Source organism: Tasmannia lanceolata, unplaced genomic scaffold (genome assembly GCF_043159265.1).
Source record: "Tasmannia lanceolata isolate RefF3 unplaced genomic scaffold, GAP_Taslan_0.1 ptg000004l, whole genome shotgun sequence".
Lineage (NCBI taxonomy): Eukaryota > Viridiplantae > Streptophyta > Magnoliopsida > Canellales > Winteraceae > Tasmannia > Tasmannia lanceolata.
In genome coordinates, this window is record NW_027518681.1 from 12485750 (window position 1) to 12549026 (window position 63277).

The 63277-nt window shown below is 37.9% G+C and overlaps 1 protein-coding gene, 1 long non-coding RNA gene, 1 other non-coding gene and 1 pseudogene across 3 annotated transcripts; 2 read left to right on the forward strand and 2 right to left on the reverse strand.

The window, feature by feature from the left end:
* Positions 1–17720: 17720 nt before the first annotated feature.
* On the forward strand, positions 17721–19640 carry LOC143875878 (uncharacterized). The gene is made up of 3 exons (XR_013250221.1): positions 17721–18204; positions 19067–19232; positions 19305–19640. It is a non-coding gene; the product is annotated as an uncharacterized LOC143875878 (long non-coding RNA).
* A 21908-nt stretch (positions 19641–41548) lies between these two features.
* TRNAS-GCU (transfer RNA serine (anticodon GCU)) lies at positions 41549–41630 on the reverse strand. Its single transcript has one exon. It is a non-coding gene; the product is annotated as a tRNA-Ser (tRNA).
* A 1995-nt stretch (positions 41631–43625) lies between these two features.
* On the forward strand, positions 43626–46146 carry LOC143875532 (serine/threonine receptor-like kinase NFP). Its single transcript, XM_077377105.1, has one exon. It carries the CDS (start codon positions 43832–43834, stop codon positions 45665–45667), a length of 1836 nt encoding a protein of 611 aa, XP_077233220.1. The 5' UTR covers positions 43626–43831; the 3' UTR covers positions 45668–46146.
* A 466-nt stretch (positions 46147–46612) lies between these two features.
* Positions 46613–49198, reverse strand: LOC143875531 (lysM domain receptor-like kinase 4 pseudogene; annotated as a pseudogene).
* Between the last annotated feature and the right edge of the window lie 14079 nt (positions 49199–63277).

Below are 63277 nucleotides of genomic sequence, written 5' to 3' on the forward strand. Positions count from 1 at the left end.
TAAAGTCTTTAATAAGAATTAATCTACAGTAAAAGATATTTTTAAGGAATGAAACACAAAGGCCACAAGAAACCCTACTTTCCTGCTGCCCAACTTTCTCCTACTTTTTGTATAAGCCTAGACTTTCTTCTAAAAGGTTTATACATTTTATATAGCATCGAATTTGAATATATCATATCAAAAAAAATTAAAACCATCCCTTCCTAATCATTTCTCTCTCTCTCTCTCCCCAAAGATATTATATTTATCTCACCTAACCTTATAGGCTCCACGAATCAGTTTTTTCTGCAATTTGTCTAGAAAGTTGAAAACACATACTGTTAAGATATTCATAACCAGGTGCGTGTGTAAAAAATAGTGTGGATATTTTGAATTGTCAAGAGCCAATCATATCAAACTAATGACTAAGACATCTAGGCCAGTATCTTGCCATATATTTTTTTATGGGAAGAAACGTATACATGAGGAATTCTAGACTGAAGGGAGCCCTTGCAAAAAAGAGATGAAAGGGCTCTCCTATTGTCTACACATCACCATCATGCATTAATAACGGCTGAAAAATCAAACATGATGGTGATGTGCAGCCAATGGGGGAGCCCTTTCACCTTTTTTTGCAAGGGCTCCCTTCAGTTTAGACTTCCTCCGCATACTAATCTTGCATATAAAACAACAAAACAAGAATCTACATGGACCAGGCATGAGATATCATCCTCAATAATCTCAAAAGTCTTCTAGGAGTCAGTATAAAAAACTAATACAAGGATGTTCATTAGCCTAAATGAAAGGAAAGTCTTTGGAAAGGATAGCAAATCCATCAAGAAACTCCATTTGATTGATTGATTACATTTTGGGTGGACCCATTTCCCTTGTGCCACCATGCTCCCTTGGGCATGCCACCTTTAGCACCTCTTTTCAACTCCAACCCACCTTTCTATCAAATTAATGGACCCACCCAAAACCATCTACCTAAATGTCCAATTCAACAGGTCTTTTATGGGTCTCATCAGTACGTTCGCCAAACCCTAACCCCCTCCGTTTTTTTTTTTCTTGGAATTTGCTTTGAGGATAATTTACTAAACAAATCACATCTCAAGATACCATGAAGTGAGATACATCAAGTGTCACATTGAGTTGGTACTATTATAGTATAAGTTATTACAAGTTTTGTGTCTCTAGTTTAGTTACAAAGTTTGATTTGGTAAAAAATTCTTCACGGCAAAATCATTGGTGGTTAAGGGAAAAAATTGGCATTATTTCCAAGAGTTTGTGGAATTTTTTATAAACAAGAAAATAAGCATCATAAAAAGTTAAGAACTGCATCTAACATTATTTGTGAGGAACAATTTTACAATCTCATGTGAATTACTGAAAAAAAACATAGAAAATTTCTATTTCTTTCTTTACAAAATTGTAACAATGATCTACACACATACTTTTATTATAGTAATGTACCGTGGTTATTTTAAAGTTAGAGAGAAGTTTATGTCTTTCAATTTGATAATGATCATTTTGTAGGTAGACTATAATAGCGATTGATGCTTGCAAGCGTGTATTTCCTTTGGCTTTAAACACAGAAGCCGCAATCTCAACATTGCAACCCTTACTTACATCCTAACTGCTAGGGATGAGCCTTGTATCACTCATCTTTCGATCTCTGTATGAAGAAAAATAATCAAGATAGATATTGAAAATTACACCTTTACTTACATCCCAATCCTCAAATGTTGCTAACTTCATGTCCGTTTAAGATTATGACAACTGATTGTGAGTGCAAAACCATTATTGGACTCAAAAGTATACATAATATAAATAATTGGTTTTGGACTCACCATCGGTTGCCATAATCTTAAACGAACAGTGCCTAAGCAAATTGATATAGATTAAATTTTCTACTGTAAACCCTATAAATCCATATTTATGTATAAAAACACCAGTTGTCGGTTGCTGCCATCATCATTCTCCCTTATTTAATTCAAAATTAAAGACTAAGATAAGAAGGTTTCTTCAATCCTAATTAATTTATATCATAGTCTTTAATCTAAACAGAATATTTATTTGTTTTTTGTTAATGGCAATGAATTTAAAAATCATGAAGCGAAACCGGGAGTGTTAGAAATATGATGTGCAAATCTGTAGTTTATAGATTCGAGAATACCTTCTACGAAATTAATCTCGTAACTTCAAAAGCAGATTTCAACAGTAACTATTTTATGCAAGAATTAACTGAAAGAAATAAACAAAGTCGTTAGATCATTTATCGAGTTGAGGCACGAAGGATCTTCGCTGTCCTAAAAGCAAATCTCGCCCCCACTATGACGAATCAACGGTGCAGATGAGCGTCTCGGCGTATGCCTCAAGAATACAACAACTCTCGCTCCAGGGGTGTGCACTCACGTAGCCCGGATGCCTTAAAACTTGCTTATATGAGCCAAAATTGTCTTGATCAGAAAGGGTTAGGGAGAAATGAGTAGTTGCAGAAAACAGATGAAAGCAAGGAGAAGAACAATGGAAACAGAAAGTCGTTCCAAAATGTGTCTTTCTGTTTTTTCACAAATCCAAATAAATAGAAAATTGATAGACACGTTAGGTTGAAACGTCGCACTCTTTTAGTGCATGAGAGACGTTACCAAATGGTCATAAAACCACGATTAAGGAATCTCAAACGGTAAGTTAAAACAAAATAAATAAACTCTTGAACCGTTAAAAGAAAAAGAGAAAAATAAATAATAGATGCGGCCGGGCGGCGCGCGTGTGTGGTAAGACCAAAAGCCCGCCGAACTCAAGTGGGCGATCCGTGCGCGTAGGATCCCCATAACCTCTTGTTCATTCACGGTTAAGAGAGTGAAAGTATATATATGGCCACTCTCACCCTCTCACACTTCCCATCTAGGACTAAAGTTTTCTCATGACTTTAGTCCTTTTTGAGGGAAGCCCAAAAGCATAAAGCAAGTCCCAAATAAGGACAAACATAAAATGACTAAAAACACCCAATTGTAAGTTTGAATTACAAAAAAGATTTTTTCACATAAAAAGTCAACAGGGAGAACCCCAACGGTCGAGAGGATCGAAACATACACAGAAAACAGAAAAATCCAAACCAAGAGCCAAAAGTGATCGATCAATATATATTTGCTTATTCATTCATTTATTCCTATAACTTGAGTTCCTGAATATTAGATTACATATTTCTAAATTACCTTTTGTCCATTATAGAGGAAACTAAACCATTTTTACCATATATCCTTAAAATGTTTCCAGTTACTCTAGATTTCAAACTGTTTGCTAAAATATTGTCGTCATACATTGCTTAAATTTTTCCCACCTATTACACTGAAAAATTGCAACATTATTTACATAATTTATTTTTAAAATTTTCCCAATCATCTAGATTGCAAATTTGCAACTTTGTACACTTTTTTCCTAAAAAGCCACTTAAGTTGAAATCAATTTTTAACCCATGCCCTAACTTTTGCGTCCATTTTTCTAAAATTGTTTCCACCTTGCACCTGAAAACTTCACCATTCCACTCTCTTATGTTTGTGCTTCGTTTAAAATGACTGCATTTCCACCTGTTTATCTATTTTTCTTTATTTTCATGAAAAGGGAAACAAAATAGGATGGAAATGTTAGGGAAGGGGAAGGAAATATATATCATTTCAGACACACCACATGAATGAATGATGGTTGGGACTGTTTGGTCCCACCAAATAGCAAAAGAGGTGCTCTGAAATTCCAATCCTATTTAAACCATTTATTCCCAAAATGACCCCACATATTAGATTCCAAATATGCTACCCTCTCAGCTTTTAAAACAGCCTACCCTATTCATAGCAATTCATAAGTATCAACAATGAAAAGACTTCCCTTAATATCCCTATGAAGAAAGATATGTTTCTCAATATCAAGTATGTAAAAATTAAAATCCTTTCACACCTTTTAAAAGAAAGAAGAAACGAAGTCTCCATATCATCCATGAAAAGGTTTTCCCTCAGCAAACTGGTCATATGGGCCCTCTGATAAAATGTTTTGAGTGGTTGGTTGAAGAAACATCTGTCAAGTTTATTTCTTGCATGAAATTCCTTTACCTTTTAAAAATGATTTTCTGTACACATCCAATGTAGCATACTTTAAGAATGGTACTTTCTTCAACATCCTCTCCATTTATTGTGATATCTGAACATTTGTTTGCATCTTCCATTCCACAGAACACCTTATTCATTTTGGGAAGAACCTTGTGTTTAGAATTCTGGCATCTCCACAGATGGCAGACTTATTAAACATACTTTAAGAATGTTTAGAATTCATTCTAAACTTGCTTTAATTAAAACTGTTCACAATTCTGGCATCTCCCCCGACAAAGACATAACCTTGTGTTCTAAACTGGAGAGACCAGATATGAAATCAGTTGGTAGTCTAAAAAGAGAAGATTGCAAGATCATTGGGTGCCACCAACATTAGTCATTATTAGCAGATAAAATTATTTTAAGTTGACCTTATTGGGAAATAGGGCATTAAGCCCGCCTTTGGAAGACAGTGACTATATCATTTCTAAAAAATTTATTATCATAATTTACAACTAATCATATATAACTTCAAAACCAGTTGAATCCAAGATTATATGTAAATAATTTTAAGAGGAATGCAAAGATGCTGTAATTCGGAATAAATTTCCACACTAAAAGAGAATCTTCTACATTGATCACAAAAATTGGATCCCCCAAATTATAAATGATTTGAATGTGAAAGATAAGAATGCCAATTCCCTCGGAGCTCGTTGCACCAAAATCAGTCTTCACTTTTTGAGGAAGGCTGGGATTGACAACGAAAGAGAAATGTGGCTGACATCATCTGCCCAAAAAACCCTTTTGCTTTTGCACAACTAGACCAAGCCCTTTGATGGCCAATTGAGGCGAGCACTATTTTGGGATTCTTCAGAGGCGGAAGTCAAAGTGGCCTATTTTGGGATCAAGAAGTTGAGTAGGGAAGTCTTGGACCATATTATTGTTGAAGGGGATTCATTGAATGTCATTCGGTGGTTGAAGGGTGGAGTAGCTCCTCCTTGGAGATTTTTGGCATTATTTGTTGAAATTGAGGATTTTGTTGCGGGTTCGGCCAATTGTCTTTAAACACGTTTGAAGGTCGGCAAACGAAAAGACGGATGTGTTAGTCAAGCAGGGAGTTGGGGGGAGAGTATTCTCTGGTTCGATCATCTTCCCTCGTAGATTAATTTTGTAATTTTTGTTGTCTCTTTTTTTTTCTTTCCTGTTTCTACTTTCTTGCTTCTGTTCTCTGGGTTGCCTCTTCTTGGGTGCTCCCTTTTCATTTAATGCAAATCGCTATTTCAGAAATTTTTTTTTTTTTGAGGCGAGCACTTCGCCAAAACACTCTAGGTGAAGGGTAGGGGTGTCAATGGATCCAGACAGTCCGATGGATCGTCCGAATCCGAACGTTAATGAACGGGATCTAAACATATGAATAGGATTCATGGGCATATTTCGGATCATCAAATTTGGAATCTGAAAATTTTTGGATTGTGAATGGGCACGCCACAGATGCCCATTGGATAGTCACGATCCGAAATGGTTTACAAAAATAACCTCCAAATTTTGTTAATGCTAACCCTTCTATGAAGGGTATTTTGGTCAAAACCTCTCTTATAACTTAATGAATCGGATGGGAATGCGATTTCACTCATTTCAGTTGTTTCATTTCATACTTTCACGAAGGAAAAGAGAGAGAGGTTTTGTTCTTTATGCATCATATTCTTTGATAATAGTTATACATTATATTTGTGTATGTAATTTTGATTAGTTTTATTGTTTACAAGATTATTATACACATAGATTAAACATAGATAAAATTTTAATTTAGTTGAGGAAAATGCATAGAGACACACTAATAGTGGACTGCCATTCTATCTCTTTTTTAGAAAAAAATTAATTGTTTACTTTGCTTAGTGGAACATAATAGGACACTCCGATGGACGGTCCAAATTAAAATGGATTGGGATCATGTCATGGAAAGTAGGGTCCGAAGAACAATCCGACTCCAATCCGACCGATAAGGAATTTGAATGGATCGTGACTGTGACATAGGTGGATCTGACCCGAAGTGGATCCGTTGACACCCCTAGTGAAGGGGTGCCACCACAACACTTGTCGTCTCGTATATACTTTCTAAGGGCCTCTCTTGATACCCCTAAAAGTTATTTGCATATAATGTTACCAAAATAAATAAATAAATAAGGTGCCCGCGCACGCATACGCATGTGTGTGTTTGACACTTTGAGAGAGAGAGAGAGATAGCGTGGGGTCCCCCCCCCCCCCCCCATGACTTGCAAAATCCCTTTTATAGTACTGATATATGCAGAAATTATCACAGAAAGTTACTAAGAGTGCCCCCCCCCCCCCCCCCCCCCCCCCCCCAATGACCAATGCAGGCAAAGTGTAAATTAGTCCGGCCCCGAAGTGTAAATTCCTGGCTCTGCCCTTGGGGAGAGAGAGAGAGAGAGGCGTAAATCTTAACTAACGATATTTACATTCAAATTTTTGTTATGGTTATTAAGATTGGTCGGTCTACCATATATATGCCAAACATATAATCGATTCTAATTAAGTAGCCGTTTAAGGCCCTATTTGTTTTAGATTGTGGCAATCGATTGTGAGCTACAAACCAATTATTGGACTCAAAATTAAAAGCAATTTTGAGTCCGATAATCAGTTTGGGGCTCACAATCGGTTGTCACCATCTGAAACGAACAGGACCTGAAAAATGGGAGGGCTTCACTTTATATATAGTTTGAGGAATGCTAAACTGAAGGACACCCTCGCAAAAACCAGCAACAAGGGCGCCCCATTGGATTATCTCACCAAAGCACATATATAACGGCACATAAAGATATTAAATTAAAGAAATAATAGATGCATTTTTTGTGAGATGGTGTTAAGGGTAATGAGTGGGGCCCGCCTAGCTAGGTATGGGACTAAGTGGGACCCAAGCTTTTTGTATATAATAATATATGCAAACAATGCTTTAAATAGTATATATTTATCTTAGTTAACGGCTTACAAACTGGTCTTAGTGTTGCATCTACAAATTATATTAACTTAAAACAACGTTTCTACACACTAGTGTAGATAAGTTATCTACACACCAGCTTAAAATACAGTGGGGGGGGCCACATTGTTTGGGTGATCCAAGGCATTCATTTCATTCACCCTCACATAGATAGGGTGTACCCAAAAAATCAGGTTCATAGGAACATCCCAACCTACGATTTATGGAGGTAAAATGGACGTGTACGTATAAACCTTCATAAATATGTCCATTTTTTGCCTTCATGGTACGAATGGTTAGAATGATCCTATGGAGCTGATTTTTTGGGCACACCCTATCTATGTGAGGGCCCATCAAATGAATGCTTTGGATCACCCAAACAATGTGCCCCCCCCCCCCAACTAGAAACTCTTTTCTCTTGCAAATAATGGAAAATTTTGGTGGTATCCAAAGCGACACTAGAGAGTTTGGGAAATTCGTTAACAGAGTAAGGACATCTAAATTCACTAGATCAGGTCCTCTTTTGATGACACAAACACTAATTAGTTCTTACTTGGGATTAAGATTATTTTAATTTAGTCTTCTTTCCAAAAATAATAAATTAAAGCCTCTTTGGAGGGTCATTAACTATATAATTTCTAAGACTATTGTAACCCATTATTTGTGAATAATCATATATATTTTCAAGGGAAGTGATATATTCACCTTGTTTTTTACTTGGGACAGCCCCCCTTAGGTATTTATAAGTTATAACCTACTCTTTTACACCAGAGGGGGCTGTCCCAAGTAAAAAAAAGGGGTGATTATATCTTTATCCAACTTCAAAATCATCGCCTAACTGACTCATAAGAAAACATATATAGAGAAAAAGGGGGTGATTATATCTTTATCCAACTTCAAAATCATTTGCCTAACTGACTCATAAGAAAACATAGAGAAACTTTGTAGGGCTACCCTTTGAAGCAAGGGTAATTCTCAAGTGTTCTATGAGATTTATTGATTGGGCCCTACCCAAATGGTGATAGCTTCATTAGGACCATTCATCCTTCGGGCCCCACCATTGAATGCCATAGCCAACAAATTGAATCTAATAATAATGATCAGCACTAACCATTCAATAAATGGCTTGCAAGTAGATGATTAAAATAAATAGCAACAGGCCAATTATTCAATGGAGATTGCGTAGGTAGGTGGGTCGATGTGAGAGAAGAAAGATGGTCCATACTGCAAGAGATAAGATTTCTAACAGTCATACTTTTATGGACTGTTAGATAGAAACGCCCCTAAAGGTGTACATTATGATGTCACGCGGGAAGGACCCATTATCATTTCATGGGAACTATGAGATAATTCTAGTTAAAATTAACTACAATAATCAATCCCTATTCATCAAATCATAACGTAAGGGAGCTTGAGGGGTGCCAATATAAAAAAATGGGATTGTAACAAACTTACCAGAGCTATGTCCTATTGGATGAGTAGATGAGTATCTGAAATTTCTTGGGGGCCATCAGTATTTGAAAACCCTATAGATAAGAGTAAGCATTCACTCCCTCTGCAATGGGAGATTTACACCTTTTAATTCATTTCACTTTCTTCTCAATTTTCCCATACTATTTTCACTCAACATCCTTCTCAATCAAGGTCGCTTTCCAGCCCAGGTGTACCTTAAAAACGAGCCAACATTCTCCTGGTATGTTATGGTCCAGGCTAGTTTCAGTAACTTAGGTTTCATCCTCTCTTTTTCTTCCATTTATCTTCCTTCTTACTCATATGAGACACAGGTAAAGGGAACCTCACCCATGCCATTTAGTGGTAGTACATTTGGGTGTGGAAAGTGACACGAAATTATTAAAGCATACCACTTTAATTCAAATTTTTTTTTTATTGGTACCACTTCAAATTTTTTTTTAAAGCATACCACTTTAAAAAAAATTAGTTCTTACGTGGAGGACGCTGAGAGGGCAGGTGGTCCTGCATGAGGTGAGGTGTCGCTCCGACATGTGGTGATAGACGTCGGGGCCACGTGAGGTTGAGGTGGAAGATGTGGTCCCGATCATAGTTAGCAAAATTTTATTGGGCGAAAAAATTGGTACTGGAAAAATTTGAGTTTAATACGGTATTGGTTGAAAAATACGTAGTCGACCCAAAAAATGCTTTTAAAATTTTGTCATTTACAAAATATAGTAGGGTTAAAGCTGGAAAGTTGGCCTAAAATTATGTTTAATACGTTTAAAATGTGTTTAAAATATTTTCTAAAAACACTGATGTATAAGTTTTAAACAGAGTTTAAAATGGAGTTTTGCTAACTACGGTCCTGATGGGGCAGAAGGATGTTGTCCGAGCGGGCGTGGGTGCATGGACGATACAAGGCCACTTGTCGCAAAAAGAGTGGTGCCAGGCTGGTGGGGGAGTCTGGGAGATTTTAAGCAGGGGTGGGGACCATCACACCCAGATGGGGTTTAGGGTTTGCAGCCATGGTGCATGGGATTTATGAGTGAATGGATGAACGTCCCCACCACTTTCTTTGGGTGGGGGCCACGGATGTCAACTTGCTACTTGTGATGTCTTTATCTCATTTTTGGCTTGAAATTTTGCTTGGCTGGATCCATGTGAAACCCTATCTTAACTATACTTTGGATGGGATGCATTTATCAAAATTTAATTACCTTCTGTTTCTCTCTCTAGTTTAGTGACAAGAACACTTTTTTCTCATCTCTCTCTCTCTCTCTCCTTCCTTGAGCATTATCCTTTTCTTTTGGTGTGTGGAAGTTAGATTTTAGCTAAAACAAGGGAGTTCATTATAACGACCTTCAAAATATGGAGTATGGGAGGGTTAAGTGTCTTAATCGAACAGTATGAAGTTCTAATCAGGCATGGTATCGATTCTTCTACCAGTTCCACATGTAAACAACTAAGGAGTTTCTTTATGCCAAGATGCGTCAAGATCAAAGGTCCTTAGCTAACATTTTTCCTTACCACCCGATTAGGACTGACCGAAGAGCGACGTTCAGACGTTGATATGAGGTGCAAGTGACAGTGAGTGTCACTAATTAAGCAAAGACAGAAAAAACAGGTGGCTGTGGAACTACCAAAATGTTACGGGATTCTTCATTAACAGTGTTTCAAGGGCTAAGGTCTACACCAAACCTACGAATGGGCTTTAAAAATAGTTTTGATGGATTTATCAAGGCCCATCAACGCATATATATCAAGCCCATATTTATAAGTAAGAACCCATTAGAGATCGGGAGATAGGGAAATGGAGAGGGGAGAGGCTGCAAATGGGTATATTGTGTTAAATTAACATTGTTGAAAACAACGATCCCTTGGATCTTTAGCATTAAATCATTGTTTAAACTCGCGGATTTGACGAGGAACGCTGCCAAGAAAAATCCTTGTCGTCGAATCAGCGCGGACGTAGCCAAGAATGAGGCTGACACAGTTGACGCGGTCATGACTCGGGAGAGTCGAAGGAGTTTATTGACTTTGTAGGTAAAACACGGAATGGAGATGTGGTGCAACGCGGAATTCGGCCGAGGTAAAAAGGAGTCGACTCGGGCGAGTTCCTTGTCGAGTCAAGGAATTTTTAAACACTGCATTAAATCAAAGAAAATTATCTTCTTGGCTTAGGGGTCTAGATTTACCTTCCACAATTGCCGCTTTCCAAAGTCTTCAAATCCAAGGAAGAGTCTTTACTTTTCCAAGCATGAAACCGACCCAGAAATGCCATTTGCTCTCTCCTCAATATTTGGTTCAATGGGAAACCTTCCTTGCACGTGATTACACTCTTACAAGAGATGGAAAGCAATAGGAGAGGAAGAAAGACCACATGCCGTATTTATAAGAGGAGAAAGCTCCCATTAAGCTTTCCTAACTTGGCCGTTTTCATTTGGCATCTTGGGCCCAAGAATAACAAGTTGTTAGTGCAAAATTTGAGCCCAAGAACCTACCAAACTTAGGTGAATAGCTGCCAAAATCTTAATGGTAAGACCACATAGGATTAGCAAGTTTTAGGATTATAAACTTCTAACAGTCTCCCACTTGGCATGCATGGGCTTTAAATTCTTTATACCATATGATTGGCATTCACTAAACACAATCGTTTTGCGAACATTGTGTTCAATGAGCATACTAACAGCATATCATGTAATTATTTAACTATTATTCTATCCAATGACCTCCCCATGGACTGACGTATTGATCTTAATTTGCATTATACATGGGCTGGCAGTCACTTTATTTCACTTCCCAATCCCATTACAGCAGCATTTTTTATATGAAATTCAATAATAAAAAAAAACTTAAGGTATTATGATCAACATTAGGCCATGTCTGGCGGCTAGGAAATTTTTTTCATGATAAATTAGTGGTGAGAGTGGCGTAGGGCGAGTGGGAGAGGTGAGAGTGGGTTAGGGCACAAGTGTAAAAATCAGGAAAAAGTTGATCATATTTTAAGCAGAGTTTTTTGTTTCTTGATTTTTCGGGCTTTTCTTGCCTTATCCTAACTCAATCCCTCTAGTATCTATCCCTCTTACACTATCCCTCACCATTGGGTAAGCTAATATTCAAGGGAAAAAAATTCATGGTAATCAAACGTGCCCTAAAGGTATGCTCATGAATTTAATTAGCTTAGGCTGCTACAAAATGACCAAACTCTCATTTCATATTTATTTGATAGTTTTAAAATTTTATGGTCTTGTATTTTGTTGTGTTGTCAATAAAATAATAAAAAATACACGAAAAGGTTTCTGAGGTATCGCGCAGGCTGAGCAACCCTCTAATTACACCATCTCCCATAGTTGTTTGAGTCATCCAACCCATTCATTCTATAGGTTATAGTTAGGATTATGGTTATGGTTATAATTATAGGTTATGGTTAGGGTTATAATTTGTGGAGGGTTAAAATAGATGCCAAGAAATTAGGCTCCTATAGATCGAATGGTTAGCCTATTTTTTTTATTATGATGGCATGGGTGAGGTTTGAATAATGATAAGGGGTATATTACATGGGCCTGACTGAAACACATAAACACTATTTCTTTTATTATGATGCCCATTTAATGGGATACAAGAAAAAGAAAAATATCACATGCAAAAGGATCGTTTGATTAAATTATTGTGCATATATGTTTGCGACGAGGAAAATATGTGGCGAAAATATTGTTCAATTTGGAGAATTTTAGCCTTCTTGGATGAAGTTTAATTACCATCAAAATACAATACCTCAATCCACTTCTTTGGCCCCCATTTTCCCTATTGTAACTCTGATCCGTTCGATCAGATATTCATCTAGCCTATATTCATAATCCCATATTCCTAGTTTCATATGAGCCATCTCTCCTATCGGCACAAAAACTTTCTTTTTGTTTGAATTTTAGTGTGGGCCCCATCTTATCCAGCCCTGTAGCCTATAATAACCACGAGTTCAAGCCCAAGCCCGTCTCATAGCTAGGCCCACCCTATCTGGCCCTTTTACTCTTTGATCTAGGCCAAAGTCCAAAACCGATTATTGGACTCAAAATTAAACGTGATTCTAAGTCCAATAATCCATTTCGGACTAAAAAATGGTTATCAAAATATAAATATACAACAAACAAGGCCTAATTGTGAGTAAAAACTGATTATTGGACCCAAAACTAAACATAAATTTGAGTCCAACAATCAGTTTTTGATGTAGCCTAGCTACGCGAGGGAAAGTAGTCTTACCAAGGTTGAACGACAATCACACTCGCAAGTGCAAATTTGAGAAGAAGAAAAAAAAAAAAGGGAAAACCTTGGATGTTTCCCTTTTCTGCAGATCTTTAGAATTTTTATTGATTGGGTGGGAACCTCGAGAGTTACTTTCCAGCACGTAAGGAGGTCTGCTAATAGTGAAGATGATGGGCTAGTTAAAGAAGGAGTTTCTAAAGAGGGTTTGGAGATGTTTGATTTTATTTCACCTTGATACTTAGCTATCCATCTTGTCTTTGTTTGTTCCATGGGGATTGTTTTTTTTCTTTTTGGCTGTCGTTCTCCGCCATATTCTCTTTTTCTATCTTTGTATCGACCATCTGGGTCCTTTCTCTTTTTTCTTAATAAAATCAACAACCATTAAAAAAAAAAGTATTTTGGGGCCTGCACATGTGGCCCCCAAATACTCTTTATAGTCACAAACCTCAATGAGATACATTTTAAAATTTCGTGGCAAAGAGTATTTTGTTGAACGTAATAGATGAAGAGCATTTTGATGAACCTCATAGATGACATAATCAAATCAATGCCAAATTATTATAAAATTACAACATTAATGTGAAAAAAATTGTGCCAAAATATCTTTACTCTCACTATAATACCTTTTCTTAGTCAGTTTATTTCTTTAATTTAAAGAAAAATAAAATGGGTGGATGTAGAGAGACAAGAGTCCTAAATGCATAATGAAATAGTTCTTTGTGATTTTGTTGGGGTTGAGTGGGTCGGTGTCCACCCCTCAAACCCAAACATAGGAAATCTATCTTAATAAGCTCCCTAAAAGGTAGACGGGACTCCCCTTTACACATAGGTACTATGAATGATCAAACAAATGACATTATTTAGAAAGAAATGAAGCTATTCAACTTTGTTAAATTGTATCAAAGTAACGAGGAGAGTTTCCCTTTTTTTTTTTTTTTGGTTAAGTTTGCCTGAATTGAGTCAATAGGAAGGAATGCATTAAATTGCCTAACTTATAGCCTTTTAATGGTAGAAGGATTTTATTAAAAAGAGGAAGTAGAGGAGCCACGGCCGAGATGGTCAGGAAGAAGAAAAGAACAGAATGGAGCAATAATGAGGGGAAATATAAAGAGACCCTTAGAGAGGGATGAAATCAAATATATGGTGATCCTCTTCACGTGCTGAAATTGCACATGGAAGTTAGCCACATTGTATTACACTATTTACTTCTCAAGAGTGGATATATGAAACTTAAATTTGATGAATTGATTTTGGGTAACCGGAGCCCAGCCGGCATTGGAGATCTCCTTAGAGATGATCAAGGGTTGACCATATGGGCTTTCTTAGGCCCTATTGGGTTCGTTGATTCTAATGAGACAAAATTGAGATCAGTCTTCCAAGGTATTAAAATTATTAAGGACAGGGATTTAAGCATGTTGGATGGTAGAGGGAGATTCTCCTCTACTATCTAACTTATAGTAGGTAGAACGAAAGATACGTAAGAAAATATTAGGAACAAGAAGAAAGAAGAAAACTAGACTTGTGGAGATGATTTTAAAATGGAGCCAGGAACGAAGTTATAGAAGTAAACATTTATCTATCAAAACCCCTCTCTTGGGACGATTAGTGTGATATAAAAAAGGGTGTTATAAAATCAGTGTTACATATACTGTGTGGCACCCTCAATGTGATACAGTGTTGCGTGCCTGCTAAGATATAGAAGACCCCATCTTTGACTGATCCAATGGAGCTTGCCTTGGATCTCCATTGGACCAATAATCACTCTAGTCATACATCAATTAATGTGTATTTTTGTTGTTGATTGTGAACCACACTCACACATTATTAGAGAGAGAGAGAGAGAGAGAGAGAGAGTTGAAGTTTTTTTTTTTCTTCTACCAAATAAAACCCACAACCACCTGAAGAGTCACCTCTTCCTTCATGGTTTGTACTCTTCTACATCAACTTTAGCCACACAAGAAAGCAAACACCTAAAAATAACATCAAGAGCATAACAAGCAGCACTCACAGACCTATCTTTTGTTTTCTTCAACCCAAAAACAAGCTCCTTTGCTCTAGCCTTCCTCTCCTCCTTCTCCTTCAACCATTTCTTTGTTCTCTCCGCAACCGTTTCTTTTCTACTGAATGTATAACTCCTCAAGTACTTCTGCCTGCAAGCATAACTCTCATGGCAACTGGGACTTTTACAATCAACAGAGCCCTCCTTTTCACTCATTTGCTTCAGAAACTCTGCATCTGACTGTGGCCATTGGTAGAGTTTCATGAAGCTTATCCTCATTGGGGTTTCAACGTCTAAACACCCTGCAACACAGCTAGAGTTCATCATCTTCCCTCTCTTTTTCTTTCTTTTCCCTTCCCTGTCACATGTTTTGGACCAAACCCATGTGTTCTCTCTGTTTAAATCCTCAAGATTCTCAATCAGTTTTGGTTGCAATTTCAAATTGTTTTCTATATAGTTAGAAACGCGCATTAATGGAAAGTCCAAAAGTAGAGACCCATTTGTTTTCGTGATTTTCGAGATTTGGGATGGTATTGTCTATTTGTCACTTAGGCAACACCACCCATATCAGTTTTTAGTTTCTAATTTTCCTAGATTACTTTATATGCCTTTTTATAGGTAACTAATTTAAGGAATGCCTCTTATACGTATAGGCTCCTCAACTAATTTTAGGAATGCCTCTTAACTAATTTAAGTCAGTTTAAGGCTCCTTTTTAAGAGCCACTAATTGGGGCTCACTTGTGGCTTCATCTAGGTCGGCCAAATGGCATGGAGATCATCTTGATCAGATATTCTGTTGGCCCTCGATCATCGAGTCTCAATCAACCCTCATTTAGGATTTTGCCAAGAAAAGCTAAGTCATTGATCTTTTGAAGACTTTATATTTATATTACACATGGTATTTCTATCCTGGATGACCCCACACTACAAGAAATTCTAACGGGTCATGGACTAAATCCGTCCCCACAAGGGAAAATATCTGTCTTTGTTTTATGTCTTTAGCTATGGAAATCAATTCAACACAATAAATTATGGACATTAGGGTTATAGGGACATACTTTGTGACAATTAAATATCAATCGTGATTGGGTGTTTTTCTTCTAGTGTCTAGACTTGTCTCTAGAAGGTCAATTGTCTTGATCTCACATAGTGCCCATGTGCCCTTGTTGGACCTTGACATTGCCTTTTACCCTTATAGCAAAAGTGACTTTTTGGGTATTTATTCTTGTGAATATTGTAGGGAAATTTTAAAAATGTAATCTAAATGGCATTTTGTAGGGAATTTAACCGGGTAGAACTCACCCCTAAAAGCTAGCTGTTAGAGGGAGGGTGTCCATTCTCTTATAACCCTTCCCCATTCACTTCACTTTACCGATGTGGGACTATTTGCTTTTGCGTGGAACTCTAACAATTTATTGAGATTTTAGATTCATTTACCCAAATGACGACCATAGAGTCGTTCTGTCCTAGGCCTTTGACTCATCAATCCTCACTTAGGGTCCCACCAAGAAAAGATTACCCATTCAAAATATTAAATGACCATAATACCCTTGATATGGCTACATATTTACATTAAAATTGATAGAAAGAGAGAGATTCTCTGACCCCCTTCCTTCTGTCTTCTCTGCAGAAAATAGAAAAACAAAAACATGAAAGGGCAAGCACGCTTGTTGCAGACATCGATGAGAAAAAAACAAAAACAAAAAGTAGAAGAAAATTGGGATTAATGGGAAGTTTCAGTAATTCAAAGAGAAAAGTGTGTGATTGAGCAGAGAGCCCGGAAAGTAACGTGATTGGAATTTGGCGGATTAGTGAATAACGACAGACATTCTCGGACATAGAAAACAGATAGTGGCGTGTACTCCTAGACGCCCTTGAAAATGACTGAATGGGTTTTTCTTTTGTTTTTTTAATTTGGGTGTAGGGAATCTTGCACATTTTTCCATGCTATTCCGACCTTGTCTTATTCTCATTGAAGGATTTTTGGCAGCGGGCTTTGATTTTGTTTGTATTTGAGAGGTTTGATTTTTTTTTTCTTTCCACAGAATTATGAATTTTTTATAGCTGCAATCAGAGAAAACGAATACATACTAAGAAATGGACATCCTAATGTAAGTGGGGGCAATATATGAAGTTGTGTGGCGTCCTCCAGATGTTGGGCTCCAGTTTTGATCGATGGGAAATATCTCTATATCGGATGATCCTAGCCATTCGATCAAGAGTGTGAATTGTTAATAGGATTCTGAGATATAAATGTTTAAAATATACATATATACACACTAGTAAAAAACCTCGTGCGATACACGGGCCGACAAAGAACTGTACGGACCACATCATAGGTTCATCCAAACCGTCACAACATAAATATGTTGTTCCCGTAAAATCATTTCCATAGGCTGATCCTAGCCCTCCAATCTATAGAGGTTTCCATAATTGTTGTTCCTCTTAAGGTATCTGGAAGTCGTCAATGTTTTTAAAGGTGTCCGCAATTCGTAATATCATGTAATTACTACAAACTTTCCATAATTTTGCATATAGAAAGGCCGCCAATGTTGACTTTATGGGGAAAATAATAAAATGACTTGTTTACCCTCACATAGTTAGTTTGGACATACATATGGCAAGGGCATTAAACAGTAAAAAACCACCATGTTGATGTGTTAAATCAACAGAATTTTGAAATAAATCAAAACATTATTCTCTTTTCTCTTCTGTAAAAAACCACCATGTTGATGTGTTAAACCGACATAATTTTGAAATAAATCAAAACATTATTCTCTTTTCTCTTCTGTAAAAAACCACCATGTTGATGTGTTAAACCGACAGAATTTTGAAATAAATCAAAACATTATTCTCTTTTCTCTTCTGCTATATATATATATATATATATATATATATATATGAGGAAAAGAAGTGTGCGCTCAACCGTTTGGAAAAAAGGTGCGGTCGAAGAGAGAGAGTGTGTTCTGTTGAGTATACATATATGAGAAAAAAAACCCGTGGTCTGTTGAGTATACATATATGAGAAAAAAACAAGTCTGCTTCGATCGACGAGTACTAAAACAAAACCCAAAAACAAAAGAGAGCAAAACCCTCCTCAAAAAAACTCCTCAACAGCCCTCGTCTCCTTCCTTCGTCGATTGAAGAGGGCAAAACCCAAAATCAACAGACCCTCGTCTCCTTCCTTCGTCGATTGAAGAGGGCAAAACCCAAAATCAACAGACCCTCGTCGTGGATTGGAAAACCCCAACAGACCCTCGTCTCCTTCCTTCGTCGATTGAAGAGGGCAAAACCCAAAAATCAACAGACACGAGCAATACCCTCCTCAACAGACCCTCGTCTTCACTCTCGTCTTCACTCGTCGATTGAAGAGAGCAAAACCCTCCTCAACAGACCCTCGTCTACAGTTGCAAAACCCAAAAATCAACAGACCTAAGGTCAGGTTCTTATAACTTTTCCCTATTTTTCTCTTTTTTTTGGTGAAAATGAGAAGCAAATTTTGTATGCCGTTTGCGTTTCCCCTATTTTGCCCTCATTGTAAGAGGGTTTCATCTAGTTTTTAGTAGGGTTCTCTGTGCATTTTTTAGTAGGGTTTCATCTAGTTTCATTCCTCTGAAAAAAGAAAAGAAAAGAGAAGATGCAGGTAAATGGTGCTTGTTGTTATTATTTTTGTTATTTTTATGAGGAGGGTTTCATCTGAATTTTTTTTTCCCACTTCAAGAGGGTTTTGAGGAGGGTTTCATCATATTTTATACATGTTTGATCTATTTTGATGAGGGCACTCCTCACTTTATTGAAAGTACGGTAAGGCCCGCACCATAGAATGATCCAAATCGTCCATTAGATGGGCCACAGCCAAAATAGGCCGTGCCCAAAAAATCATTTCCATAGGTTGATCCTAACCCCCCGATCTGATTGTTAGAGTGTTGATCTAACACTTTATAGATCGGAGGGTTAGGATTAACCTATGGAAAAATTTTTTGGGCACGACCTATTTAGGTTGTGGCCCATCTAATGGACAGTTTGGATCATCTTATGGTGCCGGCCATACCGTACTTTCAATAAAGTAGGAGTGCCTGATAACATTTCCCAATATTTAATAGCTAAAAGGTGCTTCACATTTATAATGTTCCAAATGACTCTGAGAGCCACTCAATTTTAAAATAGAATTTGTTGGGCAATTCGGTTGAATGCCATTATGTGGCCCACTTTTGCATAATAGTACAGGCGTACATGCTCAATTTTTAGCAATCTGTTGTCCTATTCATTTCATGAATGGTTGTTTGTTTTGCATGTAAGAAAAACCCAAGAAATGGCATCATCTAGTAACTACAGCAGTACCTCACATGGTGTGTGGCCAACCGCCGAGTTTTGTCAGTGTTCTGAACCAGCTGTTAGGAAAATCACCCGCAGTAACAAGAATGGTAACCAAGGACGCCCTTACTACACTTGCGCTCGGAAGAATGTGAGTAATATTCATTATTGCAGTCCTTTTTTTTCAATCTTCTCGAAATTGTAACGTTTAAACATTATGCAGGGCAAGAAGTGCGAGCATTTCTATTGGGCTGACGATGACTTAGACAGGAACGAGCTAGGCAGTGAGGCAAGGTCGTACAATGGGCGTGAAGTTGGTGGCGGACGTGAAGTCTTTAGCGAATATAGGATGTTGGAGGAGCGCATGAGAGCAGTGGAGATTGATAATGCCATGCTTAAAGTTTTAGTTGTTATAGTTATTTTTCTTCTTATTTTAGCATACATCAGTAATTTTGCAAGCAGATGAGTCCATCAGCTTATTTAATGGTAGATGATGAACTATTTATGTAATGAAGAGTGTTTTAGGACTTATATCTATATTAAAACAACAAGTTTTATATTTGGGATGAAATACATGCGTTCCATATAACAATCAGTAGGAACCTGTTTGGAAACCATGAAAAATTATTTCATGGAATATTCATGGGTCCATCTGTAAAAGAGGAGCTGAGGAGGGAGGCAGGGACTCAAAGGGCAAGGGTGGAGAACATTGGGAGAGCAAGAGAAATCCCTTAAATCAGTGAAAACAAATACTCTTTCTTATGGATTTAAGGTTTTTTTTATCAAAAGAGACAGTGTTTCTCTTCAATGGGTTGAAGACAATGGCATTCATCAATTTAGGGAACACTTCCTCATTTGGATGTAGGTAAAAATTATATAAAAAAAAATCCATGGAAAAAAATCCTGGGTCCAGTAGTAGGGTTGCAATTTTCCGTGGAAAGACTTAATTTAACTTAAATCACAGTGGCTGTTGCCCTTAGAAACAAATTCTTTAAATTATAATATCAAATTAAAGATGACCTGGATCAATCACTTGCAAATCTGCAGACAAATACAGAAGGCCATATTGGAAAACATGGCTTAATTCAGCTGAACGGGTTAGCACTCCCACTTGCTCTTTTTCTTGTAAGTTTCAATATCTTTTTGTCTCTGTATCTCTCTATTTCTCAATATTTGTTACTGTTAATTGTAGTTAGTGATGCAACTTTGTTCTCTGTTATGCATGCTAGCATAGTAAAAATTCTAGCACAGTAACTCGTGCAATTGAAATCCCTTGCACAAATCCAGATTGCATAGATTCTAGTGATAACGAACTAGCGAATAGATACCTGCCTTTGAAATGCATTTAGGAAAAAAAAATTGAAAAATAAAAGCTGGTAAAGCTTGATGCAAGCACATGTTGAGTTTTAGATAGAAAAGTTTAGGACTTGCAAATCAAGATGGATTCCATAGAATCCAGATGCGACCCTTGGGAGCATGATTATAGTTGGCAAAGCTGGCCCAGTTGCTTACAATATCTTCTCTAAATTTCTCAAAATTTTCTTCAGGAGCTTTTGTTTCTAAAAGACAAAGCAGGGGGAGTTTTTCGTTCATGATAAGCCTAGTGATATCCTACTTTTTGGTTTGGGTACCAAGCCCCCCCCAACGTTCCATGCTGCTAGCTTTGACATGGCAAATAGTCCTGGGAGTGTGACTGTCATACTCTCCAGCAAGCTTTGAGGAAGTTTGGACGATGTGGGCCCCACCATGAGAAGCCATTCTGTAAGCTGGACCACATTCCATAACCAAAATATCCTTCTGAAAATAAGCAAACAGTTAACAGATGAAAAAACTCCACTACAATAAAGAGTCAAAGAGAGTAGGGCACTTCTGTCCAAACAGAAATTCTCATGAGGTTATGAGAAAATGTTACAAAACTCCACATTCCATCATTTCCTCTCATTCCTTTGAGGATAGAGTTGTTACAAAACTGAATTTCCCTGTACTCAGCCTAAGTGCCTTGATCGATGGTTCAAAGTTTAGTCCATGAATAGTAATATCCATTTCAGTAATGCACAGAGATGAATATTTGAAACGAGGATTTATTGATAGAACAATTGAAATTATAGAGTCATTCACTATACAAACATAGTAAACAGAATTGAAAAGAGACAAAAGAAGGTGTTCTGGTTAACATCCCATTGAAAATGGGATATGGTGCAAAAAATTTCAGAAGGTGCAATTTTTGAAATATAACATCCCATTCACTTCCACAGTAGATTGTTCAGCAAGTGAAATCCCATTGAAAATGGGATATGGTGCAAAAAATTTCCCCACTTGGATGATCATTACAGTCCAATTGGAGGCATGCAAACTTCTGATCAATGGATAATTGGAAGATAGGCCATCATATGCGTACAAGTTTTCAAGCATTGATATGAAGATAGGCCATAATTGTATTTCAATTGCAGGATAATTGGAAGCGAGATAATGTAAAGAACTGCTAAAAAGTCTAAATATCTGAGAAATGCAAACCATGATGAGCATCAGTCAAGGCATGGACACTATTCATGACTAACATAAAGAATCAGTGACACTAATCCGATATTACAGCTTCAAAAACCAAAGAATCACAGCTGCCATAATCAGAATGAAGCCCAACATGCAGCAAATGCAGGTACAGCCGATATTGATCGCACCAAATGAAAGATCGATAGTGGGTCTACAAAAAAAACAAAAACAAAAAAACACCAAGTTAGTGACAATGGGCAGTGAGAAATGGCACCTTCTAAATGATGTTTTTTTTTTTAAATGACGATTTTAAATTTCTTCTAAATGATGTAAACTTTTTTAAATGAAAATGGGCAATGAGAAAAACACCCATAATCCAAGGGCTCGTGATTTAAACTTATGTAACAAATACTGAAAATGGGCAGTGAGAAATGGCACCTTCATCTAGAAAGCAACTGTCTAACTCTGTTCATCTTACTCATTTCCATTTTGGGTATGGGCATTTTGCTGCTCATTTGCAGCCACCTATTAGCAAGCACAGTAGTAGAGATTTAAATCAATAAGAAAAAAAACGGAGCATAATAAATTGACAAGAGCAATAATAACGTTTCCAAACCTTAGTCCTCTTTTGACAGCTTGTTCTGTAATGTCCATATCCCCCACATTTTGAGCCCTGGCGTTGCTGTTTTTGTGCTTGACTGGCCTCTATGCCAGATACATGACGCGTTGCACGCTTTGGCCTGCCCTTCGTCCTTACAACTTCAGGGTCGCGAATTGTAAAGCCAAGTATTTGACTGGAATCAAAGTTTGACAGAGGTATTTGACTGGGACCAATGTTTGACTGAGGTATTTCACTAGGACCAATGTTTGACTGCACTTGGCTACCAACTGCACTCTGCTGATAGACAATCTCCTTCTCCTTATTTTCAACTTCTACAGCAAGCTCTGTACAAAAATCAGTCATCTTCTTGAAGAGAATCTCGTCATTACCAACTTTTTCAATCAGTTGCTGCCATGTTGACATTAGACACCACCTCTTCAGTCCATTCACGCCACTACTATCTCCTTGGGTTACAGATGTTGTGCCCCCAGCTCGATGCCTTGCATCAATTGACCACCTCTTTAATAAATAGCGCTTGGGGATAGTAGGTACTTGCTTTCTATCCATAATGTGAAGGATATGTCTGCATAATATTCCTTCCCTCTCAAACTTAGCACATTGACATGTCGCAGTTACATCGTTGGAACTGTCAAACAGAACCCTAAGGTATTTCTTCTTGTCATCTGTCCTGATTCCTACATTGTATTCCACAACATTGCCGTTCTTTCCCAACTTGTCTTTCCATAAGGCAAAATTACCCATCATCTCATCTTGGAATATGCTGAACATCTTCTTTGTATAGAATTCCCCAGCCTTTCGTTCCAATGGGCTGGTTGTGTTCATTTTGGCAATTGTATTTTTAGACTTAAAATCTTCTTCCAATTCGGCTTTACGCCGCTCAACCAGTGCCTTATCGTATTGACCCAAGAATTCAACTAAGGAGGTGTTCTGGTTAACATAACCATCAAAGAAGGAATTTATGCTTTCACTCCGTTGACTTGATGTCATTCCTGCTGTGAATGTGTCTCTCCAATAGGCGGGAACCCAATGCTCGCGGATATCCCACATTTTTCCCAACCAATGACTTTCACCAATGTCATATTTATCAACCAGAGATTTCCATTCTGTCTCAGAATCCTCTATTTCCCTCCTGTAAAACCAGTGATTGTAATCCTTGTAAAAATCAGTGTCGACATCTCTCATGTCAGCAACATGCTCAAGGAGATGCTTCTTTATGTGCCACGAACAAAACCGATGCCTGGTATGTGGAAATACTTTTCGAATCGCATTTCGCATAGCCCCGTCCATATCAGTTATTATAGCACCTGGAGCTTTACGAAACATACACGTGAGCCACTGCTCAAATAACCAGGTGAAAGTCTCCTCTGTCTCGTCCGCAAGAAGTGCACATCCAAAAAGAGTCGACTGCCTGTGATGGTTAACCCCAGTGAACGGTGCAAAAGGCATTTTAAACCTGTTCGTTTTATAAGTCACATCAAATACGATCACATCACTAAATGTAAGGTATGCTTCTCTCGCCCTGGAATCAGCCCAGAACATCGAACGCAAAGTTCCATTCGCGTCTAACTCCAACTCAAAATAGAAGTTTGGGTCTTCAGACTTTCTCTTTTGGAAATGGTTCGCCACTATCACTGCTTCTTTACCCATATTATTCTCCCTAACTGCTCTCAAATGGGCAATAACTTGATTTGTTGAGACCACGGGAGCATTGGAAGTAGAGTTAATGGCATTCTTTATCTGAGAAGGCTTGAAATTGCTTCCACTGAGTTGTTCAATCAAATTCTTACAGCCTTTGTTTTTACGGAACTGACTATGTGAACGATGCATTTGCGTTTTAAGTGGTGAAGTAAGGTCATGAGAATGGATGTCGTCAAATGTTGTAACTTTCCACTCTTTATCTCTCAATTTGATGATCATCCTTGCTTTACAATTCATTCTGGCAAGGCGACGCTCCCTCAAGTCCTTAACATCATCCCTCTTCTCCTTATCCTTTTTCTCTCCCTCTTTATTACATACAAACGTTCTCGATATCACCGTCTTTGTTAAATTTGATATGGTAGTACTAGATTTTCGTAGTCCAAAACCAGTAGCATACGCATAAGCATTGTAGAACTCATATGCAGCTTCCCAAGTTTGAAATATCTGTTCCTCAAACGGCATATTCACAATACTATCCTCACCGACAACCTTGTTGGGAGTAGTAACTGTATGACTACAACCCTCATCTCCGTCTTTACCATCAGTAGCATCCCATTGAAGGTCATCATAATTGAGATTCACCCCATCATTAATGTCAATTATATTCCCATCCCATACTAAATTATCATCGTTGAGATTAAACTCATTGTCACACTCAATTAAACCATTTGCATGTACTTCGTCAATAGATGGGTCCATTTTTTATACCTAAAAATGCAACATATACATGGCCCATCAGCATAATAAGAAATTGTAACATATTACAGATATTTTCTACTGTGTGTCTTAAAGTAGAGTAAGAAATTGTAACAAAAGTTAAAACCGTTACAAAAATAAGAGAAAAACAGAAAGAACAAAAAAGGAGAAACAGAGAAAATCGAAAAAATCTGCACTATTGACGATTTTTGCAGAAAAAATAGAGGAATTTCAACAAAGAGAAAAAGAGAAACAAAGAAAAAAAAAACCACTTTAAACCCTAAATATCTGCAACATTTTCGCAGCAAAATTGAAAAAAACTGCACTATTGAGGATTTTTGCAGCAAAAAAAAGAAGAGGAATTTAAAGAAAGAAGAATACAGTGCCCTCAGACAATACAGTGAAAGCTCGTTTCCCTAAAATCATGAAATTTTCCAAGAATATAGAGGACATGAAACCCTCCTCAAAACCCTCTTGAAGTGGGAAAAAAAAATTCAGATGAAACCCTCCTCATAAAAATAACAAAAATAATAACAACAAGCACCTTTTACCTGCATCTTCTCTTTCTTTCTTTTTTTCAGAGGAATGAAACTAGATGAAACCCTACTAAAAAATGCACAGAGAACCCTACTAAAAAATGCACAGAGAACCCTACTAAAAACTAGATGAAACCCTCTTACAATGAGGGCAAAATAGGGGAAACGCAAACGGCATACAAAATTTGCTTCTCATTTTCACCAAAAAAAAGAGAAAAATAGGGAAAAGTTATAAGAAACTGACCTTAGGTCTGTTGATTTTTGGGTTTTGCAACTGCAGACGAGGGTCTGTTGAGGAGGGTTTTGCTCTCTTCAATCGACGAGTGAAGACGAGAGTGAAGACGAGGGTCTGTTGAGGAGGGTATTGCTCGGGTCTGTTGATTTTTGGATTTTGCCCTCTTCAATCGACGAAGGAAGGAGACGAGGGTCTGTTGGGGTTTTCCAATCCACGACGAGGGTCTGTTGATTTTGGGTTTTGCCCTCTTCAATCGACGAAGGAAGGAGACGAGGGTCTGTTGATTTTGGGTTTTGCCCTCTTCAATCGACGAAGGAAGGAGACGAGGGTCTGTTGGGGTTTTCCAATCCACGACGAGGGTCTGTTGATTTTGGGTTTTGCCCTCTTCAATCGACGAAGGAAGGAGACGAGGGCTGTTGAGGAGTTTTTTTGAGGAGGGTTTTGCTCTCTTTTGTTTTTGGGTTTTGTTTTAGTACTCGTCGATCGAAGCAGACTTGTTTTTTTCTCATATATGTATACTCAACAGACCACGGGTTTTTTTTCTCATATATGTATACTCAACAGAACACACTCTCTCTCTTCGACCGCACCTTTTCTCCAAACGGTTGAGCGCACACTTCTTTTCCTCTATATATATATATATATATATATATATATATATATATATGAGGAAATTGTTTGTGCGCTTACGTCCCAATCACATGGGGGCCCACTTTGTTAGGTGATCCAAAGCATTCATTTTAAAGTCCCTTACATGGATAGGGGGAGAAGTCTGCCCATTTTTGTCCTCCACAAATGGAGGGGTTAGGATGATCCTATGGAGCTGATTTTTGGTACACCCCCTATCTATCATAAGGCCTTTACGCACCAAACCTATGGTGCGCTTAAGCTCCCCAATCACATGGGGGCCCACTTTGTTAGGTTGATCCAAACCATTCATTTTAAAGTCCCTTACATAGATAGGGGGTGTACCAAAAATCAGCTCCATAGGATCATCCTAACCCCTCCATTTGTGGAGGACAAAAATGGACACACACAAATCTGCCCATTTTTTGTCCTCCACAAATGGAGGGGTTAGGATGATCCTATGAAGCTGATTTTTGGTACACCCCCTATCTATCATAAGGCCTTGCAAATGAATGGTTTGGATCACCACATGTGATTGGGGAGCTTAAGCGGACCATAGGTTTGGTGCGCTTAAGCTCACCAACAGTTTCCTCATATATATATATATATATATATATGAGGAAAAGGATTGTACGCTCGAGTGTACCTAACCTTAGGTACGCTCGAGTGCCAAATCACATGGGTCCCACATTTTTGTTGGTCATTTAAACCATTCATTTGCAAGGCCCCATCATAGATAGGGTGTGTACCAAAAATCAGCACCATTGAATCATCCTAACCCCTCCAAAACTGGAGTACAAAATGGGCAGATTTGTGGACAAACAATGTCTGTCCATTTTGATCTCCACAAATGGATGGGTTAGGATGATTCTATGGAGCTGATTTTTGGTATGCACCCTATCTATGATGGGGCCTTGCAAATGAATGGTTTAGATGACCAAAAAAAATGTGGGACCCATGTGATTTGGCACTCGAGCATGCCTAAGGTTAGGTACACTCGAGCGTACAATCCTTTCCCTCTCTCTCTCTCTCTCTCTCTCTCTCTCTATATATATATATATATATATATATATATATATATATATATATATATATATATATATATATATATATATATATATATATAGGTTGTGCCCGTAAAATCATTTCCGAGCCTTCCACACACTAGTAAAAAAACCCGTGTGATGCACGGGCCGACAAAGAACTGTACGGACCACATCATAGGTTGATCCAAACCATCCATGTGATGGAACACAACATAAATAGGTTGTGCCCGTAAAATCATTTCCATAGGCTGATCCTAGCCTTCCAATCTACAGAGGTTTCCATAATTGTTGTTCCTCTTAAGGTGTCTGGAAGTCGTCAATATTTTTAAAGGTGTCCGCAATTAGTAATATCATGTAATTACTACAAACTTTCTGTAATTTTGCATATAGAAAGGCTGCCAATGTTGACTTTCGTGACACAATTTTTAAAAGCAGTGTGAATGCTTAGTCGATTATGAGTAAATCACTGTCTTTTATTGGATCATAAGATATGTAATGGCTTCCAAATGACTCATAGTCCTTGTACTTGTGCAATGATGGAAACCCATGAACAAAGCTATTTACCAAATGAAATCCAAACAGGTCATTTAAATACACAAATGAATAAAAATGTGATTTTGTTTTATCTTGACTAAAAGTCGGAGATTGCAAATGGAGAGCGAGCTAAATTATCTGCACACTTTCAGTAATGTAAATTTGTCAGCTCAATAATCATAACTGCACCTACTTACAAAATGAAGCTTTTACAAATAATCATGTCCGATTGAAACTGAAAAAAAGGAATGGAATGGAATACTAAAGACTACAAATCATCAAAATAGCCTATGAGATCCAACAGATACTTCTAATACCACCAAGGCCTATGTAATCATGATTCAAATACAGAAAATATGTTGCACCATAGATATATCAGTTACAGAATGCAATCAGTCAATACATGAACATAAAACACCCCAAAACCAAGTCTAAATAGTGAATGGAACCTTTCCCAAAAATCCATCAGCAAAAATCAAATGATTTTCACTAAGCTACTAACCTTGTCAACCAACAAAAATTGCTAAAATTATTGTTACAAGAGAGAGAGAAGTCGAGCAGATCAGACACCCAAATTCAGTAACAAAATCGGGGCACAAAAGAGAGATGGGATAGAGAAAGGTAATGAGGTATTAGGGTTAGGGATCATACGAGGATGCTTTTTCGTTTATTTCTAGTTATTGTGGATGCAAAACATGCATGACAAGGATTGTGGCTATTGGTGGAATGGGGTGGCCGAGTGTATTAGGGTAAGGGTAATCGACTAGCAATGGCCTAAATGGAGTGGCCGAGCGGACTTGGGTTACGTTAAAAAAAGTCAAGAAAAGTGATGTGTAATTCTATTAGAAATTTGGGTATTAGAATTTTGGGAGAAATTCAAATAATTCTCTCATTTTCTCTTCTGCTATATGCACGGGCCGACAAAGAACTGTACGGACCACATCATAGGTTGATCCAAACCGTCCATGTGATCACAACATAAATAGGTTGTGCTCGTAAAATCATTTCCATAGGCTGATCCTAGCCTTCCAATCTATAGAGGTTTCCATAATTGTTGTTCCTCTTAAGGTGCCTGGAAGTCGTCAATATTTTTAAAGGCGTCCGCAATTCGTAATATTATGTAATTATTACAAATTTTCTGTAATTTTGCATATAGAAAAGCCGCTAATGTTGACTTTCGTGACACATTCATATTAAAAAAGTAAGGGGAAAATAATAAAATGACTTGTTTACCCTCACATAGTTAGTTTGGACATACATATGGCAAGGGCATTAAACAGTAAAAAACCACCATGTTGATGTGTTAAATCGACAGAATTTTGAAATAAATCAAAACATTATTCTCTTTTCTCTTCTGTTATACATATATATATATATATATATATATATATATATATATATATATATATATATATTTATACACACACACACACTAGTAAGAAACCCCGTGCGATGCACGGGCCGGCAAAGAACTGTACGGACCACATCATAGGTTGATTCAAACCGTCCATGTGATGGAACACAACATCAATAGGTTGTGCCCGTAAAGTCATTTCCATAGGCTGATCCTAGCCCTCCAATCTATAGAGGTTTCCATAATCTGTTGTTTGTTTGAAGGTGCCCGGAATTTGTAAATATTTTTACAGGTGTGCGGAATTCGTAATATCCTCAAAAAATTAATAAGAAAAAGTTGTTTTTTCGTAATCGTCATATTTAGATACCTCTTCTTTGCAATTTTTCCGTAATTGTCATATCCAGGTACCCATTTTCCGTAATTTCCCTCCCAAACTTTACTATGTAATGATTATTATTGCCACCTTCCTTCTTTAAGTATTATTGCTAGCAACCTTTCAAGAAATAGTATTTCCGTGCAGTTTTTCATCACATCTAATAAGAAAATCTCTGAATACATACAATTGCAAAGGTTGGGCGAGACATAGCGTTTGGAGAAGGTGGCTAGCAAATCAAGATTTGAAATTACCAGCCAGGTGTTAATGCCACAGATTTTGCAAATAATTCTGAACATTCATACATTTTTTACCCTCACATAGATAGTATGTACAGATATGTGGGGAGGGCAAAAACCGGTAAAAATCATCCACATTGACGTGTTAAATGGACAAAATTCTCTCATTTTTTCTTTTGCTATATTGTAGTATATATATATATATATATATATATATATATATATATATATATATATATATATGTATGTACTAGTAAAAAAGTCTGTGCGATGCACGGGCCGACAAAGAACTGTACGGACACATCATAGGTTGATCCAAATCGTCCATGTGATGGAACACAACAGAAATAGGTTGTGCCCGTAAAATCATTTTCATAGGCTGATCCTAGCCCTCCAATCTATAGAGGTTTCCATAGTATGTTGTTCCTCTTAAGGTGCCCAGAATTTGTCATTATTTTTAAGGCGTCCTGAATCCGTAGTATTATGTAACATATGTACCCAATCCGTAATTTTGCAAAGAAACAACGTCACTATGTTTACTTTCTCCACTTTTTTTTATTACAAAAGCATAAAGAAGGGGGGTAGAATTGAAATTATATGGCTTTAATGGGTGCCTTTGTTAAAAGGCATAAAGGAGTCGGTAGGATTGAAAATATGTGGGTTGAATGGGTGCCTTCGTTAAAAAAAGTCAAGAAAAGTGATGTGTAATTCTATTAGAAATTTGGGTATTAGAATTTTGGGAGAAATTCAAATAATTCTCTCATTTTTTCTTCTGCTATATGCACGGGCCGACAAAGAACTGTACGGACCACATCATAGGTTGATCCAAACCGTCCATGTGATGGGACACAACATCAATAGGTTGTGCCCACAAAATCATTTCCATAGGCTGATCCTAGCCCTCCAATCTATAGAGGTTTCCATAATTAAAAAAAGCATAAAGGAGGGGGGTAGGATTGAAATTATGTGGCTTTAATGGGTGCCTTTGTTAAAAAGCATAAAGGAGGGGGTAGGAACGAAAATATATGGGTTGAATGGGTGCCTTTGTTAAAAAAAGTCAAAAAAGGGTGTAATTGTCATAAAATTTTGGGAGAAATTCAAATAATTCTCTTCTTTTCTCTTCTGCTATATAGTATATATACTAGTAAGAAACCCCGTGCGATGCACTTGCCGACAAAGAATTGAACAAACCAAATCATAGGTTGAACCAAACCGTCCATGTGATGGGACACAACATCAATAGGTTGTGCCCATAAAATCATTTCCATAGGCTGATCCTAGCCCTCCAGTCTATAGAGGTTTCAATAATTAAACAAACATAAAGGAGGGAGTTAGGATTGAAATTATGTGGCTTTAATGGGTGCCTTTGTTAAAAAGCATAAAGGAGGGGGTAGGATTGAAAATATGTGGGTTGAATGGATGCCTTGGTTAAAAAAAGTCAAAAAAAGTGATGTGTAATTCTCATAGAATTTTGGGAGAAATTCAAATAACTCTCCTTTCCTCTTCTGCTATATATATGAGAATAGTGTTCCGTATCTGAGCAGCTGCTTCAAAAACTTATGTGGCTCACATTTTTGGGGTGATCCAAACTATTCATTTATAAGGCTCTTCCATGGATAGGGTGTGTACAAAAAAACAGCCCTATAGGATCATCCTAACCCAATCAAAGGTGGAGGGGAAAATGGACAGACACTGTTTCTGACCATTTTTTCCCTCCACAAATGGCAGGGTTAGGATGATCCTAAATGGCTCATTTTTTGTACACACCTTATCCATGGAGGGGCATTCCAAATGAATGCTTTGGACCACCCAAAAAATGTGGGGCCACATGAGTTTTTGAAGCAGCTGCTCAGATAAGCTATCTGAGTGGCTGCGCAGGATAGGGCTGGACATGGTTCCGGGTAAAACCGAAGAACCGAACCGAACCGGGTGCTTCGGTTCGGTTCGGTTCGGTTCTGAGTGGACCCGGTTCGGTTCTGGTTCCCAAATCTGGGAACCGGTGGCGATCGGTTCGGTTATGGGTTTGGGGACATGGAACCGAGAACCTAACCGAACCGGAAAATACCATACGAAAATCGAAATAGTGAAATCGTATTATCGTAATACGTATTTACTTATGTTATATAAAATCAGTGAAATGCTTAAAAAAGAGGGGGTGTTGATAACATTATTTACTTGTGTTGTTAATGTTTGACATTATTGAGGCCATCAAAAAAGGGGTGCTGATATCATTCTTTAAGCTCTTAAGTCTTAATTCTTTACAAAAGAAAGAAGAAAAACCCTAGATCTACTTTGGCTGCAAACCCTTTCCCTCTCTGCGCCTCCACTCTTCGCCACTTTGTCCGGCCAATCCGGCCTCGATTTCCCTCTCTGCGCATCCACTTTCTCTTCCACAAAGGATCCAAAGCATCCTTACAAAGGTAATCTCTCTCACTCTCTCTGTCTCTAAATATATCTCTCCCCTTCTATGTATTTTTTTCGGATTTGTGGGTTGTTTACGTTGAAAAAACTAAGGCACAAAGTCTGTTGAAGACACCCTTTGATGGGCATCAATTTTCAGAGCTTTCACCAACATCCCTCATTCCCTCTGATGGGGATATTTGGGCATAGCGACACAATGGTACCATGATCCGGGCCATTCAGTCCGTGGGCCCCACTATTTTGGTTAGCCATGGCCCAAAAATTAGTAAATTACTATGGGTAAATGACCACAGCCATCAATCTCTTCTCTCCAAATGGATGGTCAAGATTGCACGATCTGAGCAATTTGTTTGGCTATGGCGAATGCATCTTGTGTTACAAAATTTGGAGAATAATTGAATCTTAGCATTTAATCCAGCTAAATTTTCATGGCATACATTTTTGATATATTGTGAGAATTTTTTTTTGAAAGGTAATATATTTGTGAGAAATTATTTAGTCTCCTTAGGATTTTTTTTTTGAATATTTTTTTTTGTCAAGACCTATCCTTGTGGGAATTGAACTCACTAATTCACTATCAATAATACTAAGCTAATGCACTAGACCAGCTCATCCTGTGATTCACTTGTGTTATTATTTTAAATGAAATACTCCCCCATACAATTCTGTGTGATTTAAAATTTTAAATAGAAAAAAAATGAATTTTCTCAATCTTTTCTTGAACTTCTAGGGGTTTTTGGATGTTTGCCTTGCAGAATACTCCCGAATTTTAGGTCTGCTCTAAGGATTTCTGTTGTTCGTCGTCATTTCTCTTGCCTTGATGATTTTACCCTTAAATTTGTTAATCTGATTATTCAACAAAAGTTGGATAAGTTTGGAAAGTTGACGTGTACTGAAAACGATCAGATAACTTTTTATGACTGGTGAAAACTATCAAAATACCTAGTGTTTTATCAATTGACTGCTCTAATCAAACTTCATCTGGGCATTCATATGCAAATCAAATATGCAGCTCAATACTAAGAAAACCAAAAGGAATTGAGATAGAAGAAGAACAAGGGCCCAAATGCTCAATCCTGTGGCGGAACACGGACACATGGAACGTACATTGATTAGGATGAATTTTGATTACCTTGAAAGCAATTTACTAAGCACTGTTAATAGCCATTGTTTGCAGATAATTGTATTTAACTTCAAAACGATATGAAAATAATTTTCGTTGGTATATCCAAATGAGGCTCTTATAGATTTGATAAGAGATTGCCAACAGAATCAAATAAGATTTGGTCACTTTGAGGGTAGTTATCAGGGTTTACAACCATCACTTTGTAAATGATTTGGTCACGAAAATTAGGGCTTACAGCCATCCATTGGTGTACAATTGTACACAGTACATACTACATGTTGTTCTTAGCATTGGGTGGATTGGAACATTATTATTTCAGCATCTATAATCTTTACAATGTTTGTTATTTGATTGAAAATGTGTGATAAATGAAAGGATATGATTTTTTTTCTTGTTTTTATTTCTTATTAGATGTCAAGTATGGGAGATGGTGGAGGTTCAAATCCTATTGAGGAAGTCAGCTCTCAATCTGCAAAGGTATGCCCTACTAAAAAAAAGGCTCTTGTATCTGAGGTGTGGGAGCACTTTACTAAAGTCTTGAATAAGGAAGGGGGGAAATCTGAAAAGGCAATTTGTAATTATTGTAAAAGTGTTTATACTTATAGTAGTAGTTATGGAACTAGTACATTATGGAAGCATATTAGAAATTGTCCTAAGAATCCCAATTTTCATGACAAGAGGCAAAAGCTCCTTTCCTCATATCAATCGGTGTCACAAGAAGGAGGAGATAGTAGTCTTGTGGCATGGAAATTCAACCAAGAGTTATGCAGAGAGGCACTTACTAAGATGATTATAACTGATGAATTGCCTTTTAGGTTCGTGGAACGAGAGGGTTTCCGATATTTTTGTAGTGTCATGCAACTGAAGTTTAAGTTAGTTGGCCGTCGTACAGTGGCTAGAGATTGTTTGGCATTGTATGCCAGTGAGAAAAACAAAATGAAGGACTTGTTGCATAAAACAAACCAAAGAGTTTCCCTAACGACAGATGCATGGACTTCTTTACAAAATCTTTCCTATATGTGTCTTACAGCCCATTTCATTGATCATGATTGGAAATTACATAAGAGAATAATAAACTTTTGTGTGATTTCTAGTCATAAGGGTGAGGCAATAGGACAAGCTGTCGAGTCATGCATGATACAATGGGGTATAGAAAAGGTGTGCACAATTACAGTAGATAATGCAAGTTCAAACGATACAGCTGTTGGATACTTGAAGAAAAAAATTTCCAATAGAAATGGTTTCATTTTAAATGGTGAGTTTTCCCACATGAGATGTTGTGCACACATATTAAATTTGATTGTCAAAGATGGGATAAATGAGGTCATCGAATCTATTTCTCGAATTCGTGGGGCAGTAAGGTATATTAGGAGTTCTCCATCGAGATTGGAAAGATTTAAGTCTTGTGTGGAGAAAGAGAGAATCACATATAAGAGCTCTCTTTGCCTAGATGTCCCAACTAGATGGAACTCTACTTATCTTATGTTGGAAACTGCATTGAAGTTTAGAAAAGCTTTTGAAAGGCTTGAAGATGAAGATGTACTTTTTGTGACAGAGTTGAAAGATGGGTCTCCTACTTTTGAAGATTGGGATAATGCCCGAGTGTTGACTCAATTTTTGAAAACTTTCTATGAGGCTACTCTACGATTATCTGGGTCTTTGTATGTTACATCTAACTCTTACTTCCATGAAGTTTTCAAAATTGAGCGCCTTTTGTGTGATTTGTCAAAAAGTGGAGATGTTTGTTTGAGCACTATGGCCTTCAAAATGAAAGAAAAATTTGACAAATATTGGGGGAATATTGATAAAGTAAACATGATGCTATTGCTTGCCGTGGTATTAGATCCTCGATTTAAATTGAAGTATGTTAAATTTTGTTACTCTAAACTTTATACTTCGGATAAAGTTAGTGCACTCACTAATAGAGTAAGTGGAGCATTTCATCGTCTCTTTATGCATTACCAATCAATTTCCTCACCGCCCAGTACTAGTACAGTTCAGAATGTAAATGAGATGGAGGTTGTTGAATCGGAGTTTGTTGACTCGGAGTTTGTTGCATTCTTAAAAGAAGAGGAGAGTGAGGATGTAAAGTCTGAGGTGGATAGGTACTTGGAGGAAGGTTGTGAAAGTCAAGACCCAAAATTTGAAATATTGAATTGGTGGCAAGTGAATAGTTCTAGATACAAAATTCTTTCCCAAATAGCAAGAGATGTTCTAGCTATTCCCGTATCTACTGTTGCCTCGGAGTCGGCTTTCAGCACCGGAGGTCGTATTCTTGATCAGTTTCGCAGTTCTCTAACCCCTAAGTTAGTGGAGTGCTTGATTTGTGGGCAAGATTGGTTACGGGCTTCGCCACTTCCTATTGAAATAGAAGAAAAGCTAGATGAACTTGAAGAATTTGAATCAGGTAACATTTTATTTATTTATTTAATGTTAACTCAATTATTATGTTATAATTAATTGTTGGAAGCTCACACAATGTTTCATTCTTATCGAAATTTGATTTATATTGTACCTTTTCAGTTGATTGTACGGAATTTTCTTTGGATTGACCTTGAAAGTCGAAATGCCACTTCACTCATGTTTTTTATGGTAAATGACTTCAACATAACCATCTAAATCTAAATAATTTTATTGCTTAAAAAAGTTTATCTTGCAAAGTTGCAATATTTGATTTATTATTCAGATACTAATATACTAAATTTATGTTATTTTTCAGAATATCTATGGATTTGAGGAGGAAATGATGCAAAGAATTGTGAGATTGGACATTGGAGGATTGGATGGCATTTCTTTTTATTTTTTCCTCTTTTCTTTTTGGATCATGTGCATGTTTTTGGAGGCTTGGGACTTTGGAGGATGTTTGAACTTTGGAGGCTTGGGATGTTTAGATGCTATATCCTTCTATGGTTTCAACTTTAAACTTTGAACTTTGATGGCTTGGTATGTTTAGACTTTAGATGCTATGTTCTTTTAGGATACAACACTTTGATGGCTTGGGATGGTTTGTAAAAGGATGTTTAAAATCCTATTCATCTTGAATGCCTGTTGATTGCTTCCTTTTCCTCAGCATTATTTTGATTATCTTATTTGTGAGCTTGTCAGTAAAAAGAAATTAAAAGATAGAGTTCATTTCTCTTTGGTCTCTTGAATATTTTTCAGGTACTGAAGTAGGAGCCAAAGAGCATAAAAGCTATTCAGCATGAGAATGTATTTGCGATTTTTGCATATAAAGCTGTTGTTACTATTATACTAACACTTATGAGGCCTGTTAGTGTTTAGTACAAGGCATTTTTCATATAAAAATGTTGTTACTAACAGCCTGTTAGTGTACTGTTTAGTATGAGGCATTTTGTTGTTTTGCATATAAAACTGTTGTTACTTGTTACTAAGTACTAACAGCCTGTTGCCCCTAGCCTGTTACTCTGTTAGTGTTTAGTACAAGTCATTTGATATATAACAGTTGTGGACTTGTGGGTGTAAAATTGTAAATCATGTAATGGTGATTTTTTGCTCACACAAAATCCCCCTTAAGCTCACATAAAACCAATCATTTTTTTCACTTGTTGTAAACCCAGAACCGAACCGAACCGAACCGGTTAAATTCGGTTCTGGTTCGGTTCGGTTCCAGGTTCGGTTCGGTTCGGTTCTGGTTCTATTTTTTGAGAACCGACTGAGAGTGGTTCGGTTCTGGGTTTCCCTCAGAACCGAACCGAACCAAACTTATGGTGAGCTAGCTTGCCCAATCACATGGGTCCCACATTTTGGGGAGTGATCCAAACCATTCATTTGCAAGGCCTTATCATAGATAGGGAGTGTACCAAAAATCAGCTCCGTAGGATCATCCTAACCCCTCCATTTGTGGAGGACAAAAATGGGGCAGATTTGTGTCTGTCCATTTTTGTCCTCCACAAATGGAGGGGTTAGGATGATCCTATGGAGCTGATTTTTGGTACACCCCCCATCTATGTAAGGGACTTTCAAATAAATGGTTTGGATCATCCTAACAAAGTGGGCCCCCATGTGATTGGGCAAGCTAGCTCACCATAAGTTTGGTGAGCTTAAGCTCACCAACAGTTTCCTCTATATATATATATATATATATAGGGATTTGCTAGGGAGGATCTCAGAAGGCATTTCGCGGACTGGCTATTGCATGAGAGAGTAGCCACATTACTCACTTTTCAACATATTTTGTCTTATTCACTTCATTCATCTTAGGTAGGGGTGTCAACAGATCCACTTCGGATCCGATCCACCTATGTCTCACTCATGATTCATTCAAATCCCCTATCATTCGGATCGGATTCGGAGTGTTCTTCGGATCCTACTTATCCTGTCCCAGTCACGGTCCATTTCAAATTGAACCCTCCATCGGAGAGTCCTAGTAGGTCTTACTTACATTGTACACAATTAAAATGTTAAAAAGCAGTTTGAATGCTTAGTCGATTATGAGTAAATCACTGTCTTTTATTGGATCATAAGATATGTAATGGCTTCCAAATGAATCATAGTCCTTGTACTTGTGCAATGATGGAAACCCATGAACAAAGCTACTTACCAAATGAAATCCAAACAGGTCATTTAAATACACAAATGAATAAAAATGTGATTTTGTTTTATCTTGACTAAAAGTCGGAGATTGCAAATGGAGAGCGAGCTAAATTATCTGCACACTTTCAGAAATGTAAATTTGTCAACTCAATAATCATAACTGCACCTACTTACAAAATGAAGCTTTTACAAATAATCATGTCCGATTGAAACTGAAAAAAGGGAATGGAATGGAATACTAAAGACTACAAATCATCAAAATAGCCTATGAGATCCAACAGATACTTCTAATACCACCAAGGCCTATGTAATCATGATTCAAATACAAAAAATATGTTGCACCATAGACATATCAGTTACAGAATGCAATCAGTCAATACATGAACATAAAACACCCCAAAACCAAGTCTAAATAGTGAATGGAACCTTTCCCAAAAATCCATCAGCAAAAATCAAATGATTTTCACTAAGTTACTAACCTTGTCAACCAACAAAAATTGCTAAAATTATTGTTACGAGAGAGAGAGAAGTCGAGCAGATCAGACACCCAAATTCAGTAACAAAATCGGGCACAAAAGAGAGATGGGATAGAGAACGGTAATGAGGTATTAGGGTTAGGGATCATACGAGGATGCTTTTTCGTTTATTTCTAGTTATTGTGGATGCAAAACATGCATGACAAGGATTGTGGCTATTGGTGGAATGGGGTGGCCGAGTGTATTAGGGTAAGTGTAAGCGACTAGCAATGGCCTAAATGGAGTGGCCGAGCGGACTTGGGTTACGAGAAGGAAACGATAAAGGTAGAGGAAGAGATGTATCGATCAACGAAAAGGGTGGAAACATGAAAGTGAATCACGAAAGAGCATAAATGTGAAATTTATTTGCTTTTACAGAAATACCATGCCTATTACATATGTTATTATATAGTTTATAAAGGGTATTTTTGTAAAAAAAAAACTTCGGATCGGATTTTCTTTGCATGTCTGGATCCGATCCTAAAAAATTTTGGTTCCTATGATGAGGATCCAAAATCCGTCCATGGATCTTTCTAGTATGCCCATATCCCATCCATTAAAGTTTGGATTCAGATCTCTCGAACCATCTGAACCGTCTGGATCCATTGACACCCCTAATCTTATGTGGATGCTCTCTCATGCAATAGCCGTTCCGCAAAATGACTTCTGTGATGGTCCCTAGCAAATCCCATCTTTTTATTAGCAACCCAATTCCGCATTTGATTTTTTGGGCTAGGCAAATACATAAGAATCCTGCTTTGAGGAAGGTGGGCAGTGTGAAGATCTAGGCCGTCCATATCCAATACAAGAAAAACACCCATTGGACAATCCTATCTGTCCAAAATAACGGCCTTCAAACAGGATGTAGAAAAACAAAATCATTCATAGTCCAGCTTCAACAAGCAATAGCCCATTAATCAAGCTTGGAGTCTGTCCAATACGTGTGACGTATAAATCGTGGCCCATCCATATATAGTAGGACCCATAAAAATAGACTGCCGAGATTCTCTAATTAATATGTGATTTCTGAACACGTGAGGTGATTCATTGAAAGTTGAATAACTTGGTGGGCTTATATTCAGACCCATTTTTCATAAATGGGCTATCCGGACTGTATTGTTACCCAAAGGACAGCACATTTTGGCCATTATTGGGCTGTATATCGCTGGACCTAGCTAGATGGGCCGGACTTAGAAAGTTTGAGGCTCATTTGTGCCCATAAATACACTATGTTGCTTTTAATTTCACCGTCTATGCTTTGGCAATTTCATGCATGAGGTGCATGATAATTATCAATTGGTGACCCCACCAATCATCTTCGGAATGTAGTCCATCTGCACTAATCATAACCATTCATTTTGTGGGCCCCACGATGCACATTCAAAGAAAAATATCCACTGATCAAGTGATTAGGAATGTCCAGTCCACGAAATCCTTTGCATCACAGCCATCCATAGCGGGTCCACTAAATGAAAGGTTCCAATCTTCATGGATTGGGCCTGGGCCTCAATCATGAGACCATTTGTTTAAAACCCAGTTTACCTATCAATTTTTTCGGCTTAGGCCCTTATATATTGGCCATCTACCACAGAGAGAAAAAAGTTCTAATCTTCTACATGTGCCTCAGTACTGTGGAGATATGGCCGACCACCCAACTTGAGGACTACCTTCCTTTTTCTTTATGGGTCTATTCCACTGGGGTAAATAAGAGGGATAAATTATTTCAGGATACCTTTTATTAGTTTGCTCTCGAATTAAAATCAAATTTTCCAATGTGCAAGGTAAGTTCTGGGACTCTTCCAGGCCTTCCTTTATTTTGATATTAGGACGACTTCCTTGTCTCAATCGGAGGGCTAACCAGATGAGTGCTAAAGATAGATGGTCCTACCTCTATTGGTACTAGGACTGATGCTGCTAGGCTTTGTGTTGAGCTAAGGATAGACTCCTCCCTTCCAGGATGTGTATGGTTGGGTTTGGGTGGAGATTGTAGGCCCAAGACATCAAAAATGAGTTGTAAAATGGGCCCACCATCATAGCATTAGGTGTAAATAGTGGCATCAACATACTACATACTGCCTAGTTGTAAAAATTATCAATACAAGGGGAAAAGAGGACAGTATACCGAATTTTTCAGGGAAAAGGACAATGACAAGAAACATGGTATATATTATAGATAATTTGAAAAGAGGAAGTCTAAACTGAAGGGAGCCCTTGCAAAAAAGAGGTGAAAGGGCTCCCTCATTGGCTGCACACCACCATCATGTTTGACTTTTCAGCTGTTGTTAATGCGTGAAGGTGATGTGTAGAGAGCCATTTCACCTCTTTTTTGCAAGGGCTCCCTTCAGTCTAGAATTCCTCATTTGAAAATCACGCTATTTGAACATTTCTAATCATTCAATAATAAAGCTTTAGTTTTGTTAATTGTTTATTATTTCTTGACCCTCTATCTGTGACTTAATCAATCGAAAAGTTGGAATCGTTCAATAAGTGTGATTTTTATTTTAGTTATTGTTGTGTCATGTCATCTACCGATGGATGGGACCCGCTGGATAGAATCATTGGATCTGGTCAAAATTTTGAAACCCTCGGACAAAGTTTGGATCCAAAAAAAAAAAATCTGATTGATTTCAAATTCAAGGATCCAAAAATTTCTGATTGGATGTAAGATAATTACAAAGATGAGCATAGGGACGACATTTTATTTAGTTAATATTTAATTATATTATCTAATATTACATGGCTCCGTTTGGTTGCCGGAATTTGTTTGGTTCTTGGGATTTTTGTGGAACAAAAAACTTCCTGGGAGATTGGTGGGAAAAAAAACTCCCTGGATATGTATGCTAGGGTCCACAAATATCACACTTATTGAACGATTCCAACTTTCCGATTGATTAAGTCACAAATAGACGTTCAAGAAATAATAAACAATTAACAAAACTAAAGCTCTATTATTGAATGATTAAAAATGTTCAAATGGGGTGATTTTCAAATTATCTATAATATATACCATTTCATGTCATTGTCCTTTTCCCCCAAAAATTCGGTATCCTGCCCTCTTTTCCCCTTGGTTCTCCGTTTTTAAACTCTTATATTCATAATTTTTACAGCTAGGCAGTATGTAGTATGTTGATGCACTATCTACACCTAAAGCTATGATGGTGGACCCATTTTACAACTCATTTTTTATGTCTTGGGCCCACAATCTCCATGCAATCCCAACCATACACATCTTGGAAGGGAAAAAAACCTCCCTGGATATGTTAGGATTTTCAGAATTCAAAAACCATATCCCTGAGAAATTACATTGTGTAAGGCCTTACAACAACAACAAGGCCTATGTAAGGTGGAAGTACCACCCTTGACAAAAACCTGTGAATAGAATTCAAAAACCCAAAATTAAACGTCGCCTGAGAGATTCGAACTCTCGCGGGGAAACCCCATGTACTTAGCAGGCACACGCCTTAACCACTCGGCCAAAGCGACTTTTATATTCTGTGCTGATTTATTTAGTATGATAGTACTAAATATATAATACTTTTAAGACGTGTGCTCTCTTCATTTGCTCTCTCCAGTTTCACTGGAATTAACATCTCTGACATTCTCAAGGTAGATGTCTGAGCGCTCTGAGAATTGCCGAGGTAAGTGTTTTCACCACATTTCTTCAATTTCCAAGAGAAAAATGATGGTACTACTATGTATGATGATAAGGTATACTTCTTGTCTTCAATGATCAAGCTCTCCATGGCAAATTGGGCAATGCCGAGAAAGGAGTTTTGGGTTATTCTCCATAATTGATAAGATATTATGTTTGGAAGGGTTCCCAAGAAGAAGCCTTCAGCAAGGTGAGACCTCCCTCCTCTCCACTCCAATGTTATAATGTTATTAAGCTCAACTTTGACTGTTGTTATGTACCTAAATGGGTCCGGGTCCCACTTGGGGTATAGAGTGGAGTTTTAGAGATAAGCGCTATCTAGATTGGTGTTAGGAATTAGAAAGTGGTCACATGGGTTTTATTTTTATAAACATGTAAGCAATCTTTTTGAAATGAATGAAGAATTTTATCTCAGAAATTGTGTTTTGAGCACAACATGGAGGATGACCAACCCTCGAAGCGGGTCAAGAGGTTGGTCTTCTTGTGAAACTACCAGTTACTCCAACAACTACGGCCTTTGGAGAAGACGTTATTTATCTTTTATACTGTAACACTCCCCTCACGTGCTGCCCCTATTTTTAGGGTTGGCCTACACGTGGTACATAAGGCCCCTATTTTGGGTTGGGCCATTACATGTGGATTTTTACTATCGGGGTGGTTTGAACTCAAGAAATTTAGCTCTGATACCATGTGAAACTACTAGTTACTCCAAAAGCTTAAGCCTTTGGAGAAAGCGTTATTTAATCTTTTATACTGTAACACTTCCCTCTAAGAAGATCAATCACGCTGTGAATCAAATAGGGTTTATAACATTGGTAAACTTGGACTTTCCTAAACCAGGTGTTTATAGGAGTGAGCAATTTAGAGGGCACATTTTGACCATCGATATTATTTGGTAGTTTTTTTTTTTCTTTTAATTATCCCGCCCATCTTAAAAATAAAGAATGAGGTGTTAAGGTGCTTTGGGAAAGGAATTTTCCTATCATTTTTCACATCGTTTGAGAATTTTACAAATGTTTTTGAGTCATTTTTATCAAAACATGTGTAGAATTCCTTTCCCATTGTACCTTAACGAGTGCCCTAACCCTTATATTAAATAGAGATAAAGAGCCATAAGTCCAAGAAGATCTCTTGTTTTTTTTTGGGTTAGGGGGGTTAAAAATAAAGTGGGGAGAAAGTCAAATATCTCCGATGACGGGATTAACCCCTTCCCTTGCTATGCCTTCCGCGTCGCTATTTGCCGAGCATCTCCGATAGGATGACCATTCTCACGGTCACGAATTTCATCAATCAAATCCACAAATGTCCACAGATACAACCAGCTGCCCTCCATCCATCTGATGGTGTTAAAGAGAATCTCTCAACTATCAATCTGTACAACAAGCTATCATCCACGATTCTCATGCCTCTAGTGCTTGTCTAATCTCTGCCTCATTGGAGTACTTGACCCCAATGGGTCCCAAGAAAGCCCACCCCGTCTCCGCATCCTCATCTCTAAGCAAACCTCCCACTCCAGCAGGCACCGGATTTCGTTAATTTAACATGAGCCACTCAAGGGCAGGCACCAAGAATGAGGTTGTTAGCCTGCCTTTACAGACTCTGTAAGGCCATTGGGTAGGCCCCGCATTGGCTTTGCAACATTAGGTCCATAGTTACAGCCTCACAATACTTTTGATACACCACAGCTTGGAGATGAAATAGGAGATCAAGGTAGGCCCCACACTAACCAGGAATGAACTACAAACGACATGCAGAACAGAGATGAACAAATGTATATATTCATATCTAGCAAACCACAACAAGAAGGTAATATGATCTAATGCAATTTGGCTTTGGCATCTTTTTGGAAGAAGAAAACGAAGAGAATAATTTAACCCAAGCCTAGAAAACGACCCTCCAGATGTTTATTTTAAGCAGAACAAGTCCATATTAACAAAACCTTTTAACAATTTTATCAACATCATCTAAACAATAAACAAAGAACTCCCTTCTTTTAACAGAATTCAGCTTCAGAAACAAAGCATCCCAACACATGGCAATCTTTCTCATCCCTTTCCAAGCTCTCTGTTTCATTCTTCTCTTCACCCTTATCAAAGCTCAAACCAACAACAACATCACAGATTTCTCTTGCCCATCCTCGAATTCTTCAGAATCCTGCCGTACTTATGTTGTATACCGTGCTCAGCCACCAGAATTTATGGATCTCGGACACATATCGGACTTGTTCGGTGTGAGTCGTTCATTGATACAGACATCTAGTAATCTGGTCTCTGAGGAAATCATGCTTCTCAATGACCAGCTTTTACTAATTCCCATATCATGTGGTTGCACCCATAACAATTTCTCTGCCAACATCTCTTATCACATCAAGAAAGATGAGAGTTTCTACTTGGTTTCGATCCACACCTTCGAGAACCTTACTGATTATCAAGCAGTTGAAGCCATGAACCCGACTCTGAATCCAACTGATCTGCAGATTGATGTTGAAGTGGTGATTCCATTATATTGTAAGTGTCCTACAAAGGCCGATGTAGAGAAAGGCATTAAATTCTTTATTACTTATGCATGGCAAGAAAGGGATAGTGTCTCTCAATTGATTAGAATGCTAAACACATCGATGGTTGATTTTGTACCTGAAAATAACTACCGAAATTTCACTGCCGCCGTGCGTCGTCCAGTATTAATTCCAGTATCAGAATTACCAATTCTGTATCAACCTTCTTATACCCTTCCTAGAAGAAAGAAATTTGCTTCTCTGATCATCATTATAAGCGGTGTAGGAGCTCTTTCGGTTTTGGCTTTGTTGTTTTTGCTGGTCTTTGCTTACTGTAAATGTTACAGAACAATGGCTTCCAATCTAACGGGATCCAGGTTGGAGTATTTCAACATTCGTCGGTTGAAGAAAGAAAGCAAGGATGATAATTTAAGTCCCAGGACACAAGGTAAGCTATTGCCTGGTGTTTCTGGCTATTTAGGCAAGCCCAAAGTGTATGAGACTAAAACGATCATGGAAGCTACGATGAATCTCAACGAGAGTTACAGGATCGGTTGTTCGGTTTTCAGGGCTAACATTAATGGAGAGTGCTTTGCTGTAAAACAGAGGAAAGGAGATATCACAGAGGAGTTAAGGATTTTACAGAAAGTGAACCATGCAAATCTTGTAAAGTTGAGTGGTGTTACAACTGTTACAGATGGGACTTGTTTCTTGGTTTATGAATTTGCTGAAAATGGGTCATTGGATAAGTGGTTGTATCCAAAGTCTTCGTCTTGCTCGAGCTCTGTAACCTTCCTTTCATGGAGAAAAAGATTGACTATAGCATTAGATGTTGCTAATGGCCTTCAATACATGCATCAACATACCAGACCAAGCATTGTGCACAGGAACATCAGAACCGGTAATATACTTCTCAACTCTCAGTTCAAGGCCAAGATAGCAAATTTTTCTATGGCAAGACCAGCTACGGAGACTCTTACTCCAAAAGTGGATGTGTACTCTTTTGGAATTGTTCTGTTAGAGCTTCTTTCGGGGAGAAAATCCATGGAAACTAGAGATGGGGGTGAGATAGTGATGTTGTGGAAGGATATAAGAATGGTATTAGAATGTGAAGAGAAGCAGCGAGTGGAGAGATTGAGGAACTGGATGGATCCAAACTTGGAGGGCTTTTATCCTGTTGAAGGTGCTCTAAGCTTGGCAGTCATTGCAAGTGCATGCACTTTGGAGAAGTCTTCTGAAAGACCAAGCATAGCTGAGATTGCTTATGGTCTTTCTGTCCACGTCGAGTCAAGTAGAGAGCCATTCGAAAGGTCATGGGCTTCTGGTGTAGCGGAGGAGAGTATGGAAATTATCAAACCGGTTGTAGCTCGTTGATTCAAACTTTTTTTCTGAAAAATTGTAGCTCGTTAATTCGATGAGGATGTATGCAGATTTATTGTTGCAATTTCCAATTGTCCCCAACATTTCTTTCCTTCGTATTCACTAGAAGAAACTGATGTTTGTAACTATAAATATGCACTATGCATCCGAAATTTGCCTCAGATGCAAATACTCTGTTATTGAGCTCAGAGACTTGATAGTCGATATTTCTCATATGAAAGTGAATTCATTTGCTGACTCAGTCCACGTGGACGGTCTCAACTAACAAGTGACCGACAAAACCCAAAGTCGACATTTCTCATTGAGCTGAGACTCAGTCTTGCTGTTCTTCTTCCAGTTTTTGAGCTGTACCCCATGTAATTGGAATATTTTCTTTTGCATTTTTTGTTGCTATTACAGTTGACAATATACAAGAAATCATGGCTAGTGAGAAAAGGTCTGTAATGTGTGACAAGAAATGAAATTCCAACTCCAAATTAATTATCTAAATCTAACCAATCTTTGTTTCCATCTCTATGTCTCAAGTTTGTTTCATTGCAACCTTCATACATTTATCTAACTAATTATAAGGGGTTTTGGAGGAATTGGATACTTGGGTTTCAATGTTAATTCTAAGACCGCTGATAGAGAGAAGCTAATAGTAACTCTTGTTTTACTCTGCTCTTCTATTTTATCCACATTTGAATAAAACTTAAAAAACTAATCATACAGTTCTTCAAAATTCATTGACAACAGAGTTATGGTTAAAAAATTCTCAAGAAATAGCATTTTGTTTACTTCCTTTTCGAACTCCATCAGCAGTGGTTATAACTCATAAGTCAGGATCCCAAACTTAACAGCCACGACACACTCAAAACATAACAAAATGAGCTTGGATAATATTCCAATTTAGTTTTACTAGAAATTTCTATTTGTAGGCAAACTAGAGCAAGAAAAAACTTGAGGTCAAAGTTAAAACATTATACATTTTATCTTACAAATGTCTTGACAATTTTCAGCAGTAACTTTAAAGTTTAAACAACATTTGAGAATTCCCAGTTCAGTGAATTCATCTGAATTTTCAATAGAGCTGATACCACCTCATTCATGCTTGGTCTACCCACCGTATCTTGTCTCAAACAGGCTGCACTTAACATGGCTACACCCAGTGCTAGATCTATCGGATACCCACCGTTCAAACTAGGATCCATGAAACCACTGAGCTCGACTTCTATGTTTCCTCCTTCCACCAAACTAATTATTGATTTTGATAAGAGTAAATCTCCTCCATTATGCTTTATAATAGAATTTTTTCCAGTAAGCAGCTCCAATAGCACAACCCCAAAGGCATAGACATCAATCTTTGGCGTCACTAGTCCAATATCAATATACTCAGGCGACATATAGCCTTTGGTCCCTGTGAAATGCCTTGTCAATGCAAATCCACCTTCCTTCCCCTCAGCAGATCTTGCCAGACTGAAATTCGCAATCTTAGCCCTTAGATCTCCATTCAGGAGAACATTGCTAGTATTGATATCCTTGTGCACGTAAGCCGGGTCCGTGAAGTTGTGAAGATAGTGAAGCCCATTAGCAATGTCGAGAGCAATCTGAATCCTCTGAATCCAAACTAGAACCCTTGAACTCTTACCGCAAAGCCAGTCCTTCAAAGACCCATTTTCCATATACTCATAAACAAGGTAGCAATTTTCTTGGCCTAAACACACGCCGTAAAGATGTATCAGATTAAAATGGTTGATCTTGTTCAGCATATTGACCTCCTTGGCGACATCTATACTTGTCTTTTTAATGGCCGATACATTCCCATCGACCATTCCGCGATAAACAGATCCCTTAATCCTACACTCAGCGCTAAAATTATTGGTACTTACATTCAACTCCTCCAATGTATACACTTTCAAGACTCGATCAACATCGGCCATACCAGCACGAAGATCTTCGGGTAGGACCCACTTTTTCCTTCGCTTTGCATGGTCTAGATCCATTGCTTTATTCATCTTCTTCTTGTAATGAAAAAAGACAACTGAAAAAACAGTACAGAGGACTAGAAAAGAACCACCGACTGTGACTCCAATACCCACATAGAGTCCTTTTCTGGATTTTTTTCGCTCGGTATTAAGAATAGTTGGAGGAACTACAGGTGGTGGAAGATCAATTATGGTTTGGGAACTTGACGGTTCCCTTAACAAAGGAATCAAAATGGTTGTAACAGGAAAAATAGTAGGATTTTGTTCAGAAAACCCATTTGTAACAAGTGTACTCTTCATGCTAGCATTAAATCTCTCACTGATATTATAAACATCATCATCCAAACTGACTGGGTAAGTTAACAGATACTTTATCCCACTCCTGGTTTGGTTACTTGTAGGACAAGCGCATCTAAGAGGGACTCTCAGTTCGAAACCGATCCATAAATGCAACGCATCAAAACGATTCTCATCCATGAGAGAATCACAAGTAGAAAGTCCCTGATATGCGTTTCTAGGTATGTTGAAATAAGTATCGTTGCTGTTTTGGATAATATAAGTTGAATTGGCCTGATAGTACTGACCTGAACATGAGCAGTTTATAGGAACAATCACCTCTTTCCCTTCAGGGAAAGTCGAGAACCTCGAAACACTGTTGATACGTGCAACCTCTAACGGGTCTGATGACATAAGCTTCGAAATGTTTGAGACTGAATTGTAAGGAGTTTGGGATTTGAAGATCAAGAAAGTTTGACAAGATGGGCTTTGGCCATTGCAGATGTAAAGAAAACCAGGAGATAGATCTGCTCTAACTTGTTTGTAGCAATGTTTTGATGAAACTCCCGAATATCGTTGTTGGGCGTGAAGATTTGAAGTGCAAAAGCAGAGGAAGATGAAACTCAGGACAATCTGTTTCATTGTGATGATTTGTGGCAGAAATGATTGGTGGGAATATGAGAATTCTAAGGAAACCACTTTGGAATTTTAAAAATCAGGACAGCGAACAACTTCTGACCAAATAAAATAATCTCAATTGTTTTTGCTACCTGATTTAATGGAGGAAGGGACCAAAACTTCACCTAATTCCATTATTTTATCAAAAAAATTTCTCCATTTCTAAAAAACAAGAGGTGGCATCTGTTGACTTGACCATACTTGAAGCTTTAAAAAAACTTGCAATGGTGTATGTTGGAAAACAGAGAAGATTCTTTGAATCCAATTCACACATTCCCCACTGAAAATATAACAATTTGGGCGCGTGACTAGCACTTAGACAGAGAAGGCAATGAAAATTTTGGAGGGCCTTACCCAGAAACCATTCTGCCACCTGATTACTTTACCTGAAAATATGAGAACCTTTTTCCAAGGGACTACCTAGTTGGAGAAAATTACCACAGCCTTGTTGCATTTGATAATAGGTGGTGCTGGTTTAACTGCATCATGGAAAGAAGACTAATCATCTAGATTACAGAACAGTATTATTATTCCCCATATAACCAATTTACTAAGTCTAATTCCCTATCAAGAGCTCAAAAAAATGAACCTTCATCACGGACAAGAAATATTTTTTCCATGTTATCTTTCAGATGCCAAATGAATTGTGCCAGTGATTATTTGAAATCAAAGGTGAGAAAATCAGTTATAGTCCTCATGGTGAAGATTAATAGACATCAACTTCTGGGTGACATCAAACCCTGTTTTCTTATTGTTGTCAGTATTATCTATGCAATAGAATATCGTTGATTAAAGAGACGGAAGATTCTACCTACCATCTAACTCTCAAATATTATAAACAAAAAATAAAAAATAAAAACAAATCAAAATTTTCACTAACATATTGTTATAATTGAATAAAATGATGTGAATACAAAAGCATTTCCATTAATCAATTGCCAGGCTGTGGGTTGATAATCAGAAAAATAAAAACTATTCATTTTTAAACTCATCATCAATTATATAAGATTACAGTTTAATTGTGAGTGGCCAAGTTGATTGCCCACATGTAGCTAGAGCGATAAGAGTACTTCACTTTTATCATTTTTTGTTCATTTTCTAGTCTTAAAGTAAATTAAAATCCAACTCATGATCTCAGATGTTGCAACACTTGGATCATAGCCATAGATCACAAAGTTCAACTCCAGGAAGAGTTGTATCATGATATAACCGCTGACTTAGGGTCTACTGGTAGGAGGCAGTAGACCCTAGCTAAACAAAAAGGGTCAATGAAGGTTCTAAACGATGCTTAAAGACTTGCTTGGGTCAATTTGGAACTACACCAAATCTACTCTATTTTGCCTCAAGTTAACAAAAAACTTGGCCAAACATGTCCCGTTCGAGCAGGGTGAGTTTTTAGTCTTAAAAATTGGACCCTAACTAACATGTCCACCAAGAAAATGCTGAACATGGACACCCAAGGAAATCTAATGAACCTTCCCAAAGGTTATTCATGTTAAGCCCATAGTTCAGCGGATGTACTTCCCAAACTAACTTATTGCTAATTCAGCCTTGCATAAGGTGAAAACATACAATAGAAGCTAAAGAAAAAAGAAGATGACAAAAGAATAGAAAGAAGTGGAGAGAGTCTACGATTCAAAAAAAAAGAAAAAAAGTGGAGATAGTCTATTTTAAAGAATGATGATTGCCGCCGTTTTTCTTGTTTTCCAAGTATATCTCGTAGGTTCTAAAGACACAGCCATGAATATATTTTTTCATGATAAATGGGTGACTCCAAGTGGAGACGAGGTGGAAGTCACTAAAAATAAGGAAACAAAAAACAGGAAACTAGTGTCTCAACTCCAATCAAAATTGGATTTACTTTTTCCTGATTTTTAACCACTTTTCAGGCTCATCTCAACCGTTCCCTCTCAAATCTCTCTCCTCCCACTGAGCTACCCCTCTCTCACCACTTGGAGACATCGAGTTATCATGAAAACAAATTCCTGCGACATGGCCTTAGCTTCTGTTTCTTTCGATGTAAAATGGGCATTAAACGAATTTTACTCCCATTTTCAAGTGGGAGCAAAATTTGAGCTAACGGAGCCTTAACTAAAAAGGAGATTAAGCTTATATAACTCCCTAATATCAGTCATCCAGGAACATCTTAGTTGATCTTCTTAATGACAGCTAAATTCTCTAAATGATCCCCCAATAAACATACCCTTTGATATTGGTGTATGGACCTGAAGTCCAGTATTTTCAAATAAGTACAATGGTACAATGGGGCCCACTGCATAGGATGATCTAAACCACTCATTTGTTGAGCTCCAATGTAAATAGGCAGTTGCCCGAAAAATCATCTCCATAGGATGGTCCTTACCCTCCGATCTAGAGGTTTCTATAATGTACAGTCCCTCTGTAGATCAGAGGGCTTGGATCATCCTATGCAAATGAATTTTGGGAGTATGAGGTGTGACATGGACAAGGATCTATGGTTAAAATGGTTCATAATAACAGTGGCTGAGCTTATGGGAAGGTAATCATCTCCATTGGGAATGTGACTGTAGCACGTCCCTGCCACAATTGCAACTGCCCGCTTAACAGTACCATCCTTGAACTGTGCATCATCCCTTGCTTCTGAAAAAATGGTTCATAATAGTGGTAGCAGTATGGTTCATAACACATAAGCTTTGGAGGGCTTGAGGAAAAATAATTTGATATGTTCCTAGAGATTCTATGTATGGCATTTTGCATGTAATATCCCCAATCCTGTAAATATGTCCATGGGTGCCTTTTCCAGTCCCAAACCATTCACCATACGGTAGATTAATTCATCAAAATACCCTCTGTTTTGATAATAATCACTAACTTTTTCCAAGCCATCCATCTGTATAATGATTTTAAGACCACGTATTAGACCACTGTCATAGTCTAAGAGCCTCTAGATGAAACGTTGGTTGACTCATAGCTTGCCCACCATACTGAGTATCCTTGAATCATTAATTTCTAGCTAACCACATCAAGAGGAACAAATATCTCCAGAGACAGTACCACCACTAGCTATAGCAGCTTGTGTTGGTTCAGAGAATTTAAATTGCTCTATCAAAGCAATCACCGTTGTGGTTCAGAGAATTTTATAGTGCTCTATCATTCTGAAAGCAATCTCCTTTGTGGTCTCTGGCAAATTCTGAAGCCAAGAGTGTATCAAAGAAAATTGGATGAGGATTCTCGTGGGGTTGTTGATCAGACGGTCAGGATCAGCTGATTGGTGATGGGGCTCCCAAGATGGACAATCCTGGATTCATGATCAAACCACCAAGATCTCCAATACACTTGTTTAGCACAAATAGCATATGATGCAAGTGAAAAGTAGGCAGAACTTGCTGTACTGGACAAAAGTAAGCACTGAATAAACACTTCCAACCTTTGAAGGTGTGACACTTGAAAAATAATTTCCTTCAATCGAAGACAGGCAAGCAGAACACCAGATGCAAACGATCTCGCCTCTAGTCTTTGATTAATTTCAGTTTAAGAAGCCTCAACAAGGCAAGTGTTAACTGAACATTAATATTGCAATCAGCATATGCATCTCTTAGCACTGACGTTGCATGTAGCACCCTTTCTTTGTGAAGTTATGTTGGCTTGCTTTCATTGATGCTGCTTTCTCACAAGAAGAATTTCCCCCCAAAATTCCAAAGGCAGTTTTCAAATCACCGTGCTGAGAACAACCACTATTCTCAAATCCCCTCTGTAATTACAAACAGTAAGCTTCTGACTCACAGGTTTCAGAGACATCCGAACAATTCAAGTCGGTGGAGGAATATGGAAAAGAGCTTCACTTGTTCAAAATAATGAAAGTAAAACATAGCTACAAATTTAAATTAAAGACCTAAAAAATAAAGATAAGAGAAAATACAATAAAAAATGCTAAGAAATAAGTAAATAGAGAATTTGTAATAAAATGCAAAGAACATTAAAAATGTAAAGTTGTAAGCCCAAGGGTTCCCATGGGATCAATCATTCACCTTTACATTTTTGTTTTGATGCTAGCAAACTCAAAATTGATTAGTCTTTATGGACTAATGTGTTGCTTTGTAGTGTTGTGGCTTAGACAGGAACTTCATATGTCATATCGCCATTACACAACACAACTCAACACATGGCTAGCGGATCCACATACACAATGAACCAAGGAGCTTGCACAATGTACATTGGAGACATCATCCCTGGAAGATGTTCAAGTCAAGAGCTCAAGTCAAAGATCCCACAAGCATGCCTTGCAAGTGCCAGTAGAAGCTTGGAGATGAACTAGCATTGGTGGCTTTCTCATGCAACATTGAAGATGTTCCAAGAAATGGAAGAAGTCACATGACTCGAAGAAAGTCGAAGAGTTCTCTCGCAAGTTGAAGATGTCCAAGAAAGTGCGGAGGAGCCAAGACATAAAGAAGACTCAAGGTTTTACATTTTTTTTTTAGATTGTATTGGAGTCCTCTTGTTTTAAATGTATTTGCACTTTCAAAGGTTTTCAAAATGGTTTTCTTAAAACAAACTTGATATCTTTAGAAACCATTCACACTCCCCAAAATATGTTTGAAAACCATGGACAAAAGCCCAAAGACCATGGCCCAAGTCCCTGAGATTTTTAACTTTAAAATGAAATTTTAAACAGGGCCGGTCGACCGGGGTATCCCGGGCGACTGCGGTAAGGTGGCTGGAAATCCAGCACCTACCGAAATTTAGCGGGGCGGTCGACCGGGGCCTCCTCGGGCGATCGCTGATGTGTTTTTGGAAATCCAGAAACAATTCAGCATGGTCGGGGCGGTCGACCGCCATAGGGCCGGGCTACCGCGGATAGGGGTCTGAACAAAAATAAAAAGTCCAGGTTGCTCTCGGCGGGCGACTGCGATAGGCTCGGTCGACCTCGGCGATAAAAATTTCAAAATAAAAAAAGAGAGTGCCCTATAGGGCGGGCGACCGCGACGCCAAGGTCGACTGCGCCGGTATCGAAAAGTAGCCGTTGGGGCTCAAACAGCTAGTTCTTTTTTGGCCAATTATTTACTGTTTTGCCCCCAAACGGTCATATCTTTGTATGGGCTATTTATACCCTATCCATGACCAACTAAACAACCTTTTGCAAGATCATTGAACATCTATTTGAACCTACACTTTCAAATCCAAGGTTAATCCTCTTCTATGCTTTGACTTTTGTATTTTACATTCAAACAAGAGGATCTCCATAGTGCTTTTACATTTGTTATTCTTTTGGAGAGTTTTGTGAGCTACCACCTTTGTAATCTGCTTATCTAGAGGCTTTGAGAGTTTTTCATCATTTGTTCTTCATTGTATTGAGGGTCTTTGATTCGGCCGGTAAGAAAGGAGAATCAAGTTTGTGAAGAGGGTTTTACGCTTCGGCCCTTAAGAAAGGAGAAGTTTGAAGTTGTAAGAGGGTCTACGAATCGGCCCGGTAACAAAGGTGAATCCGGAGCGAAGAGGGTTTGTTCCCTCGGAGGCGGAGAAGGCATTTGTAAAGCTTGGAGATTTGGGGTGTAGAATCTCATCTTTAGTGGAGTACCCAAGGAGCAAAACTTGGAAGAGTGGAGTAGGTCTTGTTGATAGACCGAACAACTATAAATCTTGTGTTCCTTGTGGTGTGATTCTTCTTCTCCTTCCCTTGCACTTGGTGATTGGTAATCTCTAACCCTTCATTTGTATTTATGCTTAATTGAACAAGGGTTAAATATAAAAATTGCTTAAACTTGTAAATTGATTTTAATCTTCCATTTAATTAAGACAAAAAGTTTTAAATCAACCAATTCACCCCCTCTTGGGTTGCCCTACTTGTATTTCAAAAGTAAAGGAAAATAAAATAACAAAGAACCCGAATGTAAAGTTTTAGAATAATGAACACAAAAACATCTCTAAAAAATTAAAAAAAATGCAACAAAAAAAAGAAAAAAAAATTAAAATAAAAGGCCAAAATAACAATATATGCAATGAAAATTAGAAAATGTAAACCAAAAAAATTAGAAAATCAAAATATAATTGAAAGAAAAAGCACATGGCCCTGAAAACATTACAATATTCAAAAATATCAAAAAAGGAAAAACAAAAATAATAGAATAAAAAAAGAAAGACATTATAATACTCAAAAATATCATAAAAAGGAAAAACAAAAATAATAGAATAAAAAATTGAACGTAAATATGTAAAAATAAAGAAAACTAAAACACCTCTATAAATTTAAATAAAAGGCTACTAATATTGGCACTACCATGTTTTAATATTTGCACAAATTCATCTTGTCTATTTTTATTAGTATTTGAGAGCCTTTTGGGAACTGTAATAACTTTTGACAGCTATTTAAATAATAAACGACGTGATGATTTTTCACAATTATCAAACATAGTAGTGTAAATATCAGTTCCATAAAATAGAGAATTTGTTATAAAATGCAAAGAGCATTAAAAATGTAAAGTAAAGGAAAATAAAACAAGAAAGAACCCGAACCTAAAGTTTTAGAATAATGAAAACAAAAACATCTCTAAGAAAATTTTAAAATGCAACAAAAAAATTAAAAGAAAAAAATGAAAATAAAAGGCCAAAATAACAATATATAAAATGAAAATTAGAATATGCAAACCAAAAAAATTAGAATATCATAATGTAATTGAAAGAAAAAGCACATGGCCCTGAAAACATTATAATATTAAAAAATATCATAAAAAGGAAAAACAAAAATAATAGAATAAAAAAGAAAAATTATTAAAAAAATGCAAAGTATGCTAAATTGTGAATAAAAGGTAGATATTTAAATTTTGTAAAAAAAGGGCTGTCAGGTGAGAGAGTATGAGTTTTAGGACAAATATACCCCCACTTTCATTTTCCCACCATTTTTTATGCTCTAATCCCTATGTTTTTTTCAGCTACCCACTTCACGTTTTTCTTTCTTCTTCCCCACCCATCCAACGTGAAAAACACCCAGTGCAGCCATTGCCATCCTTTGGAAGCTCCAATCCCATTGTATTTTGTTAAAAAAAAACACCATTACTTGTGACAAATTTGAAATTGGGTGATAAACATAGCTCCAAGTAGGTTCATGCTCCTCTACTTGAATAGGGTTTAACATTTTATGAAGGTTTTCATATTTTGTTGGGTTTTAACATTTTATGAATGTTTTCATGTTTTGTTCGGTTTTAACATTTTATGAAGGTTTTCATTGTTTTCTGTTGAAAAAAACAGAGAAATCACCCAAGTTGTTCTATGTTGGTTGTATAATTGTTTTCATTGTTTTCTTGGGTTTTAAAAGAAAGTTAGAATCACCATTTTCTTTGTTGGAAAAAGACCATTACTTGTTTCTACCCAATTTGGTTCGTACTGGTTCCGGGGTAGAAAATGTCGATCCGTACTGGTTCCGGCGTATAAATTGTGGTTCCCCAGTGGTTCCGAGGTATAAAATTTGGTTCCGTACTAATTTCGAGGGTATAAAATGTGGTTCCCTAGTGGTTTTGGGGTATGAAATGTGGTTCCCTAGTGGTTCCGGCGTATAAAATGTGGTTCCAAGTGGTTCCGGGGTTGAAAATGTGGTTCCCTAGTGGTTCCAGGGTATAAAATGTGGTTCCCTAGTGGCTACGAGGTATACAATGTGGTTCCGTAATGGTTGCAGAGTATGAAATGTGGTTCCCTAGTGGTTCCGGGGTATAAAATGTGGTTCCCTAGTGGTTACGAGGTATAAAATGTGGTTCCGTAGTGGTTGCGGGGTATAAAATGTGGTTCCCTAGTGGTTCCGGGGTATAAAATGTGGTTCCCTAGTGGTTTCGAGGTATAAAATGTGGTTCCATAGTGGTTCAGGGGTATAAAATATGGTTTCCTAGTGGTTCCGGGGTATGAAATGTGGTTCCCTAGTGATTCCGGTGTATAAAATGTGGTTCCCAAGTGGTTCCGGGGTATAAAATGTTGTTCCGTACTAGGTTCACGGGTATAAAATGTGGTTCCCTAGTGGTTCCGGGGTATGACATGTGGATCCCTAGTGGTTCCGGTGTATAAAATGTGGTTTTCAAGTGGTTCCGGGGTATAAGATGTGGTTCACTAGTGGTTCCGGTGTATAAAATGTGGTTCCGATGTATAAAATGTGGTTCCGTAGTGGTTCAGGGGTATAAAATATGGTTCCCTAGTGGTTCCGGGGTATGAAATGTGGATCCCTAGTGGTTCCGGTGTATAAAATGTGGTTTTCAAGTGGTTCCGGGGTATAAGATGTGGTTCCCTAGTGGTTCCGGTGTATAAAATGTGGTTCCCTAGTGGTTCCAGGGTAGAAAATATGGTTCCCTAGTGGTTCTGACGTATAAAATGTGTTTCCCTAGTGGTTACGATGTATAAAATGTGGTTCTGTAGTGGTTGCGGGGTATAAAATGTGGTTCCGTAGTGGTTCAGGGGTACAAAATATGTTTCCCTAGTGGTTCCGGGGTATGAAATGTGGTTCCCTAGTGGTTCCGATGTATAAAATGTGGGTTTCAAGTGGTTCTGGGGTATAAGATGTGGTTCCTTAGTGGTTCCGGTGTATAAAATGTGGTTCCCTAGTGGTTCTAGGGTAGAAAATATGGTTCCCTAGTGGTTCCGAGGTATAAAATGTGTTTCCCTAGTGGTTACGAGGTATAAAATGTGGTTCCGTAGTGGTTGTGGGGTATAAAATGTGGTTCCGTAGTGGTTCCCGGGTATAAAATGTGGTTCCGTAGTGGTTCAGGGGTATAAAATATGGCTCCCTAGTGGTTCCGAGGTATGAAATGTTGTTCCCTAGTGGTTCCGGTGTATAAAATGTGGTTTTCAAGTGGTTCGGGGGTGGTATAAGATGTGGTTCCCTAGTGGTTCCGGTGTATAAAATGTGGTTCCTTAGTGGTTCCAGGGTAGAAAATATGGTTCCCTAATGGTTCTGAGGTATAAAATGTGTTTCCCTAGTGGTCCGGGGTATAAAATGTGTTTTCCTAGTGGTTCTGGGGTATAAAATGTGGTTCCCGAGTGGTCCCGGGGTAAAATATGTGGTTCCCTGGTGGTTCCGGGGTAGAAAATGTGGTTCCTTAGTGGTTCCGATGTATAAAATGTGGTTCTGTAGTGGTTGTGGGGTATAAAATGTGGTTCCCTAGTGGTTCCGGGGTATGAAATGTGGTTCCCTAAGTCGTTACGGGATATTTCACCTAACCCATCGATTGGCTGAAAATTGGAGCTATGAGTAAGTCTGATGGGTCATTAAAAAATATTTCATCAAGCCCATCGATTAAGGGAGTATCGAAAATTAGTAGTAACGACGATAGGTCCCTATGAGATAATTAGTCGAAGACCTTCTGAAATAATCTAGACCGACCGATGTTATTTGATAGATAAGAGTCAAGAAGATTTTCCAATGAACTGCCTACCACTCCCTTATCTCTAGCTCCTAGTTTCCCAAGGGTGGATCTTACAGGTGCCTCATTTCTTTCCACCATTCCTCATCTCAATCCTCTCCTCATATTGGTTTCAATTGTTGTTACTGTAACTTCTCACCTCCATACCCATTTTCCTCCTCTAGATGTCTGACTGAGAAGCATGATGGTCTATTTGTTTCGCCACTTGTTTAATAGTTGTTCCATCAGTCCTTCACCTCATTTTATTATCCTCTTATGTATCAAATTGCAGCCTCCACTTCTCCTCAATCTTTCCCATTGTCACATTATATTTTCCCCCAATCCAACCCCTAATTTTCTCACCTGAACTCTCTCTTGTGGCTGGAACAGTCCTTTTGCCGACCAGTGCTGCATTTATTTCTCTAACATCTCTTGGACACTCCTCAACCAAGAGGTCGTTACATGGCCAAAACTTGCACGATCGAGCTAGGGGTTGCAATACATCTTTACTTCATTGCAACCAACCCAATTTCTATCAAATTTATATAACACCAATTTGCCTATACCAATCCCCATCTTTATCACCCTTAGCTCCATACCCTCCAACAAACATCTATTAAACATACAAATCACAACCTCTACCTTTATTGGCATAGATAAGTATTTTACATTGAATTGTGATTTGTTTGACACGATAAAATACTTACATATGTCCAAGAAAGCTAGGGGTTGTGGCTTGAGTGTGTCGATGTATGGAGAGTATGGGAGTGAGGGTGATGAAGATGGATGGGGCTGGTAAAAGCAAATAAGTGTAGAAAGTATCAATTATGAAAGTAGGTTTCCAAGAATGAAATAACGATGAAGGGGAACCCGTACTTTGATCGTGCAAGCTTCGACCATGGTCTTCTTCGTGAAGGAATTTGAAAGATATGCAAAAGAAATAGCTACAATAATGATTGGAAAACGGATACTTCAGCAACAAGATAAAAATTTCAGATAGGGAAATTAGGAGTGAGATTAGGGGAAAATATAGGGATAAAAGACAAGGAGACAGAGGGAAAATATTAGGCTAATGATCAATGTTCTGAGCAACGTCATTAGGTAGATATTTCATCCTGCCCATAGATTACCTAAGAATCTGAGTTCCAAAAAAGGCATATAGTTCCTTACTAGATATTTTATCAAGCCCATCAATTACCCGAGGATCTAAATTGTTAGTAAGGCTTATAGGTAGTAATGAAATATTTTACCTAGCGCATGGATCACATTTAGTATATGAGTTATGAGTAAGGTCGATAGGTCGTTACGTGATATTTTACTCATCTCATCAATTACTTGAGGATCGTAATTCTTAGTAAGCTGATCAAAGACAAGAAAACCGCTGTGAATGATTCAGACCGATTGATCTAATTTGATTGATATGAGTCAAGGAAATAGCCCGGCGAATGGTTTTGGATTTGAGTTGAGAAAATTTACCTTGATTAGCTTAACCATCCTTAAGCTGTAAACAAGTAAGCTAAATAAGGAGAAATTAGTGAGAATAAGCACCCTAAAACTACTTTAAAAGCTTAGAATTTCTCCCATGGTATAAGACGTGGCTTAGGTATTGTGGCGACTACTCAGTGTGTTGGGTCCAAGTGCTCAGCCTAAAGAATTTGGATGTGCCATCGAATACCTAAGGATTTGAGTAATGACATAGCCGATAGGTCGTTACGGGATATTTCACCCAGCCTATCGATTACCTTGGTATCTGAATTCTAGGGCCAACAAGTCGTTACGGGATATTTCACCTTACCCATCCGTTGGATGAAAATCTGAGCTATGAGTAAGTCTGACGGGTCATTATAAAATATTTCACAAAGCCCATCGATTAAGGGAGGATCGAAAATTATTAGTAAGGATGATAGGTCCCTACGAGATAATTAGTAGAAGACCTTCTGAAATAATCTAGACCGATCGATCTTATTTGACAGATAAGAGTAAAGAAAATTTTACAATGTTCGACCTACCACTCCCCTATCTCTAGCTCCTAGTTTGCCAAGGCTAGATCTCACAGGCGCCTCCTTTCTGTCCACCGTTCCCCTCATCTAAATCCTCTCCTCATATTTGTTTCAATTGATGTTACAGTAACTTCTCACCTCCTTACCCATTTTCCTCCTCGAGATCTCTGGCTGAGAAGCTTGTTGTTCTCTCTGTTTTGCCACTTATTTAATAGTTGTCACATCAGTCCTTCACTCCATTTTATTATCCTCTTATGCACCGAATTGCAGCCTGCACTTCTCCTCAATCTTTGTCTTTGCCACATTATATTTTCCCCCAATCCAACCCCTGATTTTCTCACCTGAACTCTCTCTTGTGGCTGGAACAGTCCCTTTGCCAATCAGTGCTGCATTTATTTCTCTAGCATCTCTTGGACACTCCTCGACCAAGAGGTCGTTTCATGGTCAAAGCATGCACGATCGAGCTAGGGGTTCCAATACAGGTTTACTTCATTGCAACCAACCCAATTTCTAACAAATCTACATAACACCAATTTGCCTATACAAGTCCCCATCTTTATCAGCCTTAGCTCCATACCCTACAACAAACATCTATTAAACATACAAATCACAACCCCTACCTTTCTTGGCATAGATAAGTATTTTACATTGAAGAGTGATTTGTTTGACACAATAAAATACCTACATATGTCCAAGAAAGCTAGGGGTTGTGGCTTGAGTGTGTCGATGTACGGAGAGTATAGGATTGAGGGTGATGAAGATGGGGCTGGTAAAAGCAAATAAGTGTAAAAAGTATCAAATATGAAAGCAGGTTTCCAAGAATGAAATAAAGATGAAGGGGAACCTGTACCTTGATCGTGCAAGTGTCGACCATGGTCTTCTTCGTGAAGGAGTTTCAAAGAGATGTAAAAGAAATAGCTACAACAATGATTGGAAAAGGAACTCTTCAGCAACAAGAGAAAATTTTCAGATAGGGAAATTAAGACTGAGATAAGGGAAAAAGATAGAGATGAAAGACAAGGAGACAGAGGGGAGATATTGGGCTAAAGATCCAAGTTTTGAGAAAGGTCATTAGGTAATTACGGGATATTTCATCCAGCCCATACATTACCTAAGAATCTGAGTTCCAAGCAAGGCATATAGTTCGTTTCAAGATATTTTATCCAGCCCATCAATTACGACCAAAATTGTTAGTATGGCTTGTACGTAGTAATGAAATATTTCACCTAGCCCATGGATCACATTAAGTATATGACTTATGAGTAAGGTCGATAGGCCGTTACACGATATTTAAGTCATCTCATCGATTGCTTGAGGTTAGTAATTCTTAGTAAGCTGATCAAAGACATGAAGACCGTTGTGAATGATTTAGACCGATTGATCTAATTTGATTGATATGAGTCAAGGAAATAGCCCGACGATTGGTTTTGGACGAAGATGTTAGTTTGAGTTGAGAAAATTTACCTTGATTAGCTGAACCATCCTTAAGCTATAAACGTGTAAGCTAAATAAGGAGAAATTAGGGGAGAATAAATACTCTATAACTACTTTAAGAGGTTGGAATTTCTCCCATGGTAAAAGGCAGGGCTTAGGTATCGTTGGGACTCCTCAGTGTGTGTTGGGTCCACGTGCTCAGCCTAAAGAAGTTGGATGGACCATCGAATACCTAAGGATTTCAGCCATGACCATAGCAGATAGGTCGTAACGGGATAGTTCACCTAGCCCATCGATTACCTTAGTATCTGAATTGTAGGGAAAATAAGTCGTTACGAGATATTTCTCCTAACCCATCGATTGGCTGAAAATCTGAGCTATGAGTAAGTCTAACGGGTCATTAAAAAATATTTCACCAAGCCCATTGATTAAAGGAGGATCGAAAATTATTAGTAAGGGCGATAGGCCCCTAAGAGATAATTAGTCGAAGACCTTCTGAAATAATCTAGACCGAACGATCTTATTTGATAGATAAGTGTCTAAAACATTTTCCAATGATCGGCCTACCACTCCCCTATCTCTAGCTCCTAGTTTCCCATGGCTAGATCTTACAAGCGCCTCCTTTCTCTCCACCGTTCCTCATCTCAATGCTCTCATCATATTTGTTTCAATTGTTGTTACAGTAACATCTCACCTCCTTACCCATTTTCCTCCCCCAGATCTCTGGCTGAGAAAGCTTGTTGTTCTCTCTGTTTTATCGTTTATTTAATAGTTGTCAGATCGGTCCTTCACCCCATTTTATTATCCTCTTATGCTTCAAATTGCAGCCTCCACTTCTCCTCAATCTTTCCCCTTGCCACATTATATTTTCCCCCAACCAACCCTTAATTTTTTCACCTGAACTCTCTCTGGTGGCTGGAATAGTCCCTTTGCCAATCAGTCCTGCATTCATTTCTCTAGCATCACTTGGACACTCAACGACCAAGAGGTCGTTACATGGTCAAAACTTGCACGATCGAGCTAGGGGATCCAATACATCTTTACTTCATTGCAACTAACCCAATTTCTATCAAATTTATATAACACCAATTTGCCTATACCGGTCCCCATTTTTATCACCCTTAGCTCCATACCCTACAACAAACATCTATTAAACATACAAATCACAACCCCTACCTTTCTTGCAATAGATAAGTATTTTACATTGAATTGTGATTTGTTTGGCACGACAAAATACCTACATATGTCCAAGAAAGCTAGGGGTTGTGGCTTGAGTGTGTCGATGTATGGAGAGTATAGGACTGAGGGTGATGAAGATGGGGCTGGTAAAAGCAAATAAGTGTAGAAAGTATCAAATCTGAAACTAGGTTTCCAAGAATGAAATAAAGACGAAGGGGAACCCGTAGCTTGATCGTGCAAGCTTCGACCATGGTCTTCTTCGTGAAGGAGTTTCAAAGAGATGCAAAAGAAATAGCTACAACAACGATTGGAAAAGGGAAACTTCAGCAACAAGAGAAAAATTTCAGATAGAGAAATTACGAGTGAGATTAGGGGAAAAGCTAGGGATAAAGGACAAGGAGACAGAGGGGAAATATTAGGCAAATGATGAATGTTCTGACCAAGGTCATTATGTAGATATTTCATCCAGCCCATTGATTACCTAAGAATCAGAGTTCCAAAAAAGGCATATTCCAAAAAAGGCATATAGTTCCTTACTAAATATTTTATCAAGCCCATCAATTACCTGAGGATATAAATTGTTAGTAATGCTTGTAAGAAGTAATAAAATATTTTACCAAGCCCATGGATCACATTTAGTATATGAGTTATGAGTAAGGTTGATAGGTGGTTACGCGATATTTCACTCATCTCATCGATTACTTGAGGATCGTAATTCTT

Excerpts from the sequence above, each read along its gene's own strand:
- LOC143875532 (XM_077377105.1), top strand. The coding sequence starts at position 43,832 with ATGGCAATCTTTCTCATCCCTTTCCAAGCTCTCTGTTTCATTCTTCTC.